Source organism: Nerophis lumbriciformis, linkage group LG06 (assembly GCF_033978685.3).
Source record: "Nerophis lumbriciformis linkage group LG06, RoL_Nlum_v2.1, whole genome shotgun sequence".
NCBI classification, from domain to species: domain Eukaryota; kingdom Metazoa; phylum Chordata; class Actinopteri; order Syngnathiformes; family Syngnathidae; genus Nerophis; species Nerophis lumbriciformis.
Window position 1 is genome coordinate 18,569,969 of NC_084553.2, and position 63,482 is coordinate 18,633,450.

Below are 63,482 nucleotides of genomic sequence, written 5' to 3' on the forward strand. Positions count from 1 at the left end.
AATTTGATGCCAGCAACATGTGACAAAGAAGTTGGGAAAGGTGGCAATAAATACTGATAAAGGTGAGGAATGCTCATCAAACACTTATTTGGAACATCCCACAGGTGAACAGACAAATTGGGAACAGGTGGGTGCCATGATTGGGTATAAAGGTAGATTCCATGAAATGCTCAGTCATTCACAAATAAGGATGGGGCGAGGGTCACCACTTTGTCAACAAATGCGTGAGCAAATTGTTGAACAGTTTAAGAAAAACCTTTCTCAACCAGCTATTGCAAGGAATTTAGGGATTTCACCATCTACGGTCCGTAATATCATCAAAGGGTTCAGAGAATCTGGAGAAATCACTGCACGTAAGCAGCTAAGCCCGTGACCTTTGATCCCTCAGGCTGTACTGCATCAACAAGCGACATCAGTGTGTAAAGGATATCACCACATGGGCTCAGGAACACTTCAGAAACCCACTGTCAGTAACTACAGTTGGTCACTACATCTGTAAGTGCAAGTTAAAACTCTCCTATGCAAGGCGAAAACCGTTTATCAACAACACCCAGAAACGCCGTCGGCTTCGCTGGGCATGAGCTCATCTAAGATGGACTGATACAAAGTGGAAAAGTGTTCTGTGGTCTGACGAGTCCACAATTCAATTTGTTTTTGGAAACTGTGGACGTCGTGTCCTCCGGACCAAAGAGGAAAAGAACCATCCGGATTGTTATAGGCGCAAAGTTGAAAAGCCAGCATCTGTGATGGTATGGTGGTGTATTAGTGCCCAAGACATGGGTAACTTACACATCTGTGAAGGCGCCATTAATGCTGAAAGGTACATACAGATTTTGGAGCAACATATGTTGCCATCCAAGCAACGTTACCATGGACGCCCCTGCTTATTTCAGCAAGACAATGCCAAGCCACGTGTTACATCAATGTGGCTTCATAGTAAAAGAGTGCGGGTACTAGACTGGCCTGTCTGTAGTCCAGACCTGTCTCCTATTGAAAATGTGTGGCGCATTATGAAGCCTAAAATACCACAACGGAGACCCCCGGACTGTTGAACAACTTAAGCTGTACATCAAGCAAGAATGGGAAAGAATTCCACCTGAGAAGCTTAAAAAATGTGTCTCCTCAGTTCTCAAACGTTTACTGAGTGTTGTTAAAAGGAAAGGCCATGTAACACAGTGGTGAACATGCCCTTTCCCAACTACTTTGGCACGTGTTGCAGCCATGAAATTCTAAGTTAATTATTATTTGCAAAAAAAAAAAAAGTTTATGAGTTTGAATATCAAATATCTTGTCTTTGTAGTGCATTCAAATGAATATGGGTTGAAAAGGATTTGCAAATCATTGTATTCCGTTTATATTTACATCTAGCACAATTTCCCAACTCATATGGAAACGGGGTTTGTAGATGTGTGTGTGTGTGTGTGTGTGTGTGTGTGTGTGTGTGTGTGTGTGTGTGTGTGTGTGTGTGTGTGTATAGGCGGTGTAACGATTCGATATATTTATTTGCCAACATTTTTTTTTTTAAATAATCACATTTTGGATTGAAAACATGAAATAACTATATAATTAATGTTATTATTATTATTGATACGGTTGCATGTATACATTTGCGTTTTTTCTTCATTTGGTATTGTGTTCTTCAAGTTTTTGTTTTGTTTTTCTCATTAGCTTTGTAAAATTCAATGCACGGTATTGTAAAACTGGGATTTGGTTGGAGTTGCTCTATTTTCTTTTGTTAGATTAAGATTATATGGTTTTTGTAAATATAATATTAAAAATACATTGTTAAAAATACTTTTTTTTTAAGCAAGCACTGTGCATAAAAGTTGTACGTCAGCATCAAAGAGAAGTTTTTTCGACCAGTAACCTGTTTTAAAAATGCTGTCTTGTAATTTATATACCAAATAATATGATATGAGAATCGTGTTTAATCGAGAATCGCTACTGGATGACATTTTCACCCAAAGAATCAGAATCAAATCAAATCTAATATGCAGTGATTTCTTTCCATCAAAATTAAAAGAACAAATATATTTACCCACAAAATACTTTGATGCACATTATTTCCAGCCTTTGGTGGGCCAAATAAAAAGATGTGGCAGGCCACATTTGGCCCCCGGGCCTTGAGTGTGACACCTGTGATCTGGAGGGATCTAAATATTCGCTAAATACAATAACAAAGTCAAAAATTTGTAAATGTTATACAGAAAAAAAAAAAAAAAAAGAACATTGATGTCTCCCGCTATGTCTTTTAATTCTCTGGCAGAGCAGGTGCATATGACACCTTGAGAATGTGTTACAATGCATATTGCCACCTATTGTATGGAGCTTCAACAGATAGTCCTTTTAAAATATATAAAATGTGATTGTAGCTGCAAATCTGAATGTGGCACTACAAATTGTGTGTATGGTAAACACTGTATTTATATATTGTAAATACATTGTCATTCATTGTTTCTAAAGTCAGGGAATAGGTTGCAGCAGGGCTTTGCAAAATTAAGCTTTTCTTGACATATTTTGCACTGTTGACTTTATTTTGCTCCGAACAATTATATTTAATAAAAGTCGATAGTTGTCATTTTTGTTATTGTTACATTGTTTATAAATAATAAAATACAACTATAAAAAGAAAGATAAATACTTTTTTTGTTTGCCTAAAAGTGTTGTCCTGTTTTGTATTCGTAATGTCATCATGATCAACAAACAATATGGTTATCGGCAATACTGTCCCTCTTTATTTGGTATCAGACCCAAACCAAAATTTGCATTATCGCGTGACAATGTTGCTGAGTTGGCAACACTGCTCATATGATGAGGTCTTTATCCTCTCCAAGTAGTCTCAACGTCTTTGGTGAACATTTGCAAGATGTATCAATTAGGAAAGCAAACACAAAGAACAATCTAGATCACAAAACATCTTACAAGTTCTTAAGTTACTAGTCAAGCTAAGCACAGAACAGAGCAACATTGGATGTGGACAAAATTAATAAGCACATGACACACATTCAAGTTTCTTCACAGATTGGTCTTGATTGATTAGTCACACCTTTGGAACATTAAAACCACGACAACAACAAAGGATGGACAATTTGAATCGAAATATGTGAAGCATAAGGCAAAGCAAATACAAGACAGTCCAACATCTATATTTGCAGTTCATTCACTGACACGTGTCTCTTTCACTTCTTTGTACACTGATGATTGTACTTGTACTCTTGACTCAAATATGGAATTGAAAAAGTGCTCATTTAGGTGCTCTAAATGTAGACTAAATGAAATCTGCCTGTTGCTGGTCCGCTGTGGCCCCGGCACTAACAAGCAGGTTCCGGTGGAGGTTGGGGTTCTGACTATGCCTGTTTCTGCTTCGTACTGAAGAAAATGTAGTGTCGCACCCGGGGACTTTACATTTGTGAAGCAACCTGAGATGGACTGTCTTGTAGTGGGCCCTGAATGTCCCCTTGTTGCTGTAGACCTTTTGGCACATTTGGCAGGTTATTGGAGACGCACTCCTCCCTCCCTGGAGCCCCATCTGTACTTCCCCACCAAAAACTGTGCTCTTCTCTCCCCCACGTGATGGTTGCTCCCCCACAGGCCTCTCTACACTGATCCCATCAGAGCTGTGATGGGATGAGAGATCACTGTCCTCCATAGGGAGTGCCTCTGCATCCTCTTCAACCGCCTCTTCGTCCTCACTAGCAACTCCATCCGAGTCCCAGTAGGATGGAGCACTGCTGCTGCAATGAGGCGGGGCAGAGGAGGAGGAGGTGCTCAGGTCCAGCACTGTCCCATCGCCACCCTCTCTTAATCCCTGTGTGTCTCCTTTGGGAGATGTATCACTGCTTTCTTGTGCTGTGGGCGTTTTGCTCATGGGGTAGACCAAGCCCATGCGATTTTTCCCCCTGCAGATCACAGAGGGGAGATTCCTGTCACACTGGTCCTGGCAGTCGTCTAGACTCGCATCAGAGTTGCTCTCTCTGCTGTGGAATGATGTCGGGTAGAGGTTGTTGCTGACGTAGACGGGATCTTTGGTCATCAGCTTCTGGTGAAGATTCAAATTGGCACTATGTCTGCGGAGAAAAAAAATTTAGTTCATGGAATGTTATCATGCCCACAAAGTCTCCTTACAGTTGAAAACGTGTATTACCAAGATTAATTGATGAGATATGTTGACAAGATCAGTGCTTATCAAAGTTTTTTGGGGTCCTCGTTGATGAAATCGGTTCTGAACATAAAAACATGGCTACTCCTCAAGAAAGTGGTTTATTGAAACCAAATCATGCACGCAGAATCTAAGTATGGAAAGCATCCACTGGAACATCCGTCAGTTTGTGCATGCACAACAAATCTGTGGAGACGAAGACAGTGTAGGAGTTTCGGAACAGCTTTCCAAAATTTGCAGGACTGCGTGTATAAAAGCTTATGTCAGAGATTTTAGATGCAAACTGATATAATCTGATTTTTTGCTGATGTCAGACTTTTATATTAATATCAGATCGGGACAGCCCTACTAAAGATTTTTGTTGACAATTGGAAATATTGCTCAATTAGGTAGCTGAGATAGGCTCCAGCGCCCCCCGCGACCCTCAGGGAATAAGTGGTAAAAAAATGGATGGATGGATGGGCTCAATTAGGTATATGCTAGAGGTTGCACCTTTATTGTATCACATATATTTAACTTGCGACTTATGCATTCAAAACAACATCGCGGTTTATGGGTCACATACACTGTAGGGTTTTTGTTTTTATGGTGCAATTATACCCAATTATTCTTTCCGAAGAGGATATACATTTTGTAAAGATGTAAAAAATCAAACAAGCCACTCACAAAGGAACTCTAGTGCTGAGTTAACCAAGTGTGAACACCAACTGCACCAACACACCAAAACAATATATATAATGTCACCAACTGCGAGCAAAACCAGGCGAAGGTAAAACCCAACACTGTAATTACAGAGTAATTAAACATACAAAGGTTGTTTTTCTCATTACAGTTGATAATATTATACATTTGCAGCACATCTCCGTCAGTGTGTAAAACGGAAGAACTTCGGGACCGATTTGAATTTTTTTTTATTTTTTTTTATTTCTAAAATCTCAGCTAGTAAAACTTCCACTATAGAAACAAAAGTCCTACGAGTGTATGTGACCCAGAAGAGGTCATGTGGTTTTGGATGCGTGTTTTTCATCACACAGTCTACACGTCAAATACATGGTCCAATCGAGATGTGACTTCATGCATTATTTTGTCTGCCGACAGAAATACATGTGTGAATGCTAACTGAAACAAAGTATGAGGATCTATTCGACTAAGATATAAATAACAAGTGCTAAATTGTGTGTGCAAACTATAAAATTGCAGGTACTATTAGTGGGTGATCTTTTAAGACTGAATGCGAGGATTTTGCACATACTACCAGTTGCTCCAAAATGTAGTAGTTTGTTATGTTGTGGAACATGCAACACACAACTATAATGTGTGTCACCTTATCTAGACAATATAGAAGCGCGATCTGGACAACAGAGACAATTTTTAGCACTCTCACTCTGGGAGATGCTGGTGTTGTGTCAAAAAGCACCAGCAATAACTGCAATGGTGCGCTAAAATGATGCACTTGTAAAAAATTGCATGTTGCAATAATTTTTTTTATATAGGATGTATATTAAAAAAATATTCCCTGTACAAAAAAATTAAAGCCATAAGAAAAGTTTATTAAAACACCAGCAGACACCAAAACAAATTCATTTAATTTGTTTTGGTGTCTTCTGGCTACAAATTAGCCTTTTAAGTCATCCAGCAGCTATAACATGGCATTGCTGAAGACGTTGTGTCTAATATTTTTTTATTTCTGCCAATCCAAATATGTTCACATGCACGAAATATTTCTTCTCCATCATCTGTCGTTGCAGCGCAATTGCCTCCTTCTTACAACTGTTTATACGTTACTGCCAATATTCACGTACCTTCCAAACATGGAAATTTAGACACAAAAACAGCCGTATCAAACAGTTTCAGGTTTGAGAGTTGACAATTCGGGCGCAGTATTGTGGGTTCTGGCAATCAGCATATATAATCTGTATAAATACTGCATGAAGACAGACACGCTAAATTGTAGAAGTGGGCGTATCAATCCAAATTTCGATAGTATCAATACCAATGTGAATATTGGTATCAAATTCATACTAAATTGATCAATACTTTTGTTGCAGTTTTTAACAATATATTTCCAACAAATGAATAGATTTTCTTCAGAGTTTGTATTTCCCCTATCTGTGCCAACAGCACGCCTTTCTCTCTCTCTGCAGCTCACTCAGTCACACTTGCGTCCTCCCCTTCCTGTTCTGCCGGAGAGAGCCAAGAGTCAGCACTGTGGCAGCCGATGATATTAAAATTTAATTTGGATTTTTTTCTACATTTGTTCGTCTGTACTACTAAAAACTACAGTTTTGTGGAACTGTTTTATTATTTTCATGCTGTTACATTGTTTGATATTTTTCTATTTAGTTATGAAATATTTTCAGTTGCATAAAACATTTGTCATGTGTTTAATTATAATCATAATTACCTAACTAAAGGCTAATTCACAAATTATTTATTTATTTAAATTATTCTGCAAAACCTTGAAATGGTCTCACCTGTCTCTGCTCCGGCGTGAGGTGAAGGTTGCAGTGCAACCATCCAGTGTGCACACGTGCATCTCCTTGAGGTGCACATTTTGGTAATGCATCTTGACACTCTGGGGGTTATTAAAGGCCATAGCGCAGATTTCACAGTGGTGAAGTTGGTCAGCATTTGGCTCAAGGTCAGACAAACCCGAGTCACAGTGGTTATCTAAAGAGTCTTTAGATCCACCCTTGTGGTGGACTGAGATTGGCAGAGCACTCCCATTTGTCAGCCTGTGCTCACTCCACTTGAGCTCTGGACTATAGTCGTCTTCAGGTAAGGAGTTCTTAAACTCTCTGCCATTACTTTCCTCACTAGGGTTGAGTTCCTGATTGCCTCGGAGAGTCTTGTTAAACCTAGTTTTGAAAGGGGACATTGAGCTGTTGTTGCACTCTTCCACTATTTGTCCTCTTGTGTCCTCCTCAATATCTTCCTTTGTCATCTCTATGTTCTGCTCCAACATAGGCCTTCGACTTTGCCTTTCTCCCTCATCCCCAAAATACACCCTATTCCCTTTGTGCTCATCAAAGTACATTTGTCCTTCTGCTTGGTGACCATCACATTCTTCCTTACCTCTGTTTAGTAAAGGAAAGTTCTCCTCAACGTTACCACCCTTATCCATCTGCTCATCTCGCTCCATCATCTCCTTCTCTATCTTTATTGGCATGCTTGACTTTCGAGACTTTTTCTTTGGTATTGGTTCGGCGTTGCAGATGTCAGGAAGAGTGGTAGGTTTGACAGACACAGAAGACGGCAGGAGAGGGAGTGACGGGAGAGTGCCTGGGGTGTTGGCCAGCTCTGCTGGTGTGACAAGGCTACGATAGAAAGGCAGGACTGGCTGTACTGTCTTCAAATTGGGGAAGAGAATGCCACCCTGGCCTATGCTGGGGAATGAGCTGGTGTGAATCTTAGGGCATGTGTCCACTTGACTGACCATGTAGCTTGGAACCGACTTGTGACTTTCAGCAGAACAGATCGGGATGGGTGAGCCATATTCGGGCTTGCTCTCCCTTGGAGAGCCCTCATCGGCAGACAAGTTGCCTCGTAAGTCTTTGTCCCTGTTGTTACGATTCATGGGCATGTGAAGTCGTGGGTTAGGGTTTGCACTGTGGCGGTTGCGACTGCGCAGTGAGCTGAACACCATGTTACATCCTTCTATTGTACACTTGTGCTTAATCTTTAAGTGCACTGCATTGTAATGGATTTTCAACGTGCCTTTGTCGTAGAAGGTCTTCTCACAGGCATTGCAATACACACGTCCCTTTTTTAGAGATCCTACAACCCCATTTCCTACAGAGTTCACACCCCCACTGTTCCCGTTGCGCTGCGTCACCTCAGGGGACATTTGTGTCACATCAGAGCTCATGGAGGGTGTGCAAGGTGTAAGGGGTCCATCAGAGTAGTTGTCACTGTTAGAGAAATCTTCTGCCTCAATCTTTGTAGTAGATGAAAGACTGTCCAGTGGTTTGTCTCCACCTTGGTCCAAATCCTCAGGGAATATCACAGATCTGGAACATACATGGCTATTTTCCGTAGGAAGGGGAATATGAAGGTGGTTCTCCGTTAGTGCACAGTCTGGCTTTTGATGATCTTGCCTCTCGCTCTGAGGCTGGACCAACCTTCGAAAAGACTGTCGGTGTTGTTGGTGAAGCTGCGGGCGTGAGCCAAGTATTGGAGCTGGAACAGAGCCTAACAGCTGGAAAGGCAGCATGAAGGCCATGCTGTTTATGAAGTTCTCAAAGTGGTGCATGCTGCTGCTGCTCAGCTTCTCTGTTTTGTTTGGAGACAAGTTGGCGGCCGTGCAAGGGGTGTTACGCTCAATGAAAGTCCGGATATCTGAGTTGGTGCGAGTGCTGGGAACTAACACTGATTGTCCCTCCTTGTCTTGCAGAGCCATGAGCTCCACTATGGACTTTGTTTCACCAAACCGCAGGAACTGCTGCAAGGTAGCAATCTCCTCCTCAAATGTCATGATGGCCCAACGATCCAACACTTTCCCCGCCACATCCTATTGACAGATCAGTGGGGAATGGGAAAAACAACCAGGTGGAGTAGAGGGATGGAACGGAGGAAGAGGGGAGAAAGACACAATTTCAACATTACTGTAGTCTTGTATTTTGGGTCACTAATACACATTTAATAAGGCTAGAAGATGCACTGTGTTAAATAAAGGAATCAGATGAAAGACATGTGTAACAGTACACATATTCTTAATCCCATTTTATGGTACAGAACCCTCAGTTCAGTACAAAGATGTGCTGATTTCCAACACAGTACACATTAAGTGTGGAATAGGAAGTGTTTATGTCACGTGTCTACTCGGTAAACAAATACAGTGAAGTCCAGTGTTAGGCAAGCAGGAGTCATGAATAGCAATAGTGACAGGAGAAGCAAGAGCTTGAAAAAACTATTCTGTTGTAAAAGTCTACTGTTATAACACTTGGGGCTTGATTTACTAAGATCTACAAACCCCGTTTCCATATGAGTTGGGAAATTGTGTTAGATGTAAATATAAACGGAATACAATGATTTGCAAATCATTTTCAACCCATATTCAATTGAATGCACTACAAAGACAAGATATTTAATGTTCAAACTCATTAACTTAATTTTTTTTTTTTGCAAATAATAATTAACTTAGGATTTCATGGCTGCAACACGTGCCAAAGTAGTTGGGAAAGGGCATGTTCACCACTGTGTTACATGGCCTTTCCTTTTAACAACACTCAGTTTGGGAACTGAGAAGACACATTTTTTAAGCTTCTCAGGTGGAATTCTTTCCCATTCTTGCTTGATGTACAGCTTAAGTTGTTCAACAGTCCGGGGGTCTCCGTTGTGGTGTTTTAGGCTTCATAATGTGCTACACATTTTCAATAGGAGACAGGTCTGGACTACAGACAGGCCAGTCTAGTACCCGCACTCTTTTACTATGAAGCCACGTTGATGTAACACGTGGCTTGGCATTGTCTTGCTGAAATAAGCAGGGGCGTCCGTGGTAACGTTGTTTGGATGGCAACATATGTTGCTCCAAAACCTGTATGCACCTTTCAGCATTAATGGCGCCTTCATAGATGTGTAAGTTACCCATGTCTTGGGCACTAATACACCCCCATACCATCACAGATGCTGGCTTTTCAACTTTGTGCCTTTAACAATCCGGATGGTTCTTTTCCTCTTTGGTCCGGAGGACACGACGTCCACAGTTTCCAAAAACAATTTGAAATGTGGACTTGTCAGACCACAGAACACTTTTCCACTTTGTATCAATCCATCTTAGATGAGCTCAGGCCCAGCGAAGCCGACGACTTTTCTGGGTGTTGTTGATAAACGATTTTTGCCTCGCATAGGAGAGTTTTAACTTGCACTTACAGATGTAGCGACCAACTGTAGTTACTGACAGTGGGTTTCTGAAGTGTTCCTGAGCCCATGTGGTGATATCCTTTACACACTGATGTCGCTTGTTGATGCAGTACAGCCTGAGGGATCGAAGGTCACGGGCTTAGCTGCTTACGTGCAGTGATTTCTCCAGATTCTCTGAACCCTGTGATGATATTACGGATCGTAGATGGTGAAATCCCTAAATTCCTTGCAATAGCTGGTTGAGAAAGGTTTTTCTTAAACTGTTCAACAATTTGCTCACGCATTTGTTGACAAAGTGGTGACCCTCGCCCCATCCTTGTTTGTGAATGACTGAGCATTTCATGGAATCGACTTTTATACCCAATCATGGCACCCACCTGTTCCCAATTTGCCTGTTCACCTGTGGGATGTTCCAAATAAGTGTTTGATGAGCATTCCTCAACTTTATCAGTATTTATTGCCACCTTTCCCAACTTCTTTGTCACGTGTTGCTGGCATCAAATTCTAAAGTTAATGATTATTTGCAAAAAAAAAAAAAAGTTTATCAGTTTGAACATCTAATATGTTGTCTTTGTAGGATATTCAACTGAATATGGGTTGAAAAATGATTTGCAAATCATTGTATTCCGTTTATATTTACATCTAACACAATTTCCCAACTCATATGGAAACAGGGTTTGTAAAAAATAAAGACGACTTCAGATTGTTTTCTTTGGTCTTATATATACCCGGCAGCGGTGAAGTTTAGCTCAGTGGTCCCCAAACTACGGCCCGTGGGCCGAATACGGCCTGCTAGCGTCCAAAATCCGGCCCGCGGGATATCTCAAGTTTTTGTATTTTATTTGTCCTTTCTAATCTATTTTCTACCGCTTGTTACTCTCGGGGTCTCCTAGCCGCTCAGGCAAATCATGTTGTTTAAAAATGCATTTTCCCATCGATAACGTGACATCATCAGTGACGTGCGGTGAGGTTCATGGCTGGTGAGGCACTGACTTCATCACAGTCAGATTTACAAACATATGAACCCTAAAGAGTATCTTATTCACCTTTTGATTGGCAGCAGTTAACGGGTTATGTTTAAAAGCTCATACCAGCATTCTTCCCTGCTTGGCACTCAGCATCAAGGGTTGGAATTGGGGGTTAAATCACCAAAAATGATTCCCGGGCGCGGCGCCGTTGCTGCCCACTGCTCCCCTCACCTCCCAGGGGGTGATCAAGGGGATGGGTCAAATGCAGAGGACAAATTTCACCACACCTAGTGTGTGTGACAATCATTGGTACTTTAACTTAACTTTAACTTTACACATACAAACTGTAGCACACAAAAAAGCACATTTAATTAAAAAAACGTTATTATGGTCTTTCCTTTACTTATAAATGAAGTCCATGCGCAGCTCTTTTTGAACAAAAGCATCGATAACTTGTTCATAGAAGTCTTCCTTATCTTTCTTCAGTTTTAAAAGTCTCTCTGTCTCGATGGAGATGTTCCTTTAATTATTACCTCCTGCTTTGATTGAAAGTCCAGTTTAGAAACCGCTTTATTTTAGATATGTAATCCTCCATGTTAAAAGTCCAGGCAAGAGGAAAAAATAAACGATCACTGCTAACTGTTGCTGCTTGTTGTCACTTCTTCGGCAGCCGAGTCGTCGCATGAATGATCTCTGGGATCACTACCGCACTCTACCACCAGGAGGCGGGATTACTGCGAGCCTCACACAGTGCGTCTTTTGCAGCCGTTTTATGATTGCTCAGCACAAGAAATACGTTACACACATACAGTTGTTGACAAAATACACTGTACATTATATACCACAGCTAGCTAAACTAAAGAAATGTATAATATAATTCATATAGCAATAAGGTCTCACTGCACAGCAGGCCAGCAGTTAGCCGAGTCATTGCGCAATCCATGGTGAGGCTCAACTGGCTGATGACTCACCGCAAGTCTCTTCTCAGTATTTGAACGGCAAATGTGAAAATTCAGCGATTTTGAATAAAAATAATCTAAAACTGGTGAAGTTAAATGGAAAATAACTTTATAGTATAATCACTGGATACATATAACAATTAAATTTTTTCTTTTTCTTTTTACGTTTTTTTTCTTTCCATGATGGCACGTGAGGCCCGCCTCACCTGCCTCCCCTGACTGCACTTCACTGATATACACACACACATATATATATATATATATATATATATATACATATATATATATATATACATATATTTGTATATATATGTATATATATATGTATGTATATATATATACATTATATATATATATATGTATATGTATATATAAATGTGTATATATTAGGGGTGTGGGAAAATATCAATTCGAATTCGAATCGCGATTCTCACGTTGTGCGATTCAGAATCGATTCTCATTAATTAAAAATACATCCATTTTCTACCGCTTGTCCCTTTTGGGGTCGCGGGGGGGTCGTTGGAGCCTATCTCAGCTACAATCGGGTGGAAGGCGGGGTACACCCTGGACAAGTCGCCACCTCATCACAGGGCCAACACAGATAGACAGACAACATTCACACTCACATTCACACACTAGGGCCAATGTAGTGTTGCCAATCAACTTATCCCCAGGTGCATGTCTTTGGAGGTGGGAGGAAGCCAGAGTACCCGGAGAGAACCTCCACAGTCATGGGGAGAACATGCAAACTCCACACAGAAAGATCCCGAGCCCGGGATTGAACTCAGGACCACTCAGGTCCTTCGTATTGTGAGGCAGATGCACTTAACCCCTTTTTCACCGTGCTGCTCTTTAAAAAAAAAAAAAATTAATTCAAAAATTGTATTTTTATTTATTTATTTATTTTTTTAAATTAATCAATCCAACAAAACAATATACAGCAATACCATAACAATGCAATCCAATTCCAAAACCAAACCCGACTCAGCAACACTCAGAACAGCAATAAACAGAGCAATTGAGAGGAGACACAAACACGACACAGAACAAACCAAAAGTAGTGAAACAAAAATGAATATTATCAACAACAGTATCAATATTAGTTACAATTTCAACATAGCAGTGATTAAAAATCCTTCATTGACATTATCATTAGACATTTATAAAAAATAAAAAAAAAGAACAATCGTGTCACAGTGGCTTACACTTGCATCGCATCTCATAAGCTTGACAACACACTGTGTCCAATATTTTCACAAAGATAAAATAAGTCATATTTTTGGTTAATTTAATAGTTAAAACAAATGTACGTTATTGCACTCAGTTGATAAATCATTGTCCTTTACAATTATAAAAGATTTTTACAAAAATCTACTACTCTGCTTGCATGTCAGCAGACTGGGGTAGATCCTGCTGAAATCCTATGTATTGAATGAATAGAGAATCGTTTGCAATCGGGAAAAAAAAAATCGTTTTTATTCAAGAATCGTGTTGAATTGAAAAAAAAAAAAAAAAAAAAAAAAATCGATATTGAATCGTCTGCGATGAGGTGGCGACTTGTCCAGGGTGTACCCCGCCTTCCGCCCGATTGTAGCTGAGATAGGCTCCAGAGCCCCCCGCGACCCCAAAAGGGAATAAGCGGTAGGAAATGGATGGATGGATGGATATTGAATCGTATCGTGGGACACCCAAAGATTCACAGCCCGAATACACACACACACACACACACACACACACACACACACACACACACACACACACACACACACACACACACACACACACAGCCTGGCCCCAGGCCAATTTTTTTTAACCCAATGCGGCCCCCTAGTCAAAAAGTTTAGGGACCCCTGGTCTAGTGTCTGCTTTGCAGTGCTGTATTAATTGTGTGTTAAGTGTGTTGAAATGTTTTATTCTAGCATCATACCGTGTGTTTTTGTGTTTTTGAGCCAGTGCCATTGTATCATACTGTCATGTTTGTAAATCTGACTTGTGAGTCAGTGACTTAGCATCATACTGTATGTTTGTAAATCTGACTAGTGGGTCAGTGCTTCCCCAACCTCAAACCTCACTGCACGTCAATGGTGCATGAACATCACCTTGTTCAAAGAACAAAACCAACACAGTGCATAAACTCACAACAAATTACACACCTGCAAATCAGTCTGACTTCTGCTGTTGTCGTATCCGTAATACGCAGATAGGGAGAAGTTTTTATTTACACGATGGGTGTGTCTTGACCTCCGCCGAACCCCTGAGCCCGACTCACCGAACCCCTAGGGTTCGATCGAACCCAGGTTAAGAACCACTGAGCTAGGCGCACACACGCCTACAACACTAAATATATCCTGTAGTGGACCCCAGGGATCAATACTAGGACCAAAATTGTTCAATCTTTATATAAATGATATTGGATAAGTTAGAAATGAGTTAAATTTAGTATTATTTGCGGACAATACAACAGTGTTTTGTTCAGGAGAGAACACACAGAAGCTAGTACAAATAATAAGAGATGAAATGAACAAATTAAAAAGATGGTTTGACAAAAACAGACTATCCTTAAACATCAGTAAAACTAAAATACTGATACTCAGTAACAGTAGAAGAGAAGGTCAAACACAAATACAAATGGACGGAATAGACATTCAAAGTGTAAATGAACTCAATTTTTTAGGTGTAATGATTGATGATACAAATGAACTGGAAATCTCATATAAAAATCTACAACATACGGTGGCAAGAAATACATCAATAATGAATAAAGCTTGTATGTATTGGACCAAAAAGATCAATAAGAATAATACATAATGTTGGTTATAGAGAACACTCAAACCACTTATTTATTGAACCAGAAATATTGAAATTCCAAGATATAGTGCATTTGCAAATAGCAAAAATTATACATAAAGCAAACTGTAATCTGCTACCTAAGAACATAAAACAATTCTTCTCAACAAAAGAGGAGAATTACAACCTTAAAGAAAAATGTAGTTTAAAACATTTGTATGCACGTACAACACTTAAGACCTTTAGTATATCTGTATGTGGGATTAAATTATGGAAGGAATTAAATAAAGAAATCAAACAATGTACTAATATGATCCAATTCAAGAAAATGTTGAAATTCAAAGTGTTTGAATTGTAGAAAGAAGAAGAACCATGATAAACATTCTGAACTTACTAATAATCTTATTCATCTCACTATATGAAATACAACTTACTTCACTATTATGTATTTATTTATGTTAATATTTATGGAGCATATTGTGAATAAATTGAGAACAAGAAGTACAAAAAATTGCTATGTAATGGAAAATGGATAAGATTAAACAAGGTCTGCTTCTTTCTACTCCTTTTCAAACATGTTGAAAAGAGAAACTGGTGATGTATCATGTTGTAATTGTATGCATGTTCGAAATAAACTCAAACCATAAACCAGGTTTCACTTTGTACACCCCTGGTTTATTTTACAAACTGTATATTATTTGGGCCTCCCTGGATGTTTGGCAGATAGGGAAACAGTCCTTTGAATTAGAGACAAAACAACTTGGTAGTTGGTAGTTTCTACAACGAAGTTACTGTAAAACTAAGCACAAAAAGAAAACCACATTAATGTACACACGAAGTGCACATATATGTAGGACTCATGTAAAATCAACAATGCAGTTAGATATATACTGGAACAAAAAGCAATAGAAGCATACAGGATAATTGGCACTTGTGCCACTAGGTGGTGCTGTTGTGTGTGCCAGTTTGCGCCTACAGCCCCTCCGGCCACCACCTATCATTCATTCATTCACCAGTGTGAGCGGCACCGGGGGCAAGGGTGAAGTGTCCTGCCCAAGGACACAACGGCAGCGATTTGGATGTTAAGAGGTGGGGAGCGAACCTGCAACCCTCAGGTTTCTGGCACGGCCGCTCTACCCACTACGCCATACCACCCCGAATAATATACAGAAACCACACCAAAATCACATAGAAAGCATAGACCAAAAGAGAAATATTAAAACTTATTTTATTTAATTACTTCGTTTTTGAACATCTTCATGGTTAAGGCTTTTATTCCCCCTGGTGGCAAGGTGAGGCACTGCCTCACTTGCCTCCCCTGACAGCACGTCACTGTCATGCACGGTTCATTTTGTGCACCAGTAAAAAAACATGGTAACACTTTAGTATGGGGAACATATTCACCATTAATTAGTTGCTTATTAACATGCAAATTAGTAACATATTGGCTATTAACTAGTCATTATTAAGTACTTATTAATGCCTTGGGGTGAGTTTTTCCTTGCCCTTATGTGGGCTATACCGAGGATGTCGTTGTGGCTTGTGCAGCCCTTTGAGACACTTGTGATTTAGGGCTATATAAATAAACATTGATTGATTGATTGATTGATTATTCGGCATGGCCTTATTATAACCCTAACCCTCTAACCCTCTAACCCTGGCCCTAACCAAATAACTCTAAATTAAGTCTGTGTTACTTAGAATATGTTCCCCATACTAAAGTGTTACCAAAAACATATAACTTTGTCTTGAATTTGAAAAAAAACAACATTTTATTTTTCACTAAAGAAGGGTTCGGTGAATGCGCATATGAAACTGGTGGGGTTCGGTACCTCCAACAAGGTTAAGAACCACTGGCCTAGCTTCACATATTGCATCCTGTTGCTCAAGTAGCTTAGACCAACCCTCCGATGTCATACCGTTCTGATTTTTTAATTTAAATATTGTGATTAGGTGTGTCAAATGCTTTAGTTATATCCATAAACACTGCTGCTGCACATTTTTTTTACTATCTATTAGCATTGATAATTCCCTCTGTAATTTCGATTAAAGCCATCATAGTTGAAATATTAGCTCTGTATCCAAATGGTTCTCAGCGAGTGTTCTCTGTGTGTGTATGAAACTCTGTAATATGTTATTGAACAGTTTTTCAATAATTTTAAAAAATTGTGGAAGTAGAGAAAAAGGTCTATAATTTGTAAATTGGTGTTTGTCTCGAGTCTTACAAAATTGGTGCAACTTTAGCTATTTTAATTGTGTTTGGGAATTTGCCTGTTTGAAATGACAGGTTACTAAAATACATTAATGGTCCTGAGATCTCTTCAATAACCTTTTTTATTGTTTCCATATCAATTCCATTACAATCGATTTAAGTCGAAATTTGCATTTTTTCACGATTTTAACTATTTCCTCTTGTGTCACTTTCATGAGGAACATTTAGTTGGGATTTTTATCGATGGTGTCATTATAGTCCTCATTTGAAACTGGGTCTGGTATTTTTCCCTCCAATTTTGGTTTAAAATTCACAAAGTAATTATTGAAGCTTTCAACTACCTCCTTTATCTTGTCATAATTTATGTTTCCGTCTGAGAAGTATTGTAGGTAATTCCTCTAGTGCCATTTTTAATTATGCTATTGAGAATGCCCTAAGTTGCTCTCATATTGTTTTTGTTCCTATCTAATAATTGATTTAATTGAATATACTTTTCTACATGTTCGCAGTATGTTAGTTAGTTTATTTTTATACTTTTTTTTTTTATCTTATTTTCTGCCATTACATATTTTTTTACCACTTTGTACCGGTAGTTCAGGTTCTTCATCACATACACAGCTACTCCTCCTCTGTTTTTGTTGGTTCTGTTGATATAATTTAGTTCATACATAACCTTTCAGATCAAAATCTATTCCTTTTTTATCATCAATCCATGTTTCTGTGACAGCAATCACTTAAAAGGGTTCGTTGAATTGTTTTAAAAAGTACTTTATGTTGTTGTAATTTGCATATGAACTTCCATCCATCCATTTTCTACCGCTTGTCCCGTTTGGGGTCGCTGGAGCCTATCTCAGCTGCATTTGGCCGTAAGGCGGGGTACACCCTGGACAAGTCGCCACCTCATCACAGGGCCAACACAGATAGATAGACAACATTCACACTCACATTCACACACCAGGGCCAATTTAGTGTTGCCAATCAACCTATCCCCAGGTGCATGTCTTTTGGAGGTGGGTGAAAAACGGAGTACCCGGAGGGAACCCACGCAGTCACGGGGAGATCATGCAAACTCCAGACAGAAAGATCCCAAGCGCAGGATCGAACCTAGGGCCTTCGTAATGTGAGGCAGATGCACTAAACCCTGTTCCACCGTGCTGCCGCATACAAACTTCTGCTGTTAAAATTAATATTTGACAATTTGTCATCACATTTAATGTTTCTATCATATTGTTCATCTGTAGAATAAAAACAATTATTACTGATGTGGGAGAAGAAAATGGATCTGGATTTACATCATTCTCCAAATCCTGGTTTTCATGGTCTTTGTTACATTGTAGAATCAAAACAAACAGCTAAAAAGAAAAAATAAAGCAAAACAATATAATATAACTACAAAACCCAAAACCAGTGAAGTTGGCACGTTGTGTAAATCGTAAATAAAAACAGAATACAATGATTTGCAAATCCTTTTCAACTTATATTCAAATTAATATACTGCAAAGACACAATATTTAATGTTGGAACTGAGAAACTTAATTTATTTTTGCAAATAATCATTAATTTAATTTAATGGCAGCAACACATTGCAAAAAAGTTGGCACAGGGGCATTTTTACCACTGTGTTACATGGCCTTTCCTTTTAACAACACTCAGTAAACATTTGGGAACTGATGAGACCAATTCTTGAAGCTTTTCAAGTGGAAATGTTTCCCATTCTTGCTTGATGTACAGCTTAAGTTGTTCAACAGTTTGCGGTCTCTGTTGTGGTATTTTACGCTTCATAATGCGCCACACATTTTCAATGGGAGACAGGTCTGGACTACAGGCAGGCCAGTCTAGTACCCGCACTCTTTTACTACAAAGCCACACTGTTGTAACACATGCAGAATGTGGCTCGGCATTGTCTTGCTGAAATAAGCAGGGGCGTCCATGAAAAAGACGACGTTGCTTGGATGGCAACATATGTTGCTCCAAAACCTGTATGTACCTTTCAGCATTAATGGCACATCTGTGAAAGCACAGATGTGCCTTGGGCACTAACTAATACACCCCCATACCATCACAGATGCTGGCTTTTGAGCTTTGCGACTATAACAATCTGGATGGTTTTCTTTTCCTCATGGGTCCGGAGGACACGGCGCCCACAGTTTCCAAAAACAATTTGAAATGTGGACTTGTCAGACAACAGAAACAATTTTACACTTTGCATCAGTCCATCTAAGATGAGGTCGGGCCCAGCAAAGCCGGCGGCGTTTCTGGGTGTTGTTGATTAATGGCTTTCGATTTGCATAGTAGAGTTTTAACTTGTACTTACAGATGTAGCGACAAACTGGAGTTACTGACAGTGGTTTCAAGTGTTCCTGAGCCCATGTGGTGATATCCTTTACACACGGATGTCGCTTTTTGATGCAGTACCGCCTGAGGGATCGTAGGTCACGGGCATTGTCGCTTACGTGCAGTGATTTCTCCAGATTCTCTGAACATTTTGATGATATTACGGACAGTAGATGGTGAAATCCTTAAATTCCTTGCAATAGCTCGATGAGAAATGTTGTTCTTAAACTTTTCAACACTTTGCTCACACATTTGTTCACAAAGTTGTGACCCTCGCCCCATCCTTGTTTGTGAATGACTGAGCATTTTATGGTAGCTGCTTTGATACCCAATCATGGCACCCACCTGTTCCCAATTAGCATGTTCACCGGTGGGATGTTCCAAATAAGTGTTTGATGAGCATTCCTCAACTTTCTCAGTCTTTTTTGCCACTTGTGCCAGCTTTTTTAAAACATTTTACAGGCATCAAATTCCAAATGAGCTAATATTTGCAAAAAATAACTATGTTTACCAGTTCGAACATTAAGTATCTTGTCTTTGCAGTCTATTCAACTGAATATAGGTTGAAAAGGATTAGCAAATTATTGTATTCTGTTTTTATTTACGATTTACACAACGTGCCAACTTCACTGGTTTTGGATTTTTTATGAATTCATATTAATAACTAATAATGCCAATTTGTCACACAGATATATCTTTATATCCTAGAGCAGTGGTTCTTTACCTTATTGGAGGTACCGAACCCCACAAATGTCTTATGCGCATTCACCGAACCCTTTAGTGAAAAAATAAATAAATAAAAAATTCTAATTCAAGACAAAGTTATGTTTTTTTTACTGGTGCACAAAATGAACCGTGCATGAACATCCCCTTGTTCAAAGAACAAAACCAACACATGAACTCACAACAAATTACACATCTGCAAATCAGATGGAAAATTAGAGGTAACATTATTTGGGGATATCCATAATATGCCGATAGGGAAAAGTTTTTATTTACACGATGAGTTGGGTGTGTCTTGACCTCCGCGGCGCAGGCTCCGCCGAACCCCTGAGGCCGGCTCACCGAACCCCTAGGGTTCGATCAAACCCAGGTTAAGAACCACTGTCCTAGACCAAGGGTCTGGAACCTTTTTGGCTGAGAGAGCCATGAAAGCCAAATATTTTAAAATGTATTTCCGTGAGAGCCATATAGTATTTTTTAACACTGAATACAACTAAATGCGTGCATTTTTAAGTACGACCAACATTTTTAGAGTATAATAAGTATCTTATTCTTTTTAATAACATTGTTATTCTGAAACTAACCAATAATAAATAAAATACTTCTTACCCTTAATGCGACTTCTTGAACAGGTGCGGTAGAAAACGGATGGATGATTAAAATGCATGAGAATGATTTATATTTTGAACGTTATTTTTAACACTGTGATTACCAGCGGAATTATTAATTATTTATTGTGTTAAGCAATGTCAGCTAAGATTAATCTGAGAGCCAGATGCAGTCATCAAAAGAGCCACATCTGGCTCGAGAGCCATAGGTTCCCTACCCCTGTCCTAGAGGGACAAGCAGCAGAAAATAAACGGATGGATATATAAGCATATACCTATACAAAGTATATATATGTATATACATACAGTATATATGCTTTAGATAACTTTCTTCTTTTTTGCAAATCATATGATGTCATATGGATACTGCCCTGTACACGTCCCCAACCACACCCTTGACCACACCACCACTGCCAAAAATAAATTGCATGATTTTCTGCAATTTACTAAGAATAAAATAATCATTCATTAATGTCAAACTGTCACACTTATCTGCATCGTTGCGCTTTTTCAAATTTTTCAATTTTTTAAATTGAGGATTGCATTTTTTGGAGACTAACCTGCTAGAGGTTAGCTGGAGTGTTTAAAAAAGTTATTAATGTCACAAAAGTTAAGAAGTTTAATGTTTTGCATTTTACATACAGTACCCAAAATGAAAAGAAGCGTGACCTTATATATGAGGTACGAGCGAACCATATTGCACTGAGCCAAGTCTATTAAATTCGCTACACCTCCCTGATACCGAAGTACATGTCAAACTACTTCCATAACGTAAATGACCGCCATAACCACAACACCAGGGGGAGCTCCACAAACCACGTTAAACCCAGATTCAGATCTAACAAAGGTCTTAACCAGAGATGTCCGATAATATCGGCAGGCTTTAAAATGTAATATCGAAACTGATCGTATCGTTTTTTTATTATCGGTATCGGTTTTTATTTATTTTATTTTATTTTATTTTTTATTAAATCAACATAAAAACCGCAAGATACACTTACAATTAGTGCACCAACCCAAAAAACCTCCCTCCCCCATTTACACTCATTCACACAAAAGGGTTGTTTCTTTCTGTTATTAATATTCTGCTTCCTACATTATATATCAATATATATCAATACAGTCTGCAAGGGATACAGTCCGTAAGCACACATGGTTGTGCGTGCTGCTGGTCCACTAATAGTACTAACCTTTAAAAGTTAATTTTACTCATTTTCATTAACTACTAGTTTCTATGTAACTGTTTTTATATTGTTTTACTTTCTTTTTTATTCAAGAAAATGTTTTAAATTTATTTATATTTTTTTATTTTATTAATATTTTAAAAAAGGACCTTATCTTCACCATACCTGGTTGTCCAAATTAGGCATAATAATGTGTTAATTCCACGACTGTATATATCAGTATCGGTTGATATCGGTATCGGTTGATATCGGTATCGGTAATTAAAGTGTTGGATAATATCGGAATATCGGATATCGGCAAAAAGCCATTATCGGACATCCCTAGTCTTAACTCATTCTCCTTCTATGCCACATCAATATGGAATGCACTCCCAACAGGTGTAAAAGAAAGGGCATCTCTATCCCCCTTCAAAACCGCACTAAAAGAACACCTCCAGGCAACTACAACCCTAGCCTAACCCCCACCCCCAACTCATCCCACCTCCTCGGATTGTAAATAATCAAATGTATGTACTTGTTCTTATGCTGTCTGAGCTCACTATGGTCACCGCTCGCTGTACATATCCTACGAAGTGAGACCTACACTGTTACAATGTCCATTTCTCAGATGATATAATTGTTGATGACTGAAGTGATGATAGCAACCCAACCTAACCCCCCCCCCCACCCCGCCCCAACCCCCTCCACATCCCACCCCACGGATTGTAAATAATGTAAATAATTCAATATATATAATCTGATGATTAACTTGTGTGATGACTGTATTATGCTGATAGTATATATTTGTACCATGAATTGATTAACGTGGACCCCGACTTAAACAAGTTGAAAAACTTATTCGGGTGTTACTATTTAGTGGTAAATTGTACGGATAATGTACTGTACTGTGCAATCTACTAATAAAAGTTTCAATCAATCAATCAATCAACCAAATTGATGCTGTTCTGTCACAACCCTTCAGTAGTTTAGGCATAAGCATACCTATAAATTCAGCATGTTGACAGCATGAAAATGAGATGACACACATACAGTATATACTATCAAATATATCATATTTGAAAAAGAGGGTCCATATTGAACGAACAAGAGCAGCCTTCCCCCTTGGCCCAGTAGTGATCACATGTCGGTTTATCTGTCTTTGAAAGTGAGGAGCAGCTCCATGCTGTAACCATAATTAATATTTCATCACAGAGCATTCATTGAGGGCCTGTCGAGGATTCTGACTCTACCCCCGCCATTAGATGAGCTAACATGAATTAAAGCAGCCCGACGAGAATACTTGATGATGTTCTAATCGACATGAGAGCTGACGCTGTTTGTTCATGAAGACTCCGCCAGTTTGGCCCCAACGTAAGACAGAGACGTGACATTTACAAATTTACTCTGCACAGCAGTCAGACCACAGCAACCTTGAAAGAACCCTTTCCCTGCTGTACCTCGTATCTTCCAGGGTATTGAACCTGATTGCGGCCGACCAGCACAGTTTGAAAGATGTGCTCCAAAAAATGCTTTACCTTTCTTGGAATACTATCGTATACGCAGGGGCCCTAAGCGGAATTATTGTTAAGTTGTTTTATTTTAGCCTCGTAAGCATTTAGGGATTTATTGGCTAAAATGTCGAAAAAAGTCATATCTGAAGTAAAGTTGTCATCAAATCATCTGGAGTACAGGCATGGTTTTAGGCTCTTTTGAAAGCTACTTTTTAACTTTTTTTGTTATTTTTATAAAGTACAATTGATCGTTTAAAAGGGTTAAAGATTATCCATCTTAAAATCAGGAGCCTTGCACCAAAAATGTATCTTTTCAGGACTTGGGCTAACATCCGTAAGCCCGTACATGTCATTACTCATGACAGGGGCTCCAGAGGAAGCAGTGTGGCAATGTATGCAGCTTTTCATCTTAACTCAAAATTCCAGAAGTCAAACCAGTTTTAATTTTTAATGTATTTTTATTCGTATCAATTTTCATGAAAATACAATATTAAATATTGGTGCAGTAGACCACCCTTAGCCCTATCTGAGGCTATTAATTATTTTGAGAAACATAATGAATGGGGATAGGCTCCAGCACCCCCCACGACCCTGAGAGGGACAAGCAGTAGAAAATGGATGGATGAATGATCATTTTGGGAGATTTTATCACAACAATCTCAGCCACTCTTTAAAAAATGATAGACATTCATTGGTGCAAATTTCACCCGGTTGATAAATGAACCTACTGTAGTTGACTGGATACTCCTTAGTAACCCTAAAGGATTATCAAATCTGGTGTAATGTCTGAGTGCTTTATTGATCATTGTCTAATATATTGTGTCTGGAAAATTAAAATTATATACAAAAAAATTACATGAAATTCCATCCATCCATCCATCCATCCGTCCATCCATCCATCCATCCATCTTCTTCCGCTGATCCAAATTTGGGTCGCGGAGGCAGCAGCCTAAGCAGAATTTCCTCTACCCAGTCACTTCATCCAGCTCTTCCCGGGGATCCTGAAGCGTTCTCAGGTCAGTTGGGAGACATAGTCTCTCCACCGTGTCCTTGGTCTTCCTCGCAGCGTCCTACCGGTTGGACACGTCCTAAACACCACCCCAGTGAGGCGTTCGAGGGGCATTCTGACCAGATACCCGAACCACCTCATCTGGTTCGTCTCGATGTGGAGAAGCAGCAGCTTTAATTTGAGCTTCTCCCGAAAGACAGAGCTTCTTACCTAGGGATGATGTTCGAAACCGGTTCTCCCGATTGTTCGATAAGAAAAGAACCGATTCCATGGATTGGAATCCCTTCTTGAAAACCAGTTCCCGTTATCAAAGCCACTATACCGTATTTTCGCGACCATAGGGAGCACCGTATTAGAAGGCGCTGTGTCAGTTACGAGTGCTATTTCTGTATTTAACGCATAAATAAGGCGCAGCGTATTTTGGGGCGCAGGCATGGTTAAACATACGCTATCTTAAAACATATGCTAGCATGCATGGATGCTGTTTTAAAAAGGCAGCAGGAGCAAAGCTGAGTTCGGTTGTACTTTATTGAAGTATTTATCAATGTACCGTATTTTTCGGAGTACAAGTTGCACCGGAGTATAAGTCGCACCTGCTGAAAATGCATAATAAAGAAGGGAAAAAACATATATAAGTCGCACTGGAGCCCGGCCAAACTATGAAAAAAACTGCGACTTATAGTCCAAAAAATACGGTACTCACATTATTTTTTGATCAATCCTCATCCACAAATCCATCAAAGTCCTCATTTTCTGTGTCCAAAATGAACAGCTGGGCAAGTTCTCCATCAAACACGCCAGATTCCCTCTCCCCATTTTCAAAGTCAGTCTCGTTGCAATTAGCATAGCAATCTAGCACAACAGTAAAAGCCGACTTCTATTGCCCCGTTGTGCGTATCGATTCGCTATCGTGCTGGTCCCCTTCTTATCGGCAGTGTGCTTCACCGGGATGTCGAAAGGGAGCGGCAACTCGTCCATGTTGGTGATGTGTTTGTCGGCAATTTTTTTTATTTACAACGCACATAGCAGCACTATATGCTCACTGGGGGCGTGCCTTTAGCGTCCTCCCTCACCTGAAACCTTCGCACTTTAACAGCCGCATGCTGTCCTTAGTCACGTCCGCATGCTGTCCTCAGTCACGTCCGCTTTTCCTCCATATAAACAGCGTGCCGGCCCAGTCATATAACATCTATGGCAACCTATCTGGATTCGATAAGAGATCCGATAAGGAATCGGTTCGATAAGAGGATTCGATAATTTCTTAACGAACATCATCCCTATTCTTACACTATCTTTAAGGGAGAGCCCCAACCACCCGACGGAGGAAACTCATTTTGGCTGCTTGTACCCGTGATCTTGTCCTTTCAGACATAAGCCAAAGCTCATGACCATCGGTGGGTATAGGGACGTAGATCGACCGATAAATTGAGAGCTTTGCCTTCCGGTTTAGCTCCTTTTTCACCACGACAGATCAATGCAGGGTCCGCATTACTGCAGACGCTCCACCAATCCGCCTGTCGATCTCACGAACCACTCTTCCCTCACTCGTGAACAAGACTCTCAGGTACTTGAACTCCTCCACTTGGAGCAAGATCGCTTTACCAACCCGGAGATGGCACTCCACCCTTTTCCAAGCGAAAACCATGGACTTGAAAGTGCTGATTTTCATCCCAGTCGCTTCACACTCAGCTGCGAACTAATCCAGTGAGAGCTAAAGATCTTGGTCAGATAAAGCCAAGAGGACCACAATATACGCAAAGACCAAATCCTGCAGCCACCAAGCTGGATCCCCTCAACGTCCTGACTGTGCTTAGACATTCTGTCCATAAAAGTTGTAAAGAAAATGTGACAAAGAGCAGCCCTGGCGGAATCCAAACCTAACTGGAAACTGGGAAGCTCTGACACTGTTCAGACAGGGAGCGGACCGCCACAATCAGGGGGTCCGATACCCCATACTCTCTGAGCACTCTCCACAGGACTTCCCGAGGGACACAATCGAATGCCTTTTCTATGTCCACAAAACACATGTAGACTGGTTGGGCGAACTCTCAGACACCCCTAAGGATCCTGCCGAGAGTATAGACTTGGTCCATAGTTCCACGACCAGGATGAAAACCACACTGCTCCTTCTAAATCCAAGGTTCGAATTTCCGACTATGAAATTAGACAGTGTAAAAAAAAAATACTTTTATCTCTTCATAAGTAATCTGATCAGTATTAACTCGGACATGTTTCAGTCAATTCCTTATGTGGATGATGGCTGGGACTTCTTTTGTTATGAAGCAACTAATCTAATAGATCGGGATCGACGTGGCTCGGGTGTTAGAGTGGCTCGATCCCCACTTTGCTCCCAGTGGCACTTACCGTATTTTTCGGAGTATAAGTCGCACCGGAGTATAAGTCGCACCTGCCGAAAATGCATAGTAAAAAAGGAAAAAAACATATATAAGTCGCACTGGAGCCCTACTATGAAAAAAAACTGCGACTTATAGTCCGAAAAATACAGTACACTGGTGTATGAATGTGCAGGACTCCCTTGAAAATTTAGATTTGTAATCTAAATGGGAATAGCCTTGGTAAATAAAGGTTGCAAAAAAAACATACTCCCATAAGAAGCATCAGAGTTAAAGGCTCACATCTTCCCCAGATAAACTCCGACCTGATAAGCCCCTTCAAAGAGAGGGATATGGCATGGGCGAAATATTGCTCATTCAAGCAACGCAACCATTGGGAGGAATATAGACTTTTAAGGAACGCAATGTAAAACTAAATCAAAGAATGTTAAACCTGAATTTTTATAATGATGCATTTTTCCACGATTTATACAACCCTTGGCAGTTTTGGAGACATTTAAATAAAATTCTTAACAAAAGCAGCAAAAGCTGTATTAATCAGCTTTATATCAACAGTAATACTATCTTCAATCCCACTCTCATCTAATGCTTTTAATGAGCCCTTCTCCTTTGTTTCTCATACGTTGCATACTACCTTCTTATTCCATGGCTGAACGATGTTATTTCTTCTCTTCCGAATAGTTTTTCCTTCAGGAAAATTAAGCCTCTTGATGTGTTTAATGCCATCTGTGAGTTGAAAGCGAGTTGTAGTACTGATGCCTTAGTCTTGAAGTTAAATTTGTGAAACTTGCTGCTCACATGCTGATGTATCCTTTGGCTGATATATTATTTTTCTCTCTTTGTCCACACAACCTTTTCCCTCCGTATGAAAATATGCCGGAGTTGTTCCTCTTTTTAAAAGGTGGAGACTCAACTGGGCAGCACGGTGGAAGAGGGGTTAGTGCGTCTGCCTCACAATACGAAGGTCCTGAGTAGGCGTGAGTTCAATCCCGGGCTCGGGATCTTTCTGTGTGGAGTTTGCATGTTCTCCCCGTGACTGCGTGGGTTCCCTCCGGGTACTCCGGCTTCCTCCCACCTCCAAAGACATGCACCTGGAGATAGGTTGATTGGCAACACTAAATTGGCCCGAGTGTGTGAATGTGAGTGTGAATGTTGTCTGTCTATCTGTGTTGGCCCTGCGATGAGGTGGCGACTTGTCCAGGGTGTAGTGCCTTCCGCCCGATTGTAGCTGAGATAGGTTCCAGCGCCCCCCGCGACCCCGAAGGGAATAAGCGGTAGAAAATGGATGGATGGATGGATGGAGACTCATTTGATGCAAATAACTACAGACCAATTTCCATAATCTTTGTTATTGCAAAAGCAGTATGTTTTACCATATTTTATGGGGCACCGTCAGTGTTCCTGTTCTGTCACCTTGTAAAATGTATGTCTGCTGTTGAACGGATCTGTGTTACTTTTTAAATGCAATGAAATTAAAGTTCAATCCTAAAAAAAATTATAAATTGGAATTGAAATTGAAAAAATTAAAAGTTAAACAATTAAAAAGTTACAAAATTAATTAATTCTATCCTATCCTAGATAAATTGGAATTGAAATTGAAAAATACTTCTGTCAATTATTTATCTGGCTACTGAATGATTGCCTTATTGCTCCACACCTTTTTGGTTCTGCTTCCTGGTCTTATGGAGTAGTGTTTATTTTTATTATTTTGTTTCTAAATTTTCTCTACAGCTCTGCTTGTTGCTTTTCATTTGCACTTTGTTTTCCGCAATATTTGTAAATTTTCTAATATTTTCCTTGCAAACTTTATCTTCCAAAAAAACACTCATGTCATACAAATTGCACTGTGTTTCACTCTCATTTGCAGGTAAAGTAACTTCACACAGCTGACATGATGGTGCTTTGCTATTTATTCCAAAAACTGTGCTAGTTAGCTACCGTACTACATTGCGTTGCAGACGCTGCGTCCGTCTATATCTTAAACAAATTGAGCATTTTCCGTGAAAGTTTTTGCTTTTGGATTCTTTCGGGCACGTCAAAAATATTTTTACAATATACAATTTGTCGAGTATAGGATGAATACAGATCCTGAGTATCGGATCAAACCATCCCTAATTGTACTGAGCAAGAACGGTTTGTGGAATTTACTCAACTCATGGAAGTTTTTTTACCCAAATAGTAATTATGATTTTAATATATTTGGTGACTTAATCTGTCGGATTAAAAGAAAAGATGCTCTTTTGAGAAAGTTTCATGGGTCTGCCAAAAATATGTGTTTTACCTGAAGTACATATCCTCGTATGAAGTCCTGCAATGTCCAATCGAGTGCATTGAGGATTTGGATAACCTCTTCCTGTTTGAGGACAGAGAAAAGGCGGTCCAGAAGGATCTTGAGGCGGATGGGAATAGCTTGGGTACCATACAGCATCAAGCTGCAGATGTCAAACACCACGTTGGAATGCACAATCTCCACCTGGCTGCTCTGGTACATTTGGTGCACCTTCAGCTTGCTGAGAGCTACAACATACAGATAGATACATGTTTAAACGACTTGACATTACATTGCAAAATCATATTCACTGTTGGCCCTATTCTTTCCTTTGCGCATTACTGTTTTCTACACACTTGAAGTTATGCACATTTCTCTTGTTCGTATTCTCCCATCCAGACTGCGGCACGGCCTACCCGCCTAAAAGAGACACACACCCATAAATTGTGACTCAATGCCTGTGATTCATTTTACTCTGAGAACTTTGCCATGATGCCTTTTTTTGGCCGTGTAAAAATGGTGGAACATACATTATACCAGCACTTGTAAATGTCTTTGAAATCCGCGAAAAAGATAAACGAAAATGTCATGTACTGTTTTTGATCAAAACATTTTAAAGCTGTTGACACATTTAACTGATGAAAGGGAAGGACAAAGCAATCGGCATCTTACCATGTGCAACCCAGCCATGCTTGCAGTGTTCACACTGTCGTCGCTTCAACTTCCCAGGCTTGAAGTTGACGCAGTTGCAATTCACCAAAGTGCAACAGATAGCCTGCAAACAATTTTTGAAGATTAAAAAAATAAAATGTGTTTGACAAGTAGGAAAGGCTTTTATTCTTAGTATTTTCTGTTTATGCTTTGGGCCTGATTTGCATGTACTAAAACACAGAGATTGCGTCTCTTAAGTGAACAGAATAAGACGTGCAATCCATTCTGCATCTCGGTCTTTATTACTATAAAATGCAAATATATTACACAGCATGCGCAATGTGATTTTTCAACACTCCTCACTGTTTTGGGGACACTATTTTGCGTTTTATTTGGCACATTTGAAAAACACGTGCAAGCAAACTGACACTGTTCTACACACGGCTGTGAGAGACTAATGCTCGTGCTGCGGAGACAAACGATGGATGTGAACGTTTCAACATGTTTAGATGGTCAGATATAATAAATATTAGATACACCATTTATTCAGCAACATCTTTTTATAATTTCATAGCTGCTGGATGATTTAGGGGGCTGATTAGAACAAATTCAGTTGATGCGTTTTGGTGTCATTTAATATATATATTTTTTGAATTTCACATGAATGGATATATATTACCGACATTTATCCTTTATGATTAAAAACTTCTTGAAGTAGGCATTTTTTGCATTTTAATCACAGTCGTACAGCCTCCCTCCTATACCCCTTCAGCAGTAAAAAAAGAAAAGAAAAATAAGTGTTGTCAATTTAGATGCATCTCACGATTGCTTCTAAAATGCCCATAAAAAGTGGTACATGTCTCCTGCTTGTTTGAAAATATAGCAAAATCCCACAGGTAGGAGCATGACAACATGAATGTGCAGTAAATGAGTATAGTAATAGTAATAGTACACACTATTTTATAGATTGCACATGCTGTTTAGCGCAAGGTACATACAGCAAGTGTTTTTATTGTTCAAGTCATTTTATTGTATGCTATTTGGAGAAACTACATACATAGTTGAATATAGATATGATAGGAATAACGCCATCATTTATTCCGCCTTCTGATTTTATGTTGTTTGAAGATTAGATTCCTCATGAGCAGCAACACTTAAAATACATTACTTTTTAAATTTGACCAGGCACATTAGGTACAGTATACTTGCACAAAGTATCGGTATTGGATCGGTATTGCCAATACCAGCCTGAATTTTATTCGGTATTGAATCAGAAAGAAAATCAAGGGTATCCCACATCACTACTGCTAACTTTGTGCTACTCGGCCAATGTATTGCTGTATGCGGAGCCTGTTACTTAAACCTCAAACTCTAATACAAATGTGTTTGAAACATTATTGCCAGGAGAGGGCAGCACATATATCACCTGGAACATAACGTGTTTCTTTTCTGTAAAGCCAAATCTTAATATTAATAAAAAGATAATAGTAACTAAAGTAAATGTTTTTTTTTTCAATTTGTTTTGTTTGTGATGGCCCTAAAGTTAAATAAATTAATGTATGTGAAACACTGCATATCATTACCTCCCGAAAACTATCAAAACATTTTGGTCTTTTGTTGAGAACACACATTTCCCAGTCTTATTTTGAAAGACAGTCAAGAATAAAAAAGTGCCTGTATTCCCAGTGAAATGTTCAATGAAAATCAAATAACTGTACTCCCATTGCAACCAGGACATCTTTTTATTGAGACATTACATGTGGTTAAAGGTGCAACTTAAGTGTTTTATCAATAGTTTGAGGTCGATTTGGGAACATAATGTCGTATTGAAGATAGTCTTTTGTGGTGGACATGAGCACTTGCTACTTTTTCATGTCATAAGAACCAGTGCCCTTTGCCGTGAACGTCTGTGTTTTGCATATCAGATCATTTATTGTAAACCTGACAAAAGAAATTGACCCCCCAAAAATGTCCACTGCAGAGAACGCAGGCTCTCAAGAGGATTTGACAGCAGAGAAGAGTATTCACTTCTGATACTGTTGTTGCTATTGCATTTAGGAAAATATATTTTCTGACAACAAAAAACTATTGTGGTATATTGTATTCATTTATTTTGCTGCTTAAATAATGTGCTGACCTTTTTTTACAAAGTCATTTTGTGGTCCTATTTTACTTTTCTACTGCCTGAATTCATGGCTAAAGTAACACGAGGACATACTTGGACCAGCAAATGCATCAAAACCAATCAATGCCAGACACACATAGACACACAAAGGTAAGCTGAGTTGAGAGGGTTGAAGTGTTGAGCTTGTCTGCTAATGGGTCTTTTCATACAGAACAGGAACAGAAAGTCTAGGACACACAGACGTCAAAGTAAGGAATTGTATGTTTTTGTGGTTCGCTGCTGACCTGGCAAGAACCTGACAGAGTGCTCAAGAACACTGATACAATAAAAATGTATGCGCTTGTTTGCCCTGTCTCACTCAAATTAAAAAAAAGAAAACATTTAGTGTACAGAAAGTGAAGGAAAAGCATCTGAGATTTATGATCAAAGCTGGTGTTGTTAGTGCTTCATGTTGTAGAGCTCACTCTCTGCATCTATAATGTATGATCAGTGGGCTTTGGATACTCCAGCAGCATGCTGAGCTCCTCTGCTGGACCTCGCTCTGTCTGCACTGCTTGGTGAATGGGGTGGGGTCCTTCACCCCCTTCTTTCGTGGGATACTTTGCTCTGCACCGAGAGCCGTGCTTGTCCTCCATGTCTTCATCCACGTGATTTCACTTTATACCACTCAGGCTCTTCTTATAAAGCAACATTACATATTTATTGAATACATTTTTCAATATGAATTTAAACTACCTTTAACAGTAGAAAAATAGCATTTGTTGTTCTCCCCTGCTTTCTGAAATTTACCATGAAATACAGTATAACCAATTAAATACTTCAATGTTTAGTTTTTTTTTTCAAGTTAAACGGTCCACAGGAAGTTGCATCATTCACTATAGGTCATGAGAAGAACAAAAGTAAGTTCACCTATTCATCTTTCTGCATATTCCATTTTACTTAAACTTTGAGTGGGAGTTAAAATCCAAGCATAGTTACGTAGCTACATTCTATTTTTAAGTGATTTAATTTAAAATGATATATATTTTTTTGTTGAATCACTGTAACGTGTCAACATGCTATTAGCATAAATGCCATGAGGCTATACTTTATGCTTTTGCCATATATTCTGTTCACTCTTGTTCATACTTGCCAACCCTCCCGAATTTCAGTGCTTATCCCAAAAATCTCCCGGGACAACCATTCTCCCGAAAATCTCCCGATTTACAGCCGGACAACTATATTGGGGGTGTGCCTTAAAAGCATTGCCTTTAGCGTCGTCTCTCACCTGAAAAGGAGAATATTATATATGTCTCCGTTATCCATAGGTTTATCTATAACCCATAAGTAGGCAGGCACGGAGCTATTTCTCAGCGTGTGTTTATACCAGCCAGCACGTTAATACACTGACACACAACATCCGGATTCCCATCATGCATTGCTTCAAAACTACGGCAAGTTATAATATCCAAAATTTCCAGCCGGACAAACAATATTGGGGGCGTGCCTTAAAGGCGCTTCCTTTAGCGTCCTCTCACCTGAAAAGGAGACTATTATATATGCCTCCGTTATCCATAGGTTTATCTATAACCCATAACACGGTGGCCGAATGGATATAGTCACTCATGAACGGTCAGAGAAGCACAAGGCGGCGGCAACGCAGTATTATGGGCCACCTTGCAAGAAACATTCCGTTCTCATTTGCGGATGTTTTCAACAAATCCGCGAAGGATATGTTCAGAGATCGCTCGCCAGTACTCAAATGGCAGAACAAAGGCTACTCAAATAGTGAAAGGTAAGTGTTATTTTTTTTTTTTAAGTAAGCAGCAAGTACAGTACAGTTAGTAGAACAACTGTGTTTTCATTACTGTTTACTGTACTATATATATATGTGTGTATATATATATATATATATATATATATATATATATATAAATATAAAAAATACTTTAATTTCAGTGAATTCTAGCTATAAATATACTCCTCCCCATTAACCCCGCCCCCATCCCCTCCGACCCCGCCCACACCCCCAATCACCTGAATTCGTAGGTCTCAAGGTTGGCAAGTATGCTCTTGTTCACATTTTGCATAGTGTAAGATGTGTATAATAATATTTAAAGTTGAAAAAGACATACATTGAAGTTTATTTTGAGGGGTACAACAAGCAAATGGCACCAAAATGTCCTTAAACTGGTTTAAAGAGTGGCAAAGTAAATATAAAAGCTGTCACTAAACCATTTTGATTAGAAACATGTTTTAGGATTTTTCTGCCCAACAGTCAGAATTAAAAAAATGTTACTAACATATTTTTCCACAAATTTAAGAGTCTTTAAATACACATTAACATAGATCCAACACACAGAAGATGTTAAGTCAACAATGCACACATTCATCAACACACAGAACACTTTCAAGCAGTTAATCAGGGCCAATCACAAGCCTACGTCAAAATTCCTGTGATTAGCCAATAGCCCATTCTAAGCTTAGATAGTTTATGTTTAAGTGTTTGGATTTGAAAAATGTATCGTTTTGCAACCCGACAAAAAGAACAAAAGCAGAATTTCTATACACCACAGGTCAACAAGTTACTTTTAGGATCAGTTTAATTTAAAACAGTTTTATGCAAGATATATTTTAGGGGTCCCCACTCTCAAATAATGTAGGGGTCCTTGGTCTAGAAAACATTGAATACCCTTGGACTAATTAATAAGAGTTCAAATAGACTGAAAAAGAAGGGATTTTCTACTTTTCGTCCGACACTTTCAGAAACAAAATAAGTAGTTCAGAGGTATGACTAACAAAACACAATGTGACTATATATATATATATATATATATATATATATATATTTATATATATTTATATATATATATATATATATATATATATATATATACAATTGTGCATCTCAATTATTTTCAACCCATTCTGCGCCACGACTATTAATATTAATTTGTCTATTAAATTAATAAAATTATTATAAGTACACCTCTGCATAATATTGTATCCTTATTAACTTTAAAGACAACAACAACAAAACCGAAATATAGATCAATTTAAAATAAAACAGCTTTATTAACATTGTTGTTTAATCCGTAACAGGAAAGATTCAAAGTGCATACACTTTCCCAAAATTAAAAAAATATTAAATCCTTATTTAAAATGCAAACATTTTTGACCGACTTGAACCAATTGATATTGAAAATTAATTATTAAAGAAACGCAATAAATAATAGTGAATTCAAATTGATTAACATTAACAATATATAAAAACACTTTAACCTAGACAACAAAAATGAATAAAACAATTTGTGCCTTTTTTTTTATTACTCAAATTGACAAAGGATTAATGGCTACAATGAGCATATTTTGTAGTGTTCAGCTTTTCAAAGCTGGATTTGAAGCATAATACTGATAAAGCATGATCCCAGGGTCACACGCGCCTTGCACCGTCCCACTATTTGAGAAGCATTGCTATAGAGTGAGTTGTTACCTAATCCTGTTTCAGATTTGACAGTGACACTACACAAATTTATTTAACACAGGTTTTTCTAAAGTTCGATGAGGTGTTTCAATGAGAGATACTTAATCAAAGTCTTCACCAACTCCATGCACACACAACTCCATTCCTAAAACTGTATTGTGTTCTAAATACACGTTTTTCCCCATTGTTTGCAGAATAAAGAACATTTCAAAAGGTGCAATGTTGCTGCACCGCTGAGGCACAGTCCACGTTTTCTGTTACTCCGTCAAAAGTTACTTCCTTTTCTGACAAAAGTCCACCCATCAAACAACATATGACATACAATTTCATTGGCTATTCAATAGAGATGTCCGATAATATCGGCCTGCCGATATTATCGGCCGATAAATGCGTTAAAATTTATAATCGGAAATTATCTGTATCGTTTTTTTATTATCGGTATCGTTTTTTTATTTTTATTTTTAATTTTTTAATTTTTTCAATTTTTATTAAATCAATGCAAAAAACACAATATACACTTACAATTAGTGCACCAACCCAAAAAACCTTCCTCCTCATTCACACTCATTCACATAAAAGGGTTGTTTCTTTCTGTTATTATAATTCTGGTTCCTACATTATATATCAATATATATCAATACAGTCTGCAAGGGATACAGTCCGTAAGCACACATGGTTGTGCGTGCTGCTGGTCCACTAATAGTACTAACCTTTAACAGTTAATTTTACTAATTTTCATTATTTACTAGTTTCAATGTAACTGTTTTTATATTGTTTTACTTTATTTTTTATTCAAGAAAATGATTTTAATTTATTTATCTTATTTTATTTTATTAATTTTTTTTAAAAGTACCTTATCTTCACCATACCTGGTTGTCCAAATTAGGCATAATAATGTGTTAATTCCACGACTGTATATATCGGTTGATATCGGTATCGGTTGATATCGGTATCGGTAATTAAAGAGTTGGACAATATCGGAATATCGGATATCGGCAAAAAGCCATTATCGGACATCCCTACTATTCAATCATTGAGATCGGATATAAGAGTTACCTCTGTTAGAAGACATATGAAACATTTCCACACACATAATTAAATTAGAGTTCCAAGCAGCCAAGGTAAACGGTTTTCTATTGACTCGAATGAGTTGTCCGTCCAAAGTTCAGAGTTGTTTTGGTAGCATAGTGTGGCTAATGCAACCATGCTAACCCAATTTATGATTAATAAAATGTGAAAATATGTCCAGACTATGAAAATAATGAAGGTGAAAGGTTTGTGGATGTAAGGTTTGGTGTGTTTGAATACCACTAGGCTACCATGAATTGATTAACGTGGACCCCGACTTAAACAAGTTGAAAAACTTATTCGGGTGTTACCATTTAGTGGTCAATTGTACGGAATAGGTACTGTACTGTGCAATCTACTAATAAAAGTTTCAATCAATCAATCAATCAATCTTCTGGTCTAACATTGAATATGCTAAGTGTGCAATGGATTTGTGTCAACACTACACTGTCAAAATGTGAGCCGTCAGGAACTAATTACTGTACACATTACACAGTAAACACAGTATACTTTTTCAGGTGTACTAAAAGAAGTATTCCATTTAAGACAGCCAAAGAGCAAACCAGCCATCCATCCATCCATTCAATTCTCTACCGCTTGTCCCTCTCGGGGTCACAGAGTGGCTGGAGCTTATCCCAGCTGCACACGAGTGGAAGGCAGGGTAAATCCTGCGACAAGTCGCCACCTCATCGCAGGACTAACATAATTATCAGCCTTTTAGCTTCACTTTAAGGTTGTGCACAATCACATCATAACATTACCAAAGCTCGCCTTTTTGGCATTTACACACAGCACTATGAGGAACTATGAGAAGAGTGTGTTTTATAACTTTATAGGAAAATAGCAAAAAAAGAGAATTGTAAATGTTTTTCCATGAACAAACCTAGAATGTGTCACGTGGGTCATGTGTTACTGCGTGGGTTGCTCTCCCGGGATGCAGACGGACAACTCCGGACAAAAGCGTGAGGTAGGATATGATTTATTCCTCATAAATCATCGAACTTACAAAAATACAGGAAACCAACAAAAGGCAAGCGTTCGGAACGCACGGGAAGCTAAGGCGAGAATTAGCACAGGAATCAAAGCATAGAAAACAAGGAATTTACCCAACTGTTGCATATAGCAAACAACAAAGCCAGACAGAGTGTGGCGAGGAACGTGACTAAATAGCTCTCTGATTAGTACCCAGCAGCAGGTGAACGTGCCGAACACTAACCAGAGGCAGGTGAAACGAATCAGTGCCCATGGTAACCAAAACAAACCCACAGGTGCACAAAACAGGAATTCAGGGAGTCCAAAACTAACAGAACATGACTAAACAAAACATGATCCGGGTCACGGATCATGACAGAATGTGAGAAAACATGTCAGTATTCCTCAAAAAAAAAAAAAAAGGAAAAAAAAAATCCAAAGAGGTTCATTAGGTCTTCAAACAATTATGCAATTTTGTTATTCTTATAGCCAGACTTGTGTTTATTTCCGTACAAAATCACATAATGTAAGAAAAAGTTGTGCATTTACTAGAAATAAGTCCTTTAAAAAAGTGTCTCTTCATATTTTCAGAAAACGTCTACATTTTACAAGAAAAACTGAAGTTGTTATATTCAATATATTAATATATATTAATATATTTTGATAGTAAGCTGATAAAATAAGTGTGTTGATTAAACCTGGTAATGAGTCATGCAAGAACACTTGTTTTTTCTCCACCCTCTTGGTTTTCTTTATCCCATCTTTTGCGAGGTTCTGCCCATGTGGCGTCACATCAGCCCAGTATTAGTGATATTGTTATTATAAAAACTATTTACAGCAGCGTCGTGATCACTACCATCTGTCTTATGTTTACATCGAGTGGTCTGCTGCTTCCTTGCTTCCTGTAAGTTTATTCTAGATGATACATCCTGCATCTAAACCTAGACAGAAGAAGTCTGAGTAGGTATTCCTGGTATACTTTGTACACTTTGACAGCCATTTAGGACCCGAAAATGGCCAGAACGACAGAATAAGACGCTTGGTCTCCCCCCACCCCATGTCTTTGCAAGGATTATGAGACATACTTCACCTAAATGGGAATATATGAACATCCCAGCAGTCGGCACCCTAATGACAGCAGACCTTGCACAGTATATGATGTTTTATTATGTTTGTTGGTTCTCATAAAGTCTGCAGTGAGTAATAATCAGTGATGAAGAAAAAAAAGCAAACGTTGTGATTAGAGATGTCCGATAATATCGGCCTGCCGATATTATCGGCCGATCAATGCTTTAAAATGTAATATCGGAAATTATCGGTATCGGTTTCAAAAAGTAAAATTAATTACTTTTTAAAACGCCGCTGTACAGAGCGGTACATATCTGGTAAAACACAGACGTAGGGCATACTTGCCAACCCTCCCAATTTTCCCGGGAGACTCCCGAATTTCAGTGCCCCTCCCGAGGCAACCATTCTCCCGAATTTGTCCCGATTTCCACCCGGACAATAATATTGTGGGCGTGCCTTGAAGGCACTGCCTTTAGCGTCCTCTACAACCTGTCTTCACGTCCGTTTTTCCTCCATACAAACAGCATGCCGGCCCAGTCACATAATATATGCGGCTTTTACACACACATAAGTGAATGCAATACATACTTGATCAACAGCCATACAGGTCACAGTGAGGGTGACCGTATAAACAACTTTAACACTGTTACAAATATGCGCCACACTGTGAACCCACACCAAACAAGAATCCATCCATCCATTTTCTACCGCTTATTCCCTTTGGGGTCGCGGGGGGCACTGGAGCCTATCTCAGCTACAATCGGGCGGAAGGCGGGGTACACCCTGGACAAGTCGCCACCTTATCGCAGGGCCAACACAGATAGACAGACAACATTCACACTCACATTCACACACTAGGGCCAATTTAGTGTTGCCAATCAACTTATCCCCAGGTGCATGTCTTTGGAGGTGGGAGGAAGCCGGAGTAGCCGGAGGGAACCCACGCAGTCACGGGGAGAACATGCAAACTCCACACAGAAAGATCCCGAGCCCGGGATTGAACCCAAGACTACTCAGGACCTTCGTATTATGAGGCAGATGCACTAACCCCTCTGCCACCGTGCTGCACCGTGCTGCCCAACAAGAATGACAAACACATTTCAGGAGAACATCCGCACCGTAACACAACATAAACACAACAGAACAAATACCCAGAACCCCTTGCAGCACTAACTCTTCCGGGACGCTATAATATACACCCCCCGCTACCACCAAACCCCGCCCCCCCAACATCGCCCACCTCAACCCCGCCGCCCACCCCCCCATCTCCCGAATTCGGAGGTCTCAAGGTTGGCAAGTATGCTCTAGTATACTCTGGATTGAAACTGTGTGCCTTCATTGTTTTTGTAGCTGTTGTTTTGAGGCATGTTTAAAAAATAAAAAAAATAATGCACTTTGTGAAAGTCAAAGTATAGTATTTCCCATAGTTGTTATGGGTATCAGGATTATCCCAGGGAGAGCATGTCCCAAATTCCAAGCTGTTTTGAGGCATGTTAAAAAAAATAATGCACTTTGTGACTTCAATAATAAATATGGCAGTGCCATGTTGGTACTTTTTTCCATAACTGGAGTTGAAGTTGTTCTCTTATTTTGGAAAACCTTGTTTTTGATAGATTGATTGAAACTTGTATTAGTAGATTGCACAGTACACTACATATTCTGTACAATTGACCACTAAATGGTAACACCCGAATAAGTTTTTCAACTTGTTTAAGTCGGGGTCCACGTTAATCAATTCATGGTAAAGTTACATTGTTTAATGCATCCAGTGGGGCATCACAACAAAATTAGGCATATTAATGTGTTAATTCCACGACTGTATATATCGGTATCGGTTGATATCGGAATCGGTAATTTAGAGTTGGACAATATCGGAATATCGCATATCGGCAAAAAAGCCATTATCGGACATCTCTAGTTGTGATGCGTTTTTGAAATTATTGTGCCAAATATGCCTAAAATGAGCAAAATACGAAAATATTATAATAAATATTATAACAAATGTGCCCGTTACTACATTACATATATACTTACATCATGTATATAAAATCTTAATGGAGGTGTTTGAATGATTTGGAATAGCGCGGCTCCCATAGGCTCCATTGTAAGCAGACTTTTGATTGCATTTATTTAGTATTTAGAATGCAAAAAAAACATCCATCGTCATGTTTTTCATAATGATTGTGAACGATAAGCAAAATTAAACAAGTGCAGTTCCCCTTTAAAGTAATGTAAGAAAAATCAGACAGTACTAGTCTACTTACTACTTTAGAGCTCCTTGTTATATCATAGAGTATAATTGGTGGGGTTCTTCACAGACAGCAAAACAGAAGAAAGTTAATTCTGGCTGTCAGAAATATTTGAGTGACTCAGCGGAGGAAAACAGCTGCCTGGACAAAGACATTGAGGGGACGGACTGGGACTTGTTGGACTACGGCGGAAAATTCATCGATTAGCCGCACTGAGTGACACTTCTATGGAAACAAGCGGCGCTCGTGCCAGTGGAATGTGGCTCATCCAAGAATCCATTTTACCATGAGACACTGAGCAGTTTATGAATACAATTCCTAAATGTGTTCCACCTTAATAGGTATATTATGACTTAGCAGAAATGCAGGAAGTGAGAAAAGCAAAACGTGATTGAAACAATTCACTTTCCTTCCTAGCAGACTTTGACGTAAGTGATACTTAATATCGCCACCACAGATATGGTCGCGTCAGATTTGGTGTGCAGTGTAAACTTGTCCAGATAAAACTTTTACATCTGAGCCACAGGTATGTGTGGGTATCTATCGATACTCACTAACATGATGTCGACAGTGCGATTAAAACCAGAGTAACCAAACCGAAAAACAAAGTAAATATTGGCAGTAGGAGTGTTGGACAGTAGTAGCATTACAAATACAAATGTTAACTACATTTCTTGGTAGCGTAGTGGTAACATTGCTGTTTTCTACATCAAATATATTTTCTGTGCTCAAGCTAAAGTACCTTCGAAACAAGATTATATTTTCCCAGGCATTTCTATGAGTTAGTATTAGTATGGAAAACACTAGAGTGTTTATTATTAACCACCTTGAATTGACTTATACTGTCTTTAAGTTGAAGTCGAATGGTAATTGTTTTTTTTCCCCTGGCAACACTTGGGGGCCACAATAGTTCATTAAATAATGATGCGATAAGTTGAGTAATGCAAACACGTTTGTTACTGGATACATTCTAATACACTTCTGCCTTGGAGACTATGTATGCGTAAGTAATATGCAACTATGATTTATTTGTTTATAGTGACAAATATAATATTGTTCAATTAACGGTCAACGTTAATGCTGTAAACATTGGCACGTAGTTCTGGCCCTAAAACAAATACAAATAAGGTCCCCCCTAATTTTAGTCCTGTTTGCTGATGGCAGATTTGGAGTTTCTTAAGCCTGACATCAATGACAAAAGACCATTTCCGCATACCCTTATTATCCATCCCATCCATCCATCTTCTTCCGCTTATCCGAGGTCGGGTCGCGGAGGCAGCAGCCTAAGCAGGGAAGCCCAGACTTTCCTCTCCCCAGCCATTTTGTCCAGCTCTTCCTGGGCGATCCCGAGGCGTTCCCAGGCCAGCCGGGAGACATAGTCTTCCCAATGTGTCCTGGGTCTTCCCCAGGTCATTATGCATCCTACTAATTTTGGTTGCATCTTTATCCCAAAATATGTTGTTTTCTTGCAGAATTAGAATAAATCTAATGTACATATTCTGTATATTACATGTTTTACACGTTTTCGCCGCCATGGTGTCACCAGGACTTAGTGATTTTTTCTTAGCTTGGAGCACACACACCAGTGGCTACAATATGGAGCTTAAACATGGAAGCGTACCTCCTCTCCACACTTTTTTGTGTCCTCTTTTACAGATTCTTCAGTTTTATCGCTGTAATTTTATCACAAGTTATTGAAATAAATGCTGAAAGGGCATAGTTAGATAGACATATAGATAGATAGTCAGGGGGCCTGTGACTCAAGTCATGCTTGCAATTTAAAACATAACAAAAAGCAGAGAGACTGTCTGTATTTCACAATACTCGTAAATTGAGGTACCGGCCTTGGCGTGCTGCCCGCCTTGGCACGCATATATGTGTCCTCTTTTTGGGATTTCACAATATGGTCAGCCTAAGCTAACTGTATACAGTCATACCAGCGGTTCTTAACCTGAGTTCGATCGAACCCTATGGGTTCGGTGACTCGGCCTCAGGGGTTCGGCGGAGCGGAGGTCAAGACACACCCAACTCATCGTGTAAATAAAAACTTTTATTATGGATACCCCCAAACAATGTTCCCTCCAATTTTCCATCTGATTTTCAGGTGTGTAATTTGTTGTGGTTTATGCCCAGTTCATTTTGTGCACCAGTAAAACTTGAATTTGAAAAAAAAAACATTTTATTTTTTACTAAAGAAGGGTTCGGTGAATGCGTATATGAAACCGGCGGGGTTCCGTACCTCCAACAAGGTTAAGAACCACTGGTCTATACATAATGTGGAGCCGCTCCTCTAAGAAAATCCTTATCTCCATTGCGGCAAATGAACTACATTTCACTCATTATCACTGGAGCTCTAGTGGAAGAGGCTAAACATGTTACACACCCAGTAAGAACATGCAGGAGCAGGCATGCTAATTGCCACTAAGCTATCTTGAAACAACTCAAGAAGTAAGTGCAAAGGTAAACACTTCAAGAAGTGTATATTGAACAGCAGAAAGTAAGCAGCTATCAACAACAAATTCAAAAGTAGATTAATAAGAATCAAGACTGACGAGGATAATATAACGGAGTCTGCTACTGTGTAGCGAGCACGTGTCAATACCAAGGGTGATATTAGTATTATATGATATATATTAATGGATTAGATTTATATAGCGCTTTTCCAGACACTCAAAGCGCTTTCCCGTGAGAGCTGACAACTAGAGTGAATGGATTGTTATTTTTATTTTCACAAAATCATTTTTTGTCAATTTTTTTTTACAAATCGAGAAAATATTTACCTGGACACAGGTGGACTTTGAGGGCAAAACTTAAAAGTGTAGAAGATGGTAGTTTTTTGTTTTTGTGTAATTATTGTGCACTAATAATTTCGTTTTGATCAAACAATTGGATATAATAAAATAAAATATGGAAATAGTCAAAATGTTGTGTTGATATTGTTACACTGTCAATAGCACTCACCATTAATAAATTAAAACATTTACACTTAATACTGATGGATGATTGGTATTGGAATCAGCAGCATAAAACATCCCTAATTTAAATAACTATTCTATTCTATTCTCCAAACACGAACATGATCTAAAACCAAAAACATTATTAAAACACATGCAAATTAAAAATGCTGCAATAACTTAAATGCTGCAGGGTCAACAAAAAATGCAGAAGAAACATGCTGCAAAACCTAAAGATATCTGCATTAGAGAGCCAGGCCTAAAGAAATGAGCGGGATTCCAAAAAGGAAAGTTATATATGTGAAAAAGCACATTTGTATTATTGTCTTTGGCTGTACAATTTTAAAAAGTCCCAATGAAAAATGAAGAAGTTGAATGCAGGTTGTGGTTAAAATGGGAGAGTATAGCTTTCAGCTGTTGTTGATTAATATGAAATCACTCCTGCATTTTGACAATCTTGTCACATCTGGCTGACAAATCCTCACAAGCCTTTTTAGTGGCAGCGTCCATGTTGCTGTGTGCGTGTGTGAGTGTAGCTCGGGGAGTAGAGGGGGTCCAAAGGAGCTGCAGCACAGTTTGAGGAAATACTAACAGGGTACAAGATAGACACAGCTTCAGTAAACACACCCTGCACAATTTGTTTGCACCATCATATAAGACTGGCGAAGATGGCACTTCACACACACACACACACACACACACACACACACACACACACACACACACACACACACACACACACACACACACACGCACACACACACACACACACACACACACACACAAACAACCCTACACAAAGAGCAATGGAATATAAGTTGTAGAGAGTTTGTGTCTCTTCGTGTCTGTGTGCGCACGTGTGTGTGCGTGTGTGTGTGTGTGTGTGTGTGTGTGTGTGTGTGTGTGTGTGTGCGCGCGTGTGTGTGTGGCACAGAAGAAGTGATGGCGGTACATAGGACACAAGAGACAGCAGCAGATATGAAGTTATTAATAAATACTAAAGAAGACTACTTAAATCATTCAATACAATTATTGAATACAATTTATGCCTAAATACTAGAAATAATACAAAAAGTGTTTAATTTGATTCATTATTAAATAATTATTTGAAAAACAGCTAAAATTACATAATTTTAAGAATTAAAAATGGAAGAAATTACATCAAGTAATATAAATGAAAATATTATTTAAAATATTTATTTAGATTGTTTAGAACAAATATTTGTGAATAACATTAAATGTTTTAAATTAAAATATTATTTAATACACACAGTGGGTCCCTGAAGACTAACTATTAAACACAGAACATGTTTAATTAAATTCCAAATGTAAATAAATAAATAGTTATTTGAAAACTAATCACAGATAAAAATAATTTTGAATATGGAAACATGTAAAAAAAAAAAATCTATATTATCAGCAGGGCTGTCAAAGTTAATGCAATTACAAGGTAACATAAGTTTCTTTTGATGGCACTATATTTTTTAATCTCGCGATTATCGAGCTTCCTGGGACCTTCAGTCCACAATGTAGCGGTGGTAAAAAAAAAAATTAAATAAAAAAGCTTTCGAGCTGATGTTGAGTCACAGTAACAACCAGAGCAGAAATGGACAAAGAAAAAGGTTTACTGAATGACAAGTTTAGCTTTCACTCTCTAAACAAGACCAAAGTTTTTTCCATCCACATCTCTGGGAGTGACAACACGGTGGAGCAGTGGTTAGTGCTCAGTGCTCGTGCCTCACAATAAGAGGTTTCAATTCCCGGGCTCTGGGTCTTTCTGTGTGGAGTTTGTATGCTCTCCCTATGACTGCGTGGGTTCCCTCTGGGTACTCCGGCTTCCTCCCACCTCCAAAGCCATGTACCTGGGGATAGGTTGATTGGCAACACTAAATTGGCCCTAGTGTGTGAATGTGAGTGTGAATGTGTTGGCACTGTGATGAGGTGGCAACTTGTCCAGGGTGTACCCTTGCGCCCAAGTGCAGCTGGGATAGGCTCCAGCCCCCCGCGCCTCCGAGACGGACAAGCGGTAGAAAAATGGATGGATGGATGGATCTCTGGGACTTATCACCGGAAACCCTAGTTGTTAGCGACAGTGTGTTCCCAAGTCAGCGTGTTGCAAGCAAGTTTTTTCTCAAGTCAATTGCAAAGCTGGTAAGTCACAGGTTGCGTTTTTTTTGGGGGGGGGGGGGGCTTGCTTTTCTGTTTCCATAATAAAGTAAAACACGACTGTGCTGGTAAGATAGTTGGTCCTTTCTACACAGCGTTTCCTTGTTAATGCGCCCTCGTCGACTTGGCACGCCCTCAGACACACGCATGCAAATGACACATGTGCAACTATGCCAAAGCCCAGACTGACAGAGAAACACATAATGAAGCACAGTGAGAATTAATGGAGAAAACTTAAAAAGTGCTTTGACACTATTTCCACATTCACCCATTCACACACACATTCACACACTGATTGCAGGAGCTGCCATGCAAGGCGCTAACCACGGCCCATCAGGAGCAAAGGTGAAGTGTCTTGCTCAAGGACACAACGGACATGACTCGGTTGGTAGAAGCTGGGGATCAAACCAGGAACCGCGCCACACCATCCCCATATATACACATCTATATATACATATATATATATATATATATATATATATATATATATATATATATATATATACATCTGTATATATACACTAGGGTTGTACGATATACCGGTACTAATAAAGTGTTTCGGTACTGATCAATTGAAATCGGTACTATACCACCTTTGAAACATACCGGTACCATTCCTTCATCTGAATGCCGCTATGCGGCGGTGACTACAGAGTCGAGGCGCATGATGTTGAGTGTGTCAACACGCACACACAAGAAGTGCATACAAGCAATAACATCGTGGTGGGGAAGAATGGCACAAAACGACAATTCTACTGGTTAATAAAGGGGGTGCGTGAAGCGCAATATGGAGGTATTTGGGCTTCAAAACTAACAATAAAGGTGATGCTTTAAACAGGGAGACGCTGCGTTGAAATTGCTGTTTTACACCTTTCCTGCTTGTCGGCTCCCAGACCGTGGTCGAAGAGCGCAGGGAACATGTTCCCTTCAGGGCCGATGTTTTGTCGGGGGTAACACCCTTCACTTTACCTGGCAATGGGTCTGTAAGGTTCCGCTCTTTGGTCGGAATGACGAGGCCGTCGATTAGTTACAACTTGGTCACTTTATTTATTATTTCCACAGGGCACACCCGGACATTCACCATGCTATTGACACTCCTGCACATGCTATCACTACCTCTCCTTACTTGCCCACTCACTTACTCACGTCACTCACCCCACATATTGCCATTCTTAAAGGAGCACACACACATACGCTACTCTCACAACAGCTGCTTTTAAACACACCTCGCCAAATGTAGCGATTTGTATAACCACCTTTCCTTCAGACTTGGGTAAACATTAGGTAAACAAACTCCTTCTCTCTCTCTTTACTCGCCCACTCACTGACTGACATCACTCAGCCAACACGTTGCCATTCTCACAAACACTCATAAGTAAACCAGCTCCCCTGCTGTGCACATGTAGATACATAACATGTAGATACATAACATGTAGATACGTAACATGTAGATACGTAACATGTAGATACGCAGAAGTGCACACAGCTGCATGGCTTGATGCCAAATATTAGCGTAGTCATAACTTCCCAATTAGCAGTCAACCAATATAGGTGAAATGACTGAATTTTGTCACAAATTCCTACAATTTGCGTTTTGTCTTTAATAAATGTGTTTTACCTGCTACATGGCTTATCTGGGTACATTTATCCATAGTTTTGTATTTAGTATTTTTTTTAAAGCACAGACCAGGAGTGGCAACCATAAATCATGAATAATTTAATATAATGTCAGTAAAACTTGATGTTATATTCTAATCTACTCTTTGATTATGGCAGACTAAATGTAATATGTAAAATTGTAAATTCTTTTTTGAGGGCAACAAAAAAAGCCCAATGTGTTTAAATTTATATTTTAACCTTGTAAAATTGTTCTTTGACCGTGAGTGTTTAATGTAGTGTAAGACTTTCTGTTAAAATAAAGACAATATTGATATTTTTTGTCGTTCCCTTTATTTGGAAACGTATCAAAAAGTATTGATATACATTTTGGTACCGGTACTAAATTGTTGGTATTGGGACAACCCTAATATACACATTTGTGTGTATATATATATATATATATATATATATATATATATATATATATATATATATATATATATATATACACATCTATATATATCCATAATTTTCTACCGCTTATCCCTCTTGGGTATATATATATTTAAAAAGATAAGGGTGTAACAAGTCATACATACACATATATATATATATATATATATATATATATATATATATATATATATATATATATATATATATATATATATATATATATATATATATATATATATATATATATATATATATTTGTAGGTATGTCTGTATACATATATAATAAGTATTTGCATAAATGGGTGTTTGTTTTATTAAGGTACACTTATTAATGCGATTAATCGTGATTAATTATAAGTTAACGATGGAAAAAATGTGAATAATCCGTATGTGTCTATTTGTAATACAAAGTACATCAACTTTAATCCGCAAATAAAATTGTTTTTCTAAAAATCTCTAATTACATTTTTTTTTTTTAAATGCAATGCTGTAAAAATACAATAGATAAAGATTTGCTGTATTATATGATTACATAATCAGCATATATTCTATTATAAATTAAGACTGGTGATACATTTTTTATAATGTTAATTTGAATGAAATTGTAATATTATTATTATATGTTATGTAATAATTGCGTAATATATGCATTTTTCCCCATCTGGCCAGACAACAGGGACACTTGCATAAAATATTAACAATGCGGATGCTCACCAATACGTGTAAGCTCGTTGTATGGATTACTACGACAAGCAACAAATTAAAGGACACCTGTTTAACTAAATGACAGGCTAACTTTTGTTTTCTAATTTACATTTCTAATATACATTGTATACAAAAGTATCATTAAAAAGCACCCTACTGTATTATTCCTTCTACATACTACAGTTTACTATGATGTTTTAGCCAATTAAACATCTACTAAAAATGCCCCAAAACAATCATAGTCATTCATTCATTTTCTACTGCGTATCTTCTTCAGGGTCATCACCTTTGTAGACGTAAATGACAACTTAAGTCTAAAAGTGACATAAACACGTTTGTATTTCTTGTAATTGTACTTATATTTCCGCTTGTTATTCAAGTAAAATTGTTTGTGTCTTGCATCTATTAAGCATTGTTTACACGCCTACACAAGTACGCAAACAAGTATATAGAATGTGTTGCTACAACACTGCGTACCAGTCTATTGGTCAATTGTGTATCCCACGGAAGCTAAGACCAAAAAGACACAAGAGAAGTGATCTGACACATTTTCGCATAAATGCATATTCAGACAACACTGTCAAATATACATTACAGTATGTCACTTGATGGTATTTACTTTAAATTGCATCGCACATGACAATTTTATTGTTTTATTCCCCCACATTTTTTCCTTTTTTTGTTTGTGCTTCATCAATTCACAAGTTATATTCTGTTAGTTTGTTTCCTCATATTTGCTTATTTATTCATTCATCTTTGATCACTTTGAATAGCTTTCATTTATTATTATTCACTTGTATATTTTATATAAAAACGTTGAACATTTTTTCGTCTTTTGTTACTTCTTGTTTAGCACTACATAATCTATAGTCTGTATGTTGGTTTACTCGAATTTGTTTATTTCATCATTTGTATCAAATCAATCTAATGTGTCATATTATATTTATTATTCATATGTCTATTTTATTTTTTAAATCTTATCATTAGTATCATTTTATTCTTTTTTTCTTATTCATTAATTTATCTTTAATCGCAATGATTCGTTTTTTTTTTATTATTCACTTATTGTACATTTGATTTAAATTTGTTTTCAATATTATTTGTCTTTTCTTCTTCCTTGTATCTTTAATGTATCTTTAATTATCACAATTATTGTTCTTATTATTCTCATATCTATTTTTTAAAACTTTTTTCTCCCCTCCCTCATAACTTCATAAGAGCACTGTATTCCTACACATATTCTGTACTGTCCATATTAGAACATAGTGATGTTTAAACGCATGTGCATAAATAATCAGTAATATAAATAGAGAAATGGTTAAATAAGATCCGCTTCTTCCTACTCCTTTTTGTGCATGATGAATTGTTTTTTTAATGTGACTTTGTTCAATTTCTGAACAAATGACCAATATTAAAATATTCCAGTACCACACAGTAGCAGCAAATGACTCAATGAGTTCTTCTGCTTGTAATAATTCAGGAATATACATCAGCCCTACCAAATAAAAGACAATTAAAGGTGATTAATTGTGTTGAAATGAATTGTGAAAGCTGATTAATTAAAGATGAACTAAAAGGCTGTACACAAATTTTTGGGATGTGTCAAAAAGTTATTTTCATTTGTTTTGATGATATAATTGTTTGAGGAATTAAGTTACTTTCGTTTCACTGCAAGTTTGTGGGCTGGAAAAGGTGGAATTCCAGGAAAACTAAGAATTTTCAAAACATGGACATTAGATATCCTGACAGTTTTAGTGATCGAAAAGGTTTGGGAAATGTGAGAATGTTGTAAAGAACTTGTAAAAGTGAGTTTTCAATGGAAATTGAACAACAAAACAACAATTGGAACAACTAAAATTGCTAACATTTTTTAGTAATGTGTTAGAAATTTGATTTTGTTGGAATATTTTGAGATTTTAAAATAGTTCAGCATTGATACAATACTTGGTATCTATACTCACACTTATATACTTCTTCATGTTCAAAACTTTTAGAGCCTTTGGGGGGCAAGGGGGTACATCTTGAAGTCTCAATTGAAAATGAGAATATGATACACTTCAACTATTATGCTGGTTGCTGACATAAACACATTATTAAACCATGTTGAAAAGGAACATGTAGTACGTCTTGTCAAGACTTGCACTTTTGCTTCAAAAGAACAACAAAGAAAATGTGTGGGGAAGATGAGCAATGTTACAGGTAACTATGGGAAATCACTTAGTTACAGCAGCCACATTAACCCCCCCACCCCTAAAAAACAAAAACAAAAACATACAGTATGAAAAATATCTAATATTATTTATATTAGGGTATTTGAAAATAAACAAGAAGCATGTATATGTATCACCCATACTTGTGCAATCAGAGCATAAACGCACACATATTACAGTTTATGTGCGTGCGACTACAAAAAGTGCAACCCTAAAACACCTGAGTACATGTGCCTGCACACCTCATCGTACATGTCAAACTTCTCCCTGCAAGAAGTTAGTGTTCTTCTTACCTCCTCCGCCATTGTCAGTCAGATGCTTCCAAAGGTACCACCGAGGTTGGCCATTCCCAGCTGTCCCGCAAAACAAACTCTTTCCAACTCCCCTGCTCTCACGATCAGAAAGAGTCTACACCCCGAACTCCCAATGCATGTATACTGCATGTACACGTACACACTGGTACACCTATTCCACACTAAAGCAGAGCGATGTGTGCACTTTTACTCTCACTTAACACACGCCTCCTCTGCTTTCTCCTCTAATGTTGCCATAGACTGGCTACTAAACTACTCAAGATGTTCTGTGTGTGCGCGTGTATGTGTGTGTGCGTTTGTGTGTGCGTGTGTGTGTGAGTGTAGAAACTGGGCATATGGGATTGGAATGAGATCCTCCCACTCGGCATTCTCACCTCTGGAGCCCCCTCCCTTGCCTGAACACTGCACACACACACACACACACGCGCACACACTCTAACACGCACACGCATAGAGGTGCGCGGGTGCCACACACACACACACACACACACACACACACACACACACACACACACACACACACACACACACACACACACACACACACACACACACACACACACTCCCTTGGAGTCACAGGGCAGTCCCCTCACAGCTGGCTGGAAGAGGGCATGACACTCATCTTTCACAGAGATTTGATCAAAAGGAACCACAAAGGCTGGAGGCTCTTCCAATGCAGTCAGGGGAGACTCACCCCACCCACTCCCCATCCGCACTTCGCCAGCCCCCCCCCTTCTTTCTGCGAGTAGCGCCTAAATCAACGCCGCCCCTCTCGTTGCACATATCCCAGCGTGTGTGTCTGGATTCACCTTAACACAGCCCCGTGAACAAGCCTCCATAACAAGTTAGGCCTTGTGCCGTCAGGAATGTGTCAGCGTCTGAGCTTTTTTTTTTGGGAAGACTAGGGACTGGGGAGTCAACCTTTGTGTACTACTTCTACTTCAATTGCAATACTTTTTTATTGCACCGAAATACACGTTGGCATTTGGAACTAACCACGACATATACTTCATTAAACATTGTTACAACCTTTCTGGAAAACTTTATACAGACAAATGTGTGTCTAAGTTTAGGGCGGTCAAAGATAACTTGTTTAGCACAACAAATGGTGGCATTTATCATCCACAAATGCTGAATAATCACACCAATTATTTTGAGTGCACATGCTCCTTTTACCTTAACCGTGCACACCTAAAAGGTGTGGTTTCTCTACGGTCAGTGATGAGGTCAATGCATACGTCAGTGCAAAGATGAGTGAGGAGACGCCAACTGGGGTGCTCGCTGGCACATTTAACTTCAAAATACTCATTGACTGGACTTTAGATAAAACTGTTTGCAATTTTTTATCAAATAAGTTACATGCATTCAAGTAAAATATTAAAAAAAGGTTCCTTTATGACATTCTGACAATATAATTCATTTGTGTCAAAATATTGGGTTTTTGTTTTAGATTTATTTAAATTCAATCAATCAATCAAAGTTTACTTTTTTAGCACTTAATCACAAATGTCTCAAAGGGCTGCACAAGCCACAATGACATCCTTGGCTCAGATCCCACATCAGGGCAAGAAAAAACTCAACCCAATGGGAACAATTTGAAACCCTAGAAGGGACCGCAGATGTGGGGACCCCCTCTTGGGTGACCGTTGCAATGTATGCAGAGTGGATACAGTTAATAATGTGAGAGTCCAGGAGAAAGTGGGGCCAGCAGGGGATCCTCTTGCATGTAGTCAAGCCAGCAGCGCAGAGATGTCATCAACTGATGCACAGAGGAGTGGTCCAACCCGGGTCCGGACTTGGAACAGCTAGTGCCTCATTCGTGGAGGCTGATCCGTGGTCACATGATAACCTCTGCACGCAAGAGACGGGGGCAGAGCAGAGACGAGAGACGGCAGATCAACTGGTTCAAAAAGGGATCTATTTAAAGGCTAGAGTACACAAATGAGTTTTAAGAGGGGACTTAAATGCTTCTACTGAGGTAGCATCTCTGTTGCCGGTGGTACTGGAGCCCGAATAGAAAATGCTCTAAAACCCGCAGACGTTTTTGGGCTCTGGGAATCACTAATAAGCCAGAGTTCTTTGAACGCAGATTTCTGGCCGAGACATATGGTACAATACAATCAGCAAGATAGGATGGAGCTAGACCGTGTAGTATTTTATACGTAAGTAGTAAAACCTTAAAGTCGCATCTTAAGTGCACGGGAAGCCAGTGCAGGTGAGCCAGTATAGCTGTAATATGATCAAACTTTCTTGTTCTTGTCAAAAGTCTAACAAAAAAAAAGAAGTCTAGAATTAAAAGACAACTGTAATCTTTTGATGTCAGACATATGGAGACCCGAAAATAATACATTACATTAATCGAGACGAGACGTAACGAACGCATGAATAATGATCTCAGTATCCCTGGTGGACAAAAGGGGACACATTTTAGCGATATTACGAAGATGAAAGAAGGCTGTTTTAGTAACACTCTTAATGTATGACTCAAACGAGAGAGTTGGGTCGAAGAAAATACCCAGATTCTTACTTTGTGTAAATATTTGGTTGTCAAATGTTAAGGTGGTATTATTAAATATGTACAACAGGCCCGATTATCAGCATTTCCGTTTTCTTAGTGTTAAGATGCAAAAAGTTGCTAAACCTCCCTTGTTTAATTTCATTTAGACACGCCTCCAGCTGACTACAATCCGGTGTGTTGGTCAGCTTTAGGGGCATGTAGAGTTGGGTGTCATCAGCATCACAGGAAAGCTAACATCATATTTGATGTCCCCTAGCCTAGATGCTGAAGAGTGCAGGGCCAAGAACCGAACCCTGTGCAAGCAAGCAAGCAACATATTCAAGCAAGTGATTAACTGTGATTAATCACAATTAATCTCAATTCTAAGGTAATCTGATTTTTAAATCAAATCGTTTTACAGCACTAAGACAAACCTGTCAACATCTGCTTTTGAAAGTATGTAGCATTTACCAGAAAATAAGGGAAAGTCAGGGAAATAGCCCAAAATAAGAAAAAACAGGCAAACATTTCTAGTTTCCCAGGGAAACCAGGATGATTGAAAAGTAGTCTGAAACACAGAGTTCATAAATTACAGTGTCAGTGAGAGCTAAAGGTGGGCAATCCTGCAAATGTTGGTATCCATGCGATATCAAGTGAACACACAGCCTGTATTGCCGATATCGATACTTATACACAGACAATTTTCAAACTCATTTAATGAATTTGTGATTTTACCTTTTATTTGTTGCTAATTATTACAAACCCTGTTTCCATATGAGTTGGGAAATTGTGTTAGATGTAAATATAAACGGAATACAATGATTTGCAAATCCTTTTCAACCCATATTCAATTGAATGCAATATAAAGACAAGATATTGGATGTTCAAACTCATAAACTTTATTTATTTTTTTGCAAATAATGATTGACTTAGAATTTCATGGCTGCAACACGTGCCAAAGTAGTTGGGAAAGGGCATGTTCACCACTGTGTTACATGGCCTTTCCTTTTAACAACACTCAGTAAACGTTTGGGAACTGAGGAGACACATTTTTTAAGCTTCTCAGGTGGAATTATTTCCCATTCTTGCTTGATGTACAGCTTAACTTGTTCAACAGTCCCCGCGGGGGTCTCCGTTGTGGTATTTTATGCTTCATAGTGCGCCACACATTTTCAATGGGAGACAGGTCTGGACTACAGGCAGGCCAGTCTAGTACCCACACTCTTTTACTATGAAGCCACGTTGATGTAACACGTGGCTTGACATTGTCTTGCTGAAATAAGCAGGGGCGTCCATGGTAACGTTGCTTGGATGGCAACATATGTTGCTCCAAAACCTGTATGTACCTTTCAGCATTAATGGTGCCTTCACAGATGTGTAAGTTACCCATGCCTTGGGCACTACTAATACACCCCCATACCATCACAGATGCTGGCTTTTCAACTTTGTGCCTATAACAATTCGGATGGTTCTTTTCCTCTTTGGTCCGGAGGACACGACGTCCACAGTTTCCAAAAACAATTTGAAATGTGGACTCGTCAGACCACAGAACAGTTTTCCACTTTGTATCAGTCCATCTTAGATGAGCTCAGGCCCAGCGAAGCCGACGGCGTATCTGGGTGTTGTTGATAAACAGTCTTCGCCTTGCATAGGAGAGTTTTAACTTGCACTTACAGATGTAGCGACCAACTGTAGTTACTGACAGTGGGTTTCTGAAGTGTTCCTGAGCCCATGTGGTGATATCCTTTACACGCTGATGTTGCTTGTTGATGCAGTACAGCCTGAGAAATCGAAGGTCACGGGCTTAGCTGCTTGCGTGCAGTGATTTCTCCAGATTCTCTGAAACCTTTGATGATATTACGGACTGTAGATGGTGAAATCCCTAAATTCCTTGCAATAGCTGGTTGAGAAAGGTTTTTCTTAAACTGTTCAACAATTTGCTCATGCATTTGTTGACAAAGTGGTGACCCTCGCCCCATCCTTGTTTGTGAATGACTGAGCATTTCATGGAATCTACTTTTATACCCAATCATGGCACCCACCTGTTCCCAATTTGATTGTTCACCTGTGGGATGTTCCAAATAAGTGTTTGATGAGCATTCCGCAACTTTATCAGTATTTATTGCCACCTTTCCCAACTTCTTTGTCACGTGTTGCTAGCATCAAATTCTAAAGTTAATGATTATTTGCAAAAAAAAAAAAGTTTATCAGTTTGAACATCAAATATGTTGTCTTTGTAGCATATTCAACTGAATATGGGTTGAAAATTATTTGCAAATCATTGTATTCCGTTTATATTTACATCTAACACAATTTCCCAACTCATATGGAAACAGGGTTTGTATAATCAGAACTAGAACATGTGAAATAGGCCTGTGTTGTGAGTCTTTGGCCTGGTGTCCGAGACCAACTTGGTGGCTTTTGGGCTTCGCCTTATTTTTAAAAGGAAATTCTAATGACACTAAGAGCTCGTATAATAAAAGCTGACATGCTAACAACCTGCGTGTGTATAGTGGGATATCATGAAAACATATCTTATTTCAACAGATAGAGAATACAATAAAATAGAATAAGCTGATTGGCAACACTAAATTGGCCCTAGTGTGTGAATGTGAGTGTGAATGTTGTCTGTCAATCTGTGTTGGCCCAGCGATGAGGTGGCAACTTGTCCGGGATGTACCCCGCCTTCCGCCCAAATGCAGCTGAGATAGGCTCCAGCACCCCCGCTACCCCGAACAGGAGAAGCGGTAGGAAATGGATGGATGGATGGAAAATAGAATAGGAGGCTTTATTGTAATCAAACATGAGCTCTTGACAAAATACAGGTGACTACTCTGTTAGGTGCAGTTGAAATACAATATAAACATTTAAGCTGCGAGCAGCGTTAACGAGTTCATGCGAGTTGACTGGCACGCATGACACTTGCGGTCATGTCCTTCTCGATACCCTGACTCACCACCAAAAATTTCAGGAAAATCGGAGCATGTGCAAGGAATTTAAGACTTTTACAATTTTACACCATAAGGGGGCAATGATTGTGCCATAGCAGTGAGGCGATTGTATCCTATACCCAACACCCCGACTCACCATTACAAATTTCAAGAACATCGGAGCATGTGTAAGGAAGTTTAACTGTTCTAGTTTTCCACCACAAGGGGGCAATAATTTCGCTGAAGAAGTCATGCAGTTAAGTCCCACCCAACACCCCAACTCACTATGTTGAAGGAATTTTTGACTGTCATAGTTTTTCACCACAAGGGGTCAATGGTAGTGTCGAAATTAAAGTCTAGTCATGATCAGCCTCATTTTTAGTTTAGAGAAAGATACGATCATCTAAAGTTAAGTAAATAAAGCTTAATGAGGTGCAGTTTTCGCCACCTGGCTTCGCCCACTACCAATAGGTACAGACAGTTATTGACCTGACCTTCAGGCTGACATCATCATCAATTGTAGCAATTAGGATTAAGATCTGAAATTGTGAAGCCAAGCTACTATATTAACGTTTTATTTTTTTGTTTCAAACAATCAGATCAAAGTTTGGCGACATGCCACGCCCACATCCAAAGTTGTAGATAATGTGTATTCATAATTTATCATTGCCCATTAGTTTAATAGTGTCTGATCATCTAAAGTGATGTATTTTCAATTTGATTGGAGATGATGTGGAGTTGTATTGCCGTCAGTCTCCGCCCACTACGAGTGGATACGAATATGTACCAACCCATACGACACTTCAGGGTGGCTTTATCACCATTTGGACAAACTATGATCAAGATCTGAACTTGTGGAGCTGAGTTAACATTCTGTTTTTTGTGGTTAGCTATCAGGTCAAAGTTTGGCACCATGTCCATACCACGCCCACATACTGTCATAAACAAAATGTTTTCACGATTATTCATTGCCCATCAGTTTTGTAACCGTCTCTGATCACCTAAAGTGCAGAAATGAAAATTAGATCGGTAATCACGTGGGGCAGTTTTCGCTGCAAGTCTCCACCCACTACAAGTACGTAGGAACAGGTACTGACCCGTTGGGTACTTCAGGGTGTCATCATTTTTACCAAATAAGATCAAGATCTGAATTTGTGGAGCCGAGTTCTTAACGTTTCATGTTTTGTGGCGAATCATCGTAGCATTGTTTGGCGCCATGCCACGCCCACATCTTATAGCGTAGGCACAATTTCTTTGCAATTTTTCATCACCTATATGTGTAGTACATGTCATTTTAAATGCAAATCATTTGGCCAAACCCTGCGATGAGGTGGCGACTTGTCCAGGGTGTACCCCGCCCTTCCGCCCGATTGCAGCTGAGATAGGCTCCAGCACCCACCGCGACCCCAAAAGGGATATGCGGTAGAAAATGGATGGATCATTTGGCCAAAGTCCTTAGGAGAAGTTTGTTAAAGTATGACCTCTCTTTTCCCTGAAAAATGGAAGACGAAAACCAAGATGGTTGACTTCCTGTACATTTTCAGGTATGGTTTCCTGAAATTTTTATGTGCGTCCCGTCGTGATAGACTTATCCTACGATTTTCGTGTCGAAACGTCAAACTGGTAGGAGGGGCTCTGTCATGATCTGTTTCCCTGGTCATGCTTTTGGTTTTGAGTTAGTATTATTTTTATGTTGTCTATTTTTGTTTTCGGGGTTCCTTCATTTGCTTACTGTGTGGTTGCTAAGAGCGCTAATTAACTCTCACCTGCCTCTAATTAGCGATCAGGAGGCTCACCTGCTTTTGATCGCTAATTAGAGAGCTTTATAGACCAGTGTTAGCCTGTCCTCCTCGCAGGTTCACTGTTCGCCATTTGCGACAGTAACGTTTGGTGCCAGCCTGTTGCTAACGTCAGTTTTCCTTAGTTTTTGCTGGTGCTTCTTTTTTGTTTTCATTCTATGCTAAGTACTTTGGGTTTGTCTATGGATGTTGGCGTTACAAACACGATTAGATCCTCTTCACCGGAACACTGTCTCCTGAATTGAGGTCACGACCCCAGCTTCAAGGAGCTAACCTCCGAGGCTAATTTTTTCTCATTTTAAAAGGTGGTGCTAGAGAGCCACTTTTCAAATGTATTTTACGGAACCGCCAAAATAGAACTTTTTTTGCCATACGTGAAGCGCCTGCTGAATATGGTAACTTTCCATGCATGTTAAGTACCTCAAAAAGGTGTCCAAACATATAGAAGAAAAAACACATCAATTTCAATTGGGCCCTTGTGGTGCTCTGCATCGCCCCTGGAGGGGCTTGCTTCGCTGCTCGGGCCCTAAAATAACATGTTGAAAATAAATACATAAACACCAGCAGAAACAGCAATGCAACAGTGTAAGCAATTAGGATGGATTCAATATCCTCAAAACTGTTTTTAGCTATGTTTGTCCTTCTCTTGTGACCGATAAGCTTCGCTGATGGCAGCAGGTTGAACAAGAGCCGACCAAATAGAGAGCTGTCTGCCAGTAAGATCGAGCAATGTCCTCTAGGGAGCGCAGAAGGCGGACGGTAATCTTCACAGTCCGAGTCACCCTCTCTGCTGGGCCTTCCTGTCTGTAGCACAGCAGGCAGCAAACCACACAGTTACAGAGCACATCAACACTGGCTCTATTGTGGCTAGATAAAAAGATACCTGCAGTTTCTCCTCAAGTTGGTTGCTAAAGTGCAAAATCTCAACATGATATGCAAAATGCTAGATTACTAAGGCTAGCGTCAACCAAGTTAGCGCTAAATACCAAAAGTGCAGTTGTACAGTATCGTATTGTCATCATACCATGTACATATAATTGAATATGAGGATATTGACTAAAATACCGGCATGCTAACCGTTAACATCCGAGCACCAGACAAGATAGCACTAAGTACCGAAGGCAGTTCTTTAGTGTTCCTAAGTCATGCTATGTGTTTGTTTGCACTTACACATTGGTAAAATAGCTAAAATTATTTATTTGAAATTGCAATCGACAAAGTGAGACATGAACATTAAACAATGAACCAGCAACAATGGTAGATAAAACCTCCTAATCACTGCAACGGGGCAGGCGTGTTCAGCAGAAACGTGGCAAAAAAAGAAGGAAGGATTGATGAAATAGAATAAGACCACAAAACACAGGAACATAACAACAAAAGTCAAACCGTCTCGACAAGCCATGACAACATGTATAATATTAAGTTAAGTGAAGTATATTTATATAGCGCTTTTTTCTCCAGACACTCAAAAAGCTTTTCATAAATTAACTTAACAAAACTATTGTATAGTAAATCTCCAATAAATAATTTTCATTTCTTAATAAAATTGCAGTAATATTTTAATAATTCCTTGTAAAACTCAGATCTTTTGGAAATAATATTCCGAGTTTTTTGTCTTTAAACTGTAGTAAGAGAATATAAAAATATTTTGAACAAAACACAAATATAACAGTCATCCCTCCCTTTATTGACTAATTGGTTTCAGGTTGAAGCAGGATTATTATTGATAAATCAAATATTTTAATAGGTAAAGCATTAAAATCGACCTTCAGAATACATTTTTAACATAATTAGAGAACTCTAAACATGTAATAACACTCATATGGTCAGTCTCCCGTTGTAAAAATTGTAGCCTTTAGTGTTTTCTACTTGTCGGTGCCGCAAGGATCACCAAGCGTTATTGCTTTGACCTTTGTTCCAACACAGCCATTACGTGGAAATACTTTGTCCTAATTCTTTTAAATTACAACCATAGGCTTTGATGTGCTGAAACAGCATAGACCTACATATGTTTCTGCAAAACTTGGTCAACTTGGTTGTCATGGCTAAGATAGCCACGCACAGTAGCCACATTGTCAGAAATGCATGCCCCGCTGTGTCTTTTGACATCGCTCAACTCATTGGCGTTGTTAGGCCTATTTTAACCCCCCTAAAATATTCTTAACCCCCACCTAAATAATTTCGTCTGGAGATGTTGACATGCAGAGTTTCAAGAACTCTTCATTCTCTAGCGGGCATACTTGCCAACCCTCCCGATTTTCCCGGGAGACTCCTGAATTTCAGTGCTCCTCCTGAAAATCTCCCGGGGCAACCATTCTCCCGAATTTCTCCCGATTCCCCCCCGGACAACAATATTGGGGGCATGCCTTAAAGGCACTGCCTTTAGCGTCCTCTACGACCTGTCGTCACGTCCGCTTTTCCTCCATACAAACAGCGTGCCGGCCCAGTCACATATTATATGCAGCTTTTACACACACACAAGGGAATGCAAGGCATTCACACTGAGGGTGGCCGTATAAACAACTTTAACACTGTTACAAATATGCGACACACTGTGAACCTATACCAAACAAGAATGACACACACAACATCCGCACCGTAACACAACATAAACACAACAGAACAAATACCCAGAACCCCTTGCAGCCCTAACTCTTCCGGGACGCTACCATATACACCCCCGCTACCACCAAACCCTGCCCCCCCAACCCCGTCCACGTCAACCCCGCCCCCATCTCCCGAATTCGGAGGTCTCATGGTTGGCAAGTATGCTAGCTGGTAACTTTTCAAATGATGCTACATTAGTAGAGCTGCTACTTTTTGTAGCAACGCTTTTGCCGCATACTTGACATATTACAGTTGTCTGTTCGACATCTTTCCGCTTGAAGCTATACTGCCGCCAGACGATGGACCCCGTGCTGTTTTTCTTTGAATTAATTATTCCTTCATTTGTTACCAGATCCATACCTTCTTTCTCTCGTATTACCACTCGCACTGCTCCGCTAGCATCACAGCTAACGTTACCCATGCCGCTACCTCTCTGCTTTGCGAGGGGGTATGACGTTGCACGCGCGACAGTATGTGACGTATGTAACAGGGTGCGCTTGTTTTATGTCTCTGTGAGAAGGAGAGATAAGAAAGAGTGAGGAGAGCCTGTAGTGTAATGCCCACAGCTAAAAGCAACTGCGTGAGAACGTGTACTCAAATATCACGATATAGTCATTTTCTATATCGCACAGAGACAAACCCGCTATATATCGCCCAGCCCTAATTTCAAGGATGATGTGCGATCAAGTCAACATTTTCTGAACCTTTGGAGAGGATTATGAAAGAAGATGTCTCCCGCAGTTTTGGGGACATTTGCCTCGATGTCTGCTGTGAAGAGCGTGTTGGCTGCAGTGGTGGAACATTGATTGACGTAAGTTCCTAAAACATAATTTTTTCCTGTTTCTGCTAATTTGTCAACTACAACCGTCTATTTTGGTGAATAATGATGACGCTTATCATAAGCGTCATCATTATTCGCTATTATTCGACCAAAGCGCGGGAGAGTTCACACTGAAGTTGCATCATAACACTTGATTTGTAACATAAAACTCAGAATAATAATGTCTATAATATCGCTGACAGAAAAATAACTTCCATAGGGTATGATAAACAAAGCACACTACTACAGCTTTACAGTATAGGTGTGCTATTTAAAATAGTTTAATTGCCTTAGTGTTATTTTAGGGTAGTGTTCTTGGGGTTCAGAAGACTGGATGCACTGACAGACTCATAGTCAAAAAGGTAAAGTTCTATGGGTGTTTTTCTATCTTCACTTTTATTGTTTTCACCATAAATGGCAGGTTATTGTGATAGTCCATGTCACCCATCCATACTAGCCAGGTGTGGCTTGTGGGCCTTGAATTTGATCTAAATGATCTAAATTTGACCTGTGATCTAAATGCCTTAAATTACCATTACAGTAATAACAGGAAACTGAAAATATTGCTTTTCAACCATTTCAATGTCTTCAGTGTTTGCTGTGTAATTCTAATACAGTAACAACAAAAATCTTGCAAGTGCAAACATTCTGAATCAAAGTGGTTGTGCACAGACAACATATCTTTGGGTGGACATCCAACCCTTGTTTTCCAGGCAAAACATTTTCTTTACACCTGAACCTCCTCTTCTCCTTTTCAGGTCAACTCTGTAGTGTTGTGCCAGTTGTTTTACATTTCTCTCATCTGTGCAACGTTTCCCTGTTTGCAAGTTGCCTGCTAGCTTTTCCAAGCAACAACATCCTTACGTGTTTGGGCTATCTCACGCTTAATAAAGATGACTAAAGCTTTCTTACACTTCCTCTTTCAACCATTTAGATGTATTCAGTGTTTGTTCTGTAATTCTAATACAGTGCCAAAAAGTTGTGAGCGAAAAGATCTTGCAAGTGCAACATTTTTTTGCTCGCATCACAAGAACCTCCTGGGGGCAATGCCCTCCCTGTTCTTCAAACCTAGTGACGTCCCTGGCTCGCATCAAAGGCTCAGATGTGTTATTGATGTAATTTCAATTCAGCTTCAGCTTTTCTGCATTCATGTGTCATTTCTGCATACACTGAAAGATGGCTATTGAAAATTACTTAAAGTCGTTTTTGCAGGCAGTGTATGAAAACAAAAGAAGCTACATGGCAGAATTAATGGCACTACCAAGTTGAAGTGCAACACAATTCTGAAGTATTTTCTGAGTCTATGTTTTAGCTCTGATTGGACAAGTCTGCTAATCCCTAAATGACACGGCAAGTTGAAACAGGTACTTCATCTGCTCTGCTGCTTTGGTGGCTTCAACGGTGGGCGGGGGTGATTTGGGGGCATGTCCCCAATTGAAGTAACATTTTCAGCACTTTAAATAGTACAGCGGAACTCTCCTAAGTGGGTTCCGGTTTATGTGGATCAACTCATTAAGCCTCGTTCCAACGTGTTCTTCTCACTAAAGAGCACCTGCTTAAGTTGATGTCAACATACATTCTGTTGACATAAAATGTAAGCGATAAACCCTCCATCCATCCATCCATTTTCTACCGCTTGTCCCTTTTGGGGCCGCGGGGGGTGCTGGAGCCTATCTCAGCTGCATCCGGGCGGAAGGCGGGGCACACCCTGGACAAGTCGCTACCTCATCGCAGGTAAGCGATAAACATGAGTCATTTATATGAAAAAAATTTCATTTATTTAGATATGTGTTCACTCTACTCCACTTTATTATCAAACAACAGCATGGCTACTGTCTAATCACCAGACATTAAAACATGCACACAGTCACTTACAAATAAAATCATTGACCTTTTTATTTTTCACAGGAA

At 39.1% G+C, this 63,482-nt stretch overlaps 1 protein-coding gene across 1 annotated transcript; it reads right to left on the reverse strand.

Annotated features, from left to right (window-relative positions):
• Nucleotides 1-2,658: 2,658 nt before the first annotated feature.
• On the reverse strand, nt 2,659-51,183 carry bnc1 (basonuclin zinc finger protein 1). The gene is made up of 5 exons (XM_061963852.2): nt 50,898-51,183; nt 29,591-29,693; nt 28,931-29,166; nt 6,634-8,669; nt 2,659-4,067 (listed from the first exon to the last, which is right to left on the reverse strand). The coding sequence occupies exons 1-5, from the start codon at nt 50,907-50,909 to the stop codon at nt 3,269-3,271; spliced, it is 3,186 nt and encodes a 1,061-aa protein (XP_061819836.2). The 5' UTR covers nt 50,910-51,183; the 3' UTR covers nt 2,659-3,268.
• Between the last annotated feature and the right edge of the window lie 12,299 nt (nt 51,184-63,482).

Bases quoted from the DNA above. Each gene is read 5' to 3' on its own strand.
- bnc1 (XM_061963852.2), bottom strand. The intron at 29,167-29,590 runs GTAAGATGCCGA...TGTATGTTGTAG, and splicing joins GCATGGCTGGGTTGCACATG to CTCTCAGCAAGCTGAAGGTG. The intron at 4,068-6,633 runs GTGAGACCATTT...TTTTCTCCGCAG, and splicing joins TCACGCCGGAGCAGAGACAG to ACATAGTGCCAATTTGAATC.